The sequence below is a fragment of the Pristis pectinata genome, chromosome 37 (assembly GCF_009764475.1).
Source record: "Pristis pectinata isolate sPriPec2 chromosome 37, sPriPec2.1.pri, whole genome shotgun sequence".
Classification (NCBI taxonomy): domain Eukaryota; kingdom Metazoa; phylum Chordata; class Chondrichthyes; order Rhinopristiformes; family Pristidae; genus Pristis; species Pristis pectinata.
Genome location: NC_067440.1, coordinates 2,655,073 through 2,727,161, shown reverse-complemented (window position 1 = coordinate 2,727,161; position 72,089 = coordinate 2,655,073).

Here is a 72,089-nt window from a genome sequence, read left to right as displayed (position 1 = left end):
CCGCTACCGGGCTATGGAAGGGTATCTGTTGCTCTTTAATGGCACTTACACCACAGCCACCCCCACTCTGCCAGCCTGGTTTGCAATGGGAACGATCGGGCCGGTCATGGTCCCATGCCCCCTGAAGGCTCATGTCCGACGAAGACTTGTGGTGCGTCAGTTACTGAGGAATTCTGTGAGGATTGGAGGGATCCTATGTCGTTGGGATCTCCCTTAGCATCGTTAGGCTATTTAATCCTGAGTACTCTCTCTCTCTGCGGTGTTTGGCAGGAACTGTAGCCGCAAAAAACCGGAACTACCTTATTTCTGGACCGGCTGCACTTAGAAACAGTACTATGAAGGGCCTGAAAGCAGTGGACCGGAAACTGGCGGAGCTCCGACTTTATGCCCAGCAGATCCGGTATGCTGTGGACTACCAGTTGGCTCAGCAAGGAGGAGTAGGTGCCACAGTTGGGGACAAGTGTATCACCAACGTGAGAGACGAGTCCTACAATATCTCCCATGCCATTCAGGACATTCAGAAACAAGTAGACAACTTTAGGCAGGGATATTACTGGAATATCCACATGAAAAACACTGTGATGCTGGAGGAACTCAGCAGACCAGGCAGAATCCGTGGAGAAAAGCAGGCAGACAACATTTCGTGTCGGGACCCTTCTTCAGGACAGATATAGGAAAAGGAGAAGCCCAATACATATGAGGGAAAAGCAGAGTTTTTAGGTGAACGAAAGAGGCCCGGCGGCATGGACAAAAGCTGGTGATAGGCAGATGCAGGTAAGAGGCAGTGATAGGCAGGTGCAGTGGAGGAGTGGAGAGCAGATCCACTGAGGGTGGTCAGGTGGGAAAAAGAGGTGGCTGTAAAAGACAGGAAGACTAGGAAATAGATGAAAAGAAGGGGCGTGGTTGGGAGTGTTTTGTGTGTGTTGTGTGGATTACTTAAAGTGAAAGAATTCAATGTTCATGCCTTTAGGCTGTAAAGTTCCAAGATGTAAAACGAGGAGCTGTTCGTCCACTTTGCGCTTGGAATTCTCCTCGCAATGGAGGAGGCCGTGGACTAACATATGGATGTCAGGGGAAGTTGATGTGATTGCCAATGCGAGGATGCAGGTCACTGTTCAGGACGGAGAGCAGGCGTTCTGCAAAACTGGCCCCTGGTCTGCCTTTAGTCTCAACAGTGTAGAGCATGCCACACTTGGAGCACTGAATGCAGTAGATGATATTACGGCAGATAAAGGTGAATCTCTGTCTCCCCTGAAAGGACTGTTTAGGTCCCTGGATGGAGGAGATGGGGTGGTGTTGGGGTAGGTGTTGCACCTCTGGCAGAGGCATTGGAAAGTCCCCGGTGTGTGAGTGGGATGTGTGGGGAGTGAGAGGAGAGAACTAGGGAGTCACGGAGCGATCGATCCCTATGAAAGCAGAAAGGGGTAGGGAGGGGAAGATATGCTTGTTGGTGGGGTTCCGTTGGAGATGGCGCAAGTGGCGGAGAATGATGTGTTGGATGTGTAGGCTGGTGGGATGAAATGTGAGGGCAAGGGGCCCTTATCCCTTTTGCGTCTGGAGGAGTAGGATGAGAGCAGTGTTACTGGAAATGGCAGAGATACGGTTGCGAGCTCTCTCGACCACAGTCGGAGGAAGTCCTGGTGTGTAAAAAACTTGGACATCTCCTATGCCCTACAGTGGAAAGACTCATCGTTGGTGCAGAGGCGGCAGCGGCTGAGAAATTGATGGAAGATATCGCGTCCTTGCAAGAGACAGGGTGGGAAGAGTTGCAATCGAGGTGGCTGTGGGCGTCAGTGGGTTTGTAGAAGATGTCGGTGGATAAGGAATATCCTGAGATGGAGATAGAAAGATCGAGGAAGACGATAGAGGTGTCAGAGTCAAGCTAAGTGAATTGAAGAGAAGGGTGAACATTAGTGGCGAAATTTATGAAACGGGGAAACCCACGCAGACACGGGGAGAAAGTACAAACTCCTAACAGACAGCCGACTGAATTGAAACACGGTCTCTGGCGCTGTAATAGCGCTCTGCTAACCGCTTCACCACCCAGTCTAACCTGAGCTAGACATAAACTAGACAAAGAGTCTCACCAGGAACACATAGAGCTGCGAGAGCGGATAATAAATCACCTCTATATCCCAAATGCTGTCAGGTATCAGGCCTTCAGCTGAACATCCTCCATCCATCATTTCAGCTCCTGCCTGGACCTTACCCCTGGAGACCGCGGGCACCTGCTGCTGGGGCAGGTGAAGGTACTTCTGCAAGTCTGGAGAATCTCCGCTGGCATCTTTAGTTTGTCCGAGGCTTCACTTAATTGCAGTGACTGAACAGCCATTTTCGGTTAATTCCTCTGCACAACCTGGTGTTGTGACAGCCCAGGTTATACTTAGACAGCGATTGCACAATGAAAGGGACTGCTTCCCAAACCCTAGGCAGATCTGGTGTTCGGCGCCATTGTGTGAAATTAAAAACATATTTATTTAAGGATTCCCGTTTTTTTGTGTGATGCCTCATGCTTCAACAATGCCAAAAAATTCCTCTGCAATTCTGCAAGAGGATGTGAACCTCAGCTGGTAAAATTTAATGTCTGTATTTATAATATTCATAATATTTACAGTAAATACCGTCAGACACGTCTTTCTCTACGTAACATCAATTGGATGCATTCTCTTACAATGCATCAAAACCACTTCCGTTCCCTCCTGGAACAATGCACCCGAGAAGTGTTTGAGAAGCCGTTACTTATTGCCCAACCCCTCAGTGTCCAGTGTCAGCAGGACCCTACGCTGTGCTCCTTCCCCATGAAGCCTTCGCAGTGGCTGCACCAAGCGTCCCTTAACATGTACTCCTGCACTCTGAGATGTGGCAGTCGGCAGCATTCCCTTACGGGCATCTCCTGACACTGGAAGACCAACCAGTTTTGGGCACCTCTCACTGCCAGCCCAACGAGGTTTTGGTGATTGTTGGTGAGTTTTGGCCATGGGACATTCTTTCAAATGGTTTGTACAGTCCGTAAGGGAACCACCACTGAGGATCCATAGTGTCATCCTCCCACAGGGTCTGCAGAACGTTCCCTGTCGACCACTTCGCAGTGGACGTGGCCAGCAGAAATATTTCCGTTGAGGACAGGTGGTGCGGCAAAGTCCATCTCAAGTGGGACTTTGCATGGCAACGAGGTCAGGCCTGTCCTTCACAACACCGGAGACAGGGAGAACCTCAGCACGAAGTGTTACTTGGTGTTTGCATGCCTTGCTTTATGCACCCTGATGCAGCCACAAAGGTGATCAACAGGATGAAGACGTTGTTGGGTCCACCAATCCCTGGTGACTTGTCCATAGAGAGCATCAGACGCTCTCGAACTTGGATCCCCAAGTGAACCGGAAGATGGATCAGGTGAATACCATGGAAGAGGAGCGGGGAATGGGCCACACCTGCACCAGGTGCAGCAGCACCCAGGGCACCTCTCACCTGAAGACCAGGTTCTTGCCCAATATCGAGAGGGAAGGCTGCTCCCACGTTCCTGTATTTGTTTTACCCAGGCTATCCACCAGGCTGATGCTTGCACCTCCAAACCAGATCCACAGCACCTTCAGATAGTCGGGGGCGGGGTGTGTGACGGTAAAAGGAATAGAGGATCAGTCGAGCCATTTGACAAAGAGCACGGCCTCTATCTTTAGGCGGTTGATAGAATCACAGAGTGGGCTGGTTCAGAAGGTTGAGAAATGTGGGTTTCAAGGCGAGATAGAAAATGACATCTCAAATTGGCTGAATGAAAGGAACGAGAGGGTTTCTATGGTGGGACACTTTCCTGATAAGCAGTCCATGACCAGTGCTGCACTGCAGGGATCGGTGCTTGGACCTTTGTTGTTTGTGATATATATTAACAATTTGGATGTGAAGGTCGCACCTATGATTGGTAATTTTGTGGATGACATCGATATTGCTGGGTGTGTGGACTGCGAGGATTGTCTTACGTAACAGCCGGATATCGATCACATGGTGATTTGGCTGGAGCCCTGGTAGATGGAATTTAATTCAGACAACTGTAAGATGCTGCATTCTCAGAATGAAAATACGGGTAGGACAAATACAATAAGTGGGAGGGTGATGAACAGAGACACCTTATATCAAGTCCATCTTTCCCTGATAGTGGCAACACAGATCGACAGGGCGGTGAAGAAGGCACATGGCGTATTTGACTATGTAGGTCGGGGCATGGGATAGTTGGGATGTTATGTTGCTGCTTCACAAAACACTGATTAGGCCTTATTGGTGAAGTTCTGATCACCACAATACAGAAAGGATGTGATTGCACTGGAGAGAGTGCAAAGGAGATAAACGATGATGTTGCCTGGACTGGAGGAATCTAGTTACAGGGAGAGATTGGATAGGCAGTGCTTACTTTCCCTTCGTTGTGCTGTCAAACCCCAGAAGGCTTAATTTTAAGATAAGAGGGAGAAGTTTTAAAGGGATCTGAGTGGCTGGTTTATCACACAGAAGGCAGTGAATATCCGGAACGTGTGCCAGAGGAGGTGGCAGAGTCAGATACAATCGTTGTGTTTAAAACTCATTTCAGACAGGCATTGGAACAGGCAAGGCATAAAAGGGTGTGTCAGAGACACAAGAGACTGCAGATGCTGGAATCTTGAACAATGAAGGGCCTCGACCCAAAATGCCGACTGGTCAGGCTTTGTGTGTGCACCTGAGAACTAAGAAGGGGATGATAAACTTATTGGGATTGTACTATCGGCCCCCAAGTAGTTCTAGAAGATTAGAGGAACAAATAGCAGGGAAATTCGGGTGTGTTGTAAAAACAATAGGTTTGTCCTTGTAGGAGATTTTAGCTTTCCTACCATTGACTGGGATTGCCGCAGAATTAAAGGTCTAGATGGGGTGGGATTTATTCAGTGTTCAGGAAAGTTCCCTCAGGCAGTATGTAGAGGGCTCCACCAGGGCGGGGGCAAAGCTTGATCTACTCATTACAGTTGGAGTTCAACCTGGAACAGTGTGATGTGATGCACTTTGGAAGATCGAATTTGAAGTTAGAATAAAAAGGTCAAGGACAGCACACCTCGCAGTGTGGAGGACTTGGATCTTGGGGTCCACGTCCATACATACCTCAAGGTTGCCGCGCAGTTCGATAGTGTTGTTAAGAAGGCGGATGTTGTGTTGGCCTTCATTACTCGGGGTATTGAGTTCAAGAGCAGCCAGGTAATGTTGCAGCTCTATAGAACTCTGCTCAGGCCACACTTGGAATACTGTTTTCATTTCTGATTGCTTCATTGCAGGAGGGATATGGAAGCGTTAGAGAGGGTGCAGAGGAGATTTATCAGGATGCTGATGAATTGGAGAGCATATCTTATGAGGATAGTTTGAGTGAGTTAGGGCTTTTCTGTTTGTACAGAAGGAGGATGAGAGATGACTTGATAGAGGTCAACAAGAGGATCGGAGGCATAGGTCGAGTAAACAATCAGTGACTTTTTCCGAGGGTGAAAATGGCTCACACGACGGGGCATAATTTTAATGTGATAGGAGAAGTTAAAAGGGAGATGTCAGAGGTAAAATTTTATACATCGTGTGGTGGGTGCGTGGAACGCAGTGCCGGCCGAGATGGTGGGGGCAGATACAGTAGGTACATTGAAGAGACTCTCAGATAAACACATAAATGACAGAAAAATAGAGGGCTATGTGGGAGGGAAGGGTTAGATAGATCGTAGAGCAGGATAAAATGTTGGCAGATCGTGGGCTGAAGGGACTGTATTGTGCTGTGGTGTTTTGTGTCCTATGTTGGATGTACTCCTGGGTAATAAAGAAAGGCATGCGGCTGAGGTCATGATAGGGAAGCACTTTGGACCAGTGACCACAATGCTATTAGTTTTAAAATAGTTAAGGAAAGGACAGAAATGTCCACAGGTTCGAGTTCTGAATTGGTTAAAGGTATGAGACAGGAGCTTGCACAGGTTGATTGATTTAGGTTGTTTACATATAGAGGGATGTCTGGTAAGTTTTAGGCTTTTAAAAGTGAGATGGCAAGAGTTCAAGGACTACATGTTCCTCTTAAAATAAAAGGCAAAGCTGCTGGGAGTTGGGAACCCCGGATGTTAAGGGATATTGTAACATTGCTCAAGAAAAAGGAAGCTTGTGTCAGATATTGGCAGGTGGGATCACGCGATTCATTGAAGGATGCTGGAGTTTACTCAAGAATGGAATTAGGAGGGCAAAGAGGGGATATGAGATGGCTTTGGCGGATAATATTAAGAAGAATCCTAAGAACTTTTAAGGGTGAAAGAATGATTAGGGAGAAAATCGTGCCCCTCAGAGCCCAAGGCAGAAATCTATGTGAAGAGCCGCTGGTGATGGGAGATTAGTTCTGCTCTGTTTCTACCACGGTGAAACATGTGAGGGTTGGGAAGCTGGCAAAATTAATGGTTGATCTTTTGGGAACAGTCCAGGAGGTGTTGTTTGTGTTAAGATGTATGAAAGTTGACAGATCTCCAGTTCAGGACGAGGTATATCTCAGAACACTATGGGAAGCTAAAGAATAAATGACAGGAGCCCTAACTGACATAATTGCAACATCGCTATCCTCTGGTGAGGTGCCAAAAGATTGGAGGATGTAAAATGTTGTGTCTGCATTTAGGAAGTGCTGTAAGTATTACCTGGAAATTCTGAAACCCTTAGCCTAACATCCACAGCAAGTAAGATGCTAGAAAGTATTCTGAGGCATAAGATATACTTATATTTGGAAAGGCAGGAGTTGATTAGGGGTATCCAGCATGGCTTTGTGCACGGGAGATGTCTTATGAATCTGATTAAGTTTTTTGATGAAGTGATGAAGAAGATTACCAGAGGGTGGGGTGGTAGATGTAGTATAAGTGGATTTCAGTAAGTCTTTTGATAAGGTTCCGCACGGTGGGCTGATCTGGCAGGTTATATTGCATGACATCCAATGAGAGCGAGCAATCTGGATGGAAAATTGGCTGGATGGTGGGAAACAGAGGGTGATAGTGGAAGGATGTTTTTCAGACTGGAGGTCTGTGACTTGTGGTGTGCCCCAGGGATTGGCACTGGACGTATTGTTCGTTGTCATCTATATTAACGATTTGGATGAGAATATATGAGGAATAATTAGTAAGTTTGCAGATGGCACTAAAACAGGTGGTGTCACAGACAGTGAAGATGAGTATGAAGAATTGCTGCAGGATCTTGATCGGCTGGGTAGGTGGGCTGAGGAATGGCAAATGGAATTTAATTTAGATGTATGTGGTGTTGAATTTAGAAGGACAAATCAAGGACTTTTACATTGAATGGAAGAGCCCTGTGTACTGTTGAAGAACAGGGGCCTTGCAGTACAGGTGCATAGTTCCTTTACAGTGGAAAAATGCTCCTAGGGCTAGGGCAGTAAAGAAGGCTTTTGGCACGCTGACCTTCATCAGTCAGAGCACTGAATATAGAAGTTGGTAGGTTACTCTGGGATTGTACATGACGTTAGTGAGGCTGCACTTGGGAGTATAGTGTTCAATTCTGATCACCCTGTTATAGGAAGGATGTGATTGAACTGGAAAGAGTGAAAAAAGATTAACAAGGACATTGCCAGTCCTCAAGGCACTGAGTTATAAGGAAAGGTTGGACAGGCTTGGCCTTTTCTCCGTGGAGCAGAGGAGACTGAGGTGTGATCACATAGAGCTATATAAAATCAAGAGGGACATAGATGGGGTGAGAAATCGTTATCGAGGCTTCGGGAATCGAAAACGGGGACAGTTTAAGATTAGAGGTGAAAGGTTTCATAAGATCCTGAGGAGCAACGTTATCACACAGAGGGTGGTAGATATAGGAACCAGCTGCCAGAGGAAGTGGGTGAAAAAGTTTGTGGACAGATATCTGGATGCCAAGAGTGTATAGGGATATAGGACAGGTGATGGGGAATGGGATTAGCTTGAATATACATCTTGGTCAGCATGGACACGTAAGGGCCGAACAGCCTTTTTTTCCGTACTTTACAACTGTATGACTCTATAATTGATCCCACAGGAGACAGCAGATCCAGATCCTGTAATTTCGAGCATACCTCTCCTCCCTCTGCTGGTGAAGGGCTGGGGTTGGTGGTGGGACTAGTGGGGGTAAGCCGCAGACTAATTACAGTTTATTCTCTCGGGAGGGAAACGGTGGTTTCCATCCCTATCTTCCGTCCAAAGAGCTTCGATATGGTTCGATATTCTGTTACACCATGGAAGGAAGCATTCAGCCCACTGAGTCCATGCCAGACCAGAGAACTATCCAATTCTCCCACCCGTCCCATCATTCCCCCAGATTCTATCCCTCACTCCGTGCAATTTACGGCGGCCGATTAACCCAATAACCATACATGTTGTTGGGATGTTGGAAGGAACCGGAGCACCAGGAGAAACCCACGGGGAGAACATGCAAACTCCACACAGAAAGCGCCGGATCGAACCCGCCACTGAGTTGCCCAGGGTGCACAGAGGTGCTTCGGAAGGTCATCCCTACAGACAGGTTTGAAATGAGCTTCCTGTCAACAGACAGGTTTAGACTGGCGCTCCACAGAGGAACTGACAGGAGTCCTCGCCAGCGGCCACTCACCAGGGGAGGACCGCTGAATGATGCATTCCTTCGGGGCTGTCCTGGATTTCTGGGGAGCACCTCCTTGCAGATCTTTCTCGAAAGTCTGCTGAGAAGGAAAGAGTCCCTCTCATGATACAGAGGTCACTCTGTGGCCTAAGAGGGGTATTAGGCTGCGTCCCCAACTGACAACGGGTTTCATGGTTTTTGTCCCGGGTCACAGCACCAAACTGGCCCACCTGGACTGATCCGACACCGTCCTACGATGGTCCATTCGATAAAATTCCATCTGAGCCAGGACCTAATCCACAATTCCCAGAGGGTAGATCACAACTACCATTGCATTTTGAGTTCAGGATGAGCATGGTGGGCCGAATGGCCTGACTCCGTGCTGTCAGACTGTACGAAATCCCTTTCCAGGATATTGCAATCCTTTCTGGGACCTGGGAGTGACATGTGTGTACCACTGCAGCATGTGTCATTTCTGGCAAATACACTCCGTGCCGTCCCACACTCTACACAGGGGGTTCCTGCATGGATTTTTCCTGCCAACTCTCTGCTTCCTCGCCATTATCTCCCACCCACACAGTCTGTGGCAGGCTGCAGGAGCATCATTAGGTGACGTATTCCCTGAAAAGATCTCTGAACGTGGGTATCCTTTGCACAGAGCTGTCTCAGACGGGTTCACGGACTCCCGACGTTCCTGGGCGAGTCTGTGTCACATGTACAGCAGGATCGCGGGAAGTGGTAGGATTTCTTACACACCGTGGACAGCCCGTACAGGATCAGACGTGGTATATGTACAGTCAATCAGAGGATCCCATGATCCGCGTCGCACCTGAGCCAGGATTGGTTACCAATGACGGCTTCCGTCAGTGTTTCGTCGGGAGTTCCAACCCTATTAATGCTTGTCCCGGTTCTCTGCCCAGAGTCCACCAGTACTCAGAGGTGTCCAGGACCCTAGGGGGAGTGGGGGTGAGGGGGAAGATGGGGGGCTGGAGTGCATCCTGTACACTGAGAACAACATTTAAGTTTAGTTTGTCCTGTGTTATATTTAAGTAAAGACTTGTTGAGGTATTAATAAAAAAGAACTGGATTTGATTTAGTAAACTTGTCCACACTGTGCAATCAAACAACCCGGGTGCTTTAATCGCAGTCAGTCATCTTTTGTGTGTGTATTTCCATACAACCGTGCATGATGTGTGTGTAAGAATTTGTTTACGAGTATACAAGTATGTGTGTGTGCACAGGTGTCTAGCTGGGTATTTGCATGTGGAGGTGTGTGTCTCTGCATGGTTGTCTGGATAGATGTGTGCTCCTGTATGCACGTGTGTCTGGTATGCACAGACAGGTGCGTATGTTTACAGGTGCATGTATGTCTCTCCACAGGTGTGTGCATGTCCATGTATCGAAGTACGCAAGCATGACTATTGTGCGCATGTGTGCACTGCTGTCCGTGTGCCTGTGTGCATATTCACACAAACTGGTAAGTCATTTGGTTCCACTGTCAAATTGGACACAACAAATGGCATGGTGTTATTGCAGGAAGACCTCAGCCACGGCTTCACGGTAGACCACGTGACGAGATGTTTTGTTCCGTTGTCCACACCGGCCAGTAACAAGGAACTAAGGGCACGCCCTCTCCAAACCTGCTTTCAGTCTGTAACCTTGTCGTTTTCAAAATGTCAAGAGTTCACCCAATGTGAACCTTTCTTCAGTGTGCTGAGGGCTTTTGCGTGACTGACCTTACCAACTGAGTTCCAGACTCCTCTCACCCTCTCGTGAAAAGCCTCACTTGATCCCCATTGAACCTATGCCCAGATATTGACCTCTCTGCTAATTGGAGCAGCTCCCGCCTGCTCACCTGTTCTATACTTTACACACTTAAATCTCCCCTGAGCTTCTCTTTGGATTGAGGGCTTGAGTTATCAGGAGAGATTGGATAGGCTGGACTTTATTCCCCTTAAGTGAAAGAGCCTGAGAGGTCTCATAGCAGAAGCACGGGTATAGAAAATTACGAGGCATAGGTAGAGTGAAAAGCAAATGTCCATTGCCCATGGTAGGGGTGTCGTAAGACAAGAGGGCATAGGTTTAAGGTGAAAGGAGGTGGGGGAGTCGGGGAGAATTTTGGACCAGAGACCATAATTCCTCTTGTTTGAAAATTGAATGTGAACAGAGAGGACTGGTCTACATGTTAATCTCCAACACCAGGGCAAGTTTCATGTTGATGGAATTAGACAAGAACTTGAAAAAGGTGATTGGGAGAGGCTGGTTCCAGGTTAAGGGATGTCTGACAAGTGGGATGCTTTTAAGGTGAGTTAGGGAAAGTTCAGGGCTAATATGTTCCTGTTAGGGTGAAACGCGGGTCTGGCAGAGTTAGAGAAGGCTGAATGTCGAGGGATATTGAGAATCTGATGTGTGGAAGCAAGGAGGCATGTCAGGTACAGACGGTTGGGATTCAGCATATCCCTCGGCGAGTATAAGGGATTTAGGATTACAGTTAAAAGCAAATCAGAAGGGACAGAATAGAACGCGAGTTAGATCTGGCAGATAAAGAAGAATTGGAAGCGATCTGAGAAGGAAATTCAGTGCAAAAGATTCACAAGGGAATGCTTAGGTCTCCTAAATGATGAATGTGGTCATCAATTTGTGGAGTCACAGGAGGTTGGGAGTGGTGTGAAATCAGTGTTCCTCATCTGCTTTTACCGTAGAGAAGGTCATGGAAGCTAGGAAATTCAGGGAAGAGAATAAAATATCTGCACTGCGAAAGATGAAGTTCTTGCAGTCGTGAAGTGCATAAAGGTGGATAAATATTCTGGGCCTTACCAAGTGTAATCAAGGACATTGTCGCAAGCCAGGTAAAATATTGCTGGGGCCCTCTCAGAACTAATTCTATGATCGTTAGGCTTGGATTAGGTACCGGAAAATAGGAGAGAAGTTAATTCTGAACCTTTATTTAACAAGGGCTTTATGGGCAAGCCGGAGAACTACAGGCCGGTGAGCCGAACATTACGGGCAGGAAGGTTCCCTGACAGGATTCTGAGAGACAAGATCCATCTATATTTAGAAACAGAAGGACTGATTATGGATGGTCAATATGGTTTTGTGTGTGGGAAATTATGTCTCACAAATTTGATTGAATTATTTGAAGAGGAGGCCATCACATCTGACGAGGGCAGGGCGTTAGCAAGGCCTTTGATGAGGTCACGCATGGCAGACTAGACCATCAGGAGTCAAAGTGTGGTCGTGGAGGGTTATGTTTCAGAAGGGAGGCCTGTGACAGGTGGTCTGCTGCAGGGAGCGGTATTCGTTCCTGTTTTGTTTCTCATTTATAACAATGATCTGGATGAGAATGCAGGCAGCATCGATAACGTATTTGCGGATGAAACAAAAATAGATGGTAGAGCCGATGATATCACTGTTGTAGGCCAACTCAACAAAAATGATGGTATGGGTTAGGAGAAAGATACCAAAACTCCCGTGTCATGGTCTCAGAACAACATCCTAGCACTTAACGTCAGAAATGATAAAAATGTGTGTTATTGACCGAAGGAAGTGTGTGGGGAAGGGTGGTGGTAAACACAACCTTGTCCTCGTCAACACTGCTGCTGTAGAGCTGGTCGAAAGCTTCAGGTTCCTGGGCATCCACATCACCAGCATCGTCAGCACACACTGATGCGGTGATCAGGAAATCTGAGAAGATGAGAAGTTTCGGCTTGTCCAGGAAGATTTTCCCGAATATGTACAGATATGCTTCAGGAAGCATACTAATATGTTACATCTCAGCCTTGTATGGCAACTGCTCTGCTCTGCCCTGACAGAACCTGCAGAAAGCAGCAAACAATGCCCAATCCTCACAGGCTTCACCATGAGATGCTTCAATAAGAATTATATTATCGTCGAGGATGACTGCCGCCCTGTCCATCCGCTTTCTTTCTTCTTCCTGCCAGGAGAAGATGCAGGAGATTGAAACTGCCGACGTCCAGATTCAAGAACAGATTCCTCCCCACTGCTGTCAGACTTCTGAACCAATCACCTCTCTCACATGCCCTACCCGGTGGTGCTGCGACGTTCTCGGACCCTTAACTTGACCTCTTCTGTTACTGTAACTTCAGCATTTCTTTTTGCGCTCCTATAGATTCCACAGAATTCTTTGCACCTTTCTTTTAGTTTGTGATCTTCGCTGAATTCATTTTTGTATTAATTATTACCATGTATGCTGTTTACTCTGTGCCCTTCACGCAAGCAAATAATTTCGCTTTAACCTGGTGGAAATGACGCCGCGCAAATCCGATATGATCTGATTTGATCTGTATAGTGGATGGTGAAGCGGATTATCTGAGATTATGACAGGATCGAGATCATCCAGCCGGTGAGTAATGAATGGCAGATGGAATTTTACTCGTAAAATTGTGATGTGCTGCATTTTGTTAAGTTCAACCAGGGGAGGACTCACACAGGGAATGGCAGAGGCCTGGGAAGTGTTGTACAACAGAGAGGAGTACTCGCGATTAGTTTAGATAAAGTGGCGTCATTGGTAGACGACGCTGAAGAAGGCATTTGGCTCGCTGGCCTTCATTTGTCACGGCATGGAGTACAAGAGCTGGGACGTTATTTTACTTCTGTACAAGACGTTAGTCAGAGCGCACATGGAGTATTGTGTGAATTTCTGGTCACCTATATCCAAGAAGAATGTCATTAAGCTGTAAAGGATGCCCAAGAGATTTGCAAGGATGTTACCGAGACTTGACCTATCAGTAGAGACTCGATAGGCTGGGGCTGTTGAAATGGATCGTAGGAGGCTGACGGTTGATCTTACTGAGCTTTATAAAATCATGAGGGATGTAGCTCAGGTGAATGGTCACAGACGTTTCCCTGGAGTCAGGGAATCAAGAACTGGAGGTCTTCTACTGTCAGGAAAAGTCTCGAAGGGAATGCTGCCGGCTGGCTTATTCCAGGGTGCGGGAGTACCTGCTGAATGACGCACCGAAGCTCTGTGCAGGGACTGTAAAGGCTCTGTGGGGAAGGAGCACAGTCTCGGGTAGTGCTGACACTGTGTTTGAAGGGCCGAGTCCTGTGTAACATCCTCTCAAACTCTTCACGTGCTGATTGCTTAAGGAGGGAACAGGAGTGGTGTTAATGCATCATGTAGCGATCCAAGCCCTAAGGTCATCGAATTTCGAAGCGCACAAGTGAAGACATTCAATCTGTGGCGTGTGTGCGAGCTGTTGAGTGGTGTTTGTAAACGGGTGTAACATGACGATGTGGGATGGGCGGAATATTTCGCAGAGTTAAGGGATCAGACACAATCACATTGAATGGCGAAAAAGGCTCTCATGAATCCCAGGCCTTTTCTCCTCTGTTCCTTTCCTTGCATAGGATCAAGTTAATTCACTTGGTGTTTAATTATTTAAATGCGGTACTCGTGCCCTGAATTTTACAAGCTTGGTTGTGTGCAATAATTCCTTAATATGATTGTTTAAGCCGCAATGCTGACGGCTGCCTGACTATTTCCCAACCATTGTTCTGAGAAGTGTAGGGCGCATGCCTAAGGAAGGATGTGCCGATCGTGGAGTGGATCCAGAGGAGATTTACGACAATGATCCCGGGGATGGAAATTTTCACGTCTCAGGAGCGTTTTATGGCTTTGGGCCTGAATTTGATGGACGTGAGAAGAATGTGGGAAGGGGGTTCTCATTGAAATCAACGGAATATTGAACGTCCTGCAGACAGTGGACGCGGAGAGAATGGTTCAACGAGTGGGAGATTCTTGGACCTGGATGCACAGGCTTCAGAAGGAAAGTACGTCCATTGATTACTGCGTGAGGTAGAATGTCTTCATCAGAAGGTGCAGGGTCCGTAGAAATCATTGTCAGAGACGCATGTGGAGGCCGTTATCTTTCAATCGGAGATTAATAGGTTCTTAATCATTAAGGATTTCAAAGATTACGGGGACAACAAGGTAGAATGGGGTTAAGAGTAAAGGTAAATCAGCCATTATCGAATGGGCCGAATGGTTTAGATATGCTCCTGTGTCTTATAGCACTATGGTCTTACATTTAGCGCTGTCATGTGAAAGGAACTGCATTGCCCTCAGCGGTGAGTGCTGTTCTTTTACCACTGAACGTAATGTGAGGCCACTCTAATAATAGTCTATAAGGGCAACGCCCAGGAGCTCAGGCGCTGGGAATCAGTGTCATGGACTTTAATTATCTGTGTGCCTTTAGAAACATAGAAACATAGAAAACCTACAGCACAATTCAGGACCTTCGGCCCACAAAGTTTTGCGGAACATGTCACTACCTTCGAAATTACTGGGCTTACGCATAGCCCTCTATCTTTCTCAGCGTAGAAACAGAGAAAACCTGCAGCACAATTCAGGCCCATTAGTTTTACTTCAGGTGCTTCCAAAATAATCAATAATTTCCCACAAAGTACAGTTAGAATTTCATTAAAATGCCTTAAACATAAACACAATCTGAACATCTCTGCTCGTTTTCAGAGAAGGGTTATGCAGAATGAAGTCTGAGACCACAGGGAGTTTTCCTCTTATTTCATGATGTTAGAAAGTGCTCTGAAGGGATATTTCACTCCGTTGCTCAGCTCCTCCCTAAACTTCACCTGGGTCGCTGCATAAGTGGAAGTGTTGGTACAGCTGCTGAGGAGCTGCAGCATGGATCCAAGTTCCGCAACGACGACTGACATGCTTCGATTATCGGTGATGTCCAACAGAATAAATCGATTGTACAGAGTGGACACCAGGAAGGGAGACCACAGGAGGATGAGGTTTCCCGAGATCATAAAGAGTAAAGTGATGGATTTCCTTCTGCTCTTCGCTTCGGGGTCGGTCTGTCTCTCCTCGCCGACCTGGCCTGGAAGTCTCTTGCGGATTCTGATGGTGACCAGAATGTGTCGGACAGTCAGTGCGTTGAGCGCCAGAATGACAATGAACGCGATACACGGGGTGAGGACATAATGGAGGAATTCAACGACTGCCCAAACTGGAGAGTGCAGGACACTGAGGGACATAATGCAGAACCAGGGCAGTCTCATAAGTACATATTTGTTTGTAAACATGAAGTACCAGAACAGGTTCTTCCCACTGAACAAGACGGTAAGTGTCCCAATAACCATGGCTGCCGTCCTCTCGCTGCAGTATTTAATCTTCAGTTTCTGGCAACAAATGGCCAAAAATCGGTCGAAAGTGAAAGCGACGGTGAACCAGACAGAACAGTCTGTGGCGGCGTAAAGGAGGACGGCGTGGATGTTGCACAGATTAATGTCCGGCACCTTTTTCAAGCCTTTAGAGAAGACAATAGGAATCTGCTTCAGGATCAGATCAAGAATAATGACCAAGAGGTCCGCCGTTGCCATGGCCACCAGGTAACGAGTGACGCACTTGGAAAGGCCGCACTTTCCCCGGGACAGGATTACAATGGTCACCAGGTTCGCTGCGAGGGCGAAGAAAGCAGAGAAACATCATACCTCAGCAACGGAGCAGAAATCTCACTGTCGTGGATCATTCAGGCAGCTTGGAGACACCATCCCGCAGACTTGTCCAACACCAATTTACAGCAATTTACAACATTCCACCAATCTGCTGCGAATTATTTCAGGCCACTCCCCTTCTCCTGTTTACACTGGCCGTCAGCCCTCTCCATTCTCAGTCCTAATGCAGGTTTGCGACCCGAAACGTCGACAATTCCTTTCCCTCCGTAGATGCTGCTGGACCCGCTGAGTTCTTCCAGAAGATTGTTTAATGTGTCGGATTCCCGCATCTGCAGTCCCTTGTGTGACCAATCTACTCTTCCTCAACTAAATGTCGATAGATGACGATGACAGATACAGTTTAGAAACAGGCTCTTCGCCTACAATGTCCGTGTCGAAAATCAAGCACCAAATTACATTCATTCTTTAATCCATTTCATTTCCACACATTCCCAACAACTCTCTCTAGATTTCACAGACTGGGCGGGTAATTGACAGTAATAAATTAATTTTCCCACCCGCACGTCTTTGGGATCAAACTGGATCACTCGAGGCAATCCCACGCGGTCACAGGGAGAACGTGCAAACTTCACACACAAACAGCCAGCGCCTGAGATTGGGATTGAATTCGTGCAGCGGGAGCTGAGAGGAAAAGCCAAAATATATATTTTACGTATGTCCCCTCCAAGCACAGGGCCACAATGAGCCTACCTTCTACTGATTCTGAGCAGCATCAGTGCCGTTGAAGCTCTTATTCCTCACATTCCCTCCATGGGAGAGGGTAGCTGGCAAATCTTGAAATAATGTCTTCAACCTGACAAGATACTCGCTAACAGTCTCTTCTGCTTCCTCATTGCACACGATACATTTGTGCCTCTCCGAGTTCTCCCAAGCCGCTGAGCAAATAGTCCCTTCAAGATTATCAGGGCGTGCGTGTAAGAAATCTTGTTCTGTTTGATGGAGCCAGCAGATGTGTTGTGTGTTACTATGAATCTATGAGACACAAACATTCAGATATCTCCGACCCTTCTACCGGTTACAGTGTTGCCTCGTTTTTTCATCACAATGAATGCCTTGCTCTGTGCCTTCTCCCGGGACACCAACACTGTCAGTTACTCTCAGGAAAGTCTCAATACCTGGGATCTCTCACCCTTCCGAAGCTCACCACCTATGGTCTGCCGTTATCTCGAGGGCGGCTTTCTGTTGGTTACAGCCACGCAATTCTTCGCTGCCGCGTTACCCCCTCACACAGCAACATCTCATCCTCGTTACCAGTGTGCATCCGGAATTTTCCTTCACACTGCAGCTCCTGCGGAAAAATAACAAGGGCGGAACTTCAAATAGAAGCCCCTTTGCTGAAGGCAGGCAGCACCCAGCTAACATCAGCGAATGTCATAACAGCCGATCAAAAATCAATACACATTCTTAAAGGTCCTCCCACTCTTGCTATCACCACCGACCCCGACAAGAAATGGACTGCAGAACATTACAGCGAAGAGCCAGCGCCGATATCCAGTTATTTCAACATTCAGAAGTACCGGAATGACTAAGGTGGACGCAGATGACAGTTTCACTGGTCTCTCTAAGCAGTGAACGGGATAAATTCCTCCTAACACACAATGAAGAGCGGCAGACCGTCCCTGAAATGGTGCGGATGTTGTACCTGGAGACGCAATGACCCACCATCCCAGTTGTTTTGAGTGTTATCGGGCGGTGGGAGTCTGGACCCGCTGCGTTCCGGCAGCAGATTGTTTTTTTTTTCCAGATCCCAGCATCTGCAGTCCCCTGAGTGTCGGGGTTTGTCTGCCCTACCCCGGCTGTCAGTGGTGATCCTGGTTGAATCCGCGCGACTTCCAACCACTCCCTCTTAACTGGAATTTCAGTCGCTTGGAATGATTTATCACCATGTAATTCCAATCATTCATATCATCCCGAAGACATGAAGCATCGTTCAAGCCGTGTCGTTATTTCATTTTGCATCCGCGTTCTTCGGAATCTCCACCTCTCCACTTGAACCTGACGCGAGACTGACTATTCCTCGACGATCCCGCCGTTAACCTCAACGAAGTACGTCCTGGCCGGGTCTGCAAAAGACGTGCGACCCTTCTTTCACCCATTCTATTGCACAGACAACCTCAGTCAATATTTAATCTGCAGATCGTAAGAGAAAAACTGAGCGGCAAATTGTAGGCGCGGCACCGTCAGCTGAGCGTGTAGGTCGCGCAAACTGTGAGCGGTTGGGTGAAAGAAATAGTCATCCATTAATACCGCACGGAATCAGGGCATTCGGCCCAATCGTCCGTACCGACCAAATTACTTTACTGAGTTAGATTCATTTACCGGCGTTTGGCCCAGAGCCCTCGAAACCTCCGATCCATGCACCGTTCCAAATGTCTTTTAAACATTGTAATTGTATCTGCCTCTGCCATGTTCTCTGGCAGCTCGGTCTGCACATTCACCAACCTCAGTGTGAAATCGCCCAGGAATCGGTCAGAGCAGCTGATTTTCACGGACACAGACAGCGGAATATACTGAACATAATGTGTATTACATGGGGCCACTTACGGAGGTAAGGCCATGTTTCAATACCCACACTGTTAATGAATGCCAGACACGATGATCTGCGATGAAAACGCCACGAAAATTCAATGTGTTCGTTAGTTAGGAACATATCAAGAAAACACCAGATTTAATAACCAGATACAGAGTCTCACCAGGAACGCCGACAACTGCGAGAGCCGGGTAATAAATGTCCTGTATGTTCAGAATGAACTGAACTACAAGGTGCTCAACAGAATGTGTTCTATCCATCCTCTCAGCTCCTGTCTGGTGCTAACTTCTAGAGACCGCGGCTATCTGCGACTGGGCTGAAGTGAGGGTACTTAAGTAACTCTGCTAAAATCTCTGTTGGCATTATTGGTGTACCACGAGACGTCGATTAATTGCAGTGACTGACGGGATGTCGTCGGTTAATTCCTTTGCATAAGCAAGTGTTGTAACAGCCCAGGTTATATATAGCCTGGGATTGCACAATGGAAACGATTGATTCCCAAACCCCAGGGGAGATCTGGAGTCCGGCGCCGTTGTGTGAATTTAAAAACATATTTATTTGATAATTCTGTTTTTTTTTTGTGTGATGCCTTTGGCTTCGACAATAAAACAAAATTACTCTGCAATTCTACAAGAGGATGTCAACCTCAGTTGGTTAAATTTAGTTTATGTCTTTATGTTATTCATAATATTTAGCGTAAATATCGTTGGAAACCTCTTTCTTTGTGTTCATTGTGACATCAATTGAATGCATTCTCTTGCACTGCATTAACGCCAGTGCGAGTCCGTCCTTAAGCAATGAACCCGTGAAGTGTTTGAGAGGCTGTTACACAGGACTCTTGCCTTCAGAGTCCTGTGTCAGCAGGGCAGAAGACTGTGTTCCTTCCACACACAGCCTTTGCGTTGGCTCCACTGAACTTCAGTGTGTCCCTCAGGAGGTATCCTTATACCCTAAGATCTGCCAGTCGGCAGGAGTCCCTTACGGACATCTCCAGACACTGTAAGACCTCCAGTTCTTGATTACTCTACTCTGGGAAAACGTCTGTGACCATTCACCTTATCTATGCCCCTCATGATTTTACAAACCTCAGTAACATCACCTGTCGGCTTCCTGCTCTCCACGGAACCAGCCGCAGCCTATCCAGTCCGTCCTTCTGAGTCAAGCCCTCCAGTCCCTGTAATATCCTCTTCGGTATCCTTTTCCAGCTTAATGACATCATTCTTATAGTTAGGTGACCAGAAATTCACGCAGTACTCCAAGTGCTGTCTCACTAACGTCTTTTACAAAGTTAACCTGATGTCCCAGCTCTTTGCTCGATTCCCTGACAGATGAAGGCCTGTGTGCCAGATGCATTCTACAGCGTCCTCAGCGACCTATCTACCCGTGACGACAAATTAGTTAAATTCATTACTAGTACCCCTCTCTGTTCTACAACAATAAACAGGGCACAGCCAGTTCCTGCGAGCCCTCCGCTGGTTGAACGTACCAAAATGCTACACATGGCACTTGTCCAAGTGAAACTCCGTCTGCCATTCATTTCGCATCCCCTGGTTGATCGAGATCCTGTCGTAATTTGAGATAACTCGCTTCACTCTCCACTATACAGATCCAGTGAGATCGGATCAGATTGGTCCAGTTACAATGAAACTCCTTGCTTCCATACAGGTCACAGACTAAACTTTATACATGGTAATAATTAATACAACAATGATTTCAGTGACGATCACAAAAGAAAAGAGTGTGGCAAAGATTGTAGTGCAATCTGTAGTTAGTGCAGAATGAAATGGTGAAGTGATAGCAGGAGAAGAGGTAGAGTTCAGAGTCCGAGAACGTGGCAGCGCCACCGGGAAGTGGATGTGACAGAGGTGATTGTTTCAGGATTCTGTTAGCTGTGGCGAGGAAGCTGTTATTGAGTCTGGACGTCGGTGGTTTCAGGCTCCTGTATGTTCTTCTGGAGGGTAGAAGAGGGAAAACAGATGGCCAGAGTAGCAGGTATCCATGACGATACTGTCAGCCTTCCTGAAGCAACGCACGGTGAAGTCGGACTGGATGGAAGAAAGGGACGGGTCTGTGACGTATTGGGCAGTTTTTACCGCTCTCTGCAGGTTCCATCGGTCCAGAGCAGAGCGGTTCCTGTACCAGGCTGAGATGGAACTCGTTCGGATACTTCCTACAGCATATTTGTTGAAGTGGAGAGAATCGTCGAAGTCAATCCCGATCTTCTCTTCTACAACCCTCTGATTCCGACCACCAAGGCAATTGTGTGTCCAATTGGCTCAATCGAGTGCTTCCAGCGGATTGTTTATTGCTCCGAATTCCAGCTTCTGCAGTCCCTTGTGTCACCAATTTATTCTGCCTCATTGGAATTCAGATAGAAATTTACAGATAGATTCAACATAGATACCGGCCCTTTGGGCCACCAAGACCATGCCGACCATCGAGCACCCATGTAGTCTCATCCTGCCTCAATGCATTTCATTACTCCACACTCCCATCAGTTCTCTCTGGACTGGACATACTGGGGGGTAATTTACAGTAACACTAGAGAAACCAAGGACTGAAGATTCCGGAATATCCACATGAAAAATACTGTGATGCTGGAAAAACTAAGCAGGCCAGGCAGCATTCGCGGAGAAATGCAGGCATCAACATTTGGCACCGGGACCCTTTTTCAGGACTGAAGATAGGAAAAGGAGATACCCAATACATATGAGGGAATATCAGAGCTTTCCGGTGAACGAAAGAGGGCAGGCGGGATGGACACAAGCTGATGATAGGCAGATGCAGGTAAGAGACAGCGATAGGTAGGTGCAGGGGAGGGGGGAGAGCAGATCCACTGGGGTGGGTCAAAGGTAAGGAGGGATAAAGTGTTGTATACAGAAGAGAGATAGAATCGGAAAGGTAAGAAAAGAAGGGGAATGGTAGGGAGTGTTTTGGGTGTGTTGAGGGAGAATTTAATATTCATGCCGTTTGGCTACAAGGTTCCAAGACGGAAAATAAAGCGCTGTTCCTCCAGTTTGCGCTTGGAATTTTCCTCGCAGAGGAGGAGACCGAGGAATTTTATAACAGTGATAAAGTGGCAGGGGGAGTTGAATTGACTGGCAATGGGTGATGCAGATCGCGGTTAAGGACGGAGCACAGGCATTCTGCAAAACTGGCCCCTGGTCTGCGTTTGGTCTCACCAGCGTAGAGGAGGCGACACTTGCAGCACTGAATTCAGTAGATGATATTAAGGGAGGTGCAATCTCTGTCTCCCGTAAAGGGCCGTTTGGGTCCCTGGAAGGAGGCGATGGAGGTGGTGCAGGGGCAGGTGTTGCACCTATGACGGAGGCAGTGGAAAGTCCCCGGGCTGGGAGCTCGGTGGGTGGGGGGGTGGGGGAGAGGAGTGAACTAGGAATTCACGGAGAGATTGGTCGCTGTGAAAGGTAGCATGGGGTAGGGAGGAGAAGATATGCTTGGTGGCGGGGTCCCGTTGGAGATGGCAGAAGTGGCGGAGAATGATGTGTTGGATGTGTCGGATGGTGGGAAGAAATGTGAGGGCAAGGGGACCCTATCCCTGTTGGGTCTGGGAGGGGTGGGGTGAGAACAGTGTTACTGGAAATGGCAGAGATACGGGTGCGAGCTCTCTCGACCACAGCGGGGCAAGTCCTGGTGTGTAAAAAACTTGGACATCTCGGATGTCCTGCAGTCAAGCCTGATCTTGGGATCAGATGCGGCTGAGGCGGAGAAATTGAGAGAAAGGGATCGCGTCCTTGCAAGAGACAGGGTAGGAGGAGCTGTGGGTGTCAGTGGGTTTGTAGAAGATGTCGGTGGATAAGAAATAACCTGAGATAGAGATAGAAAGATCGAGAAGGCGAGAGAGGCGTCAGAGATAGTCCGAGTAAATTGGAGAGCAGGTTGATTATTCGTGCCGAAATTTATGAAACTGTCGAGTTCCATGGGTAGAAGAGGTGGCACCTATGCAGTCGTCAGTATAGCGTACAAAGAGTTGAGCGATGGGATGGAGAAGGTTTAGAACAGAGATTGTTCAACGCAGCCAACGAAGAGGCAGACTTAGCTGGGGCCCATGCGTGTGCCCATAGCTGTGCCCTTGGTCTGTAGAAATTGAGAGCAATCGAAAGTGAAGTTGATCAGAGGGAGAACAAGTTCAGCCAGGCAGAGGAGAATGTTAGTGGAAGGGGACTGGTTACGTCTCTGGTCAAGAAAGAAACGGAGGGCGGAGAGGCCGTCATGATGGGTAATGGACATATATCAGGACTGGACATCCATGGTGAAGATAAGGTTGTGCGTGTGGGAGAACTTACAGCTATGGAAGAGTTGAAGAGCATGGGATGTGTCATATATGTAAGTGGGAAGGGATTGGGCCAAGGGGGACAGGATACTGTCCAGATATAAGGATACCTGACCGTGGGGCTAGAGCATGCAGAGACATTGGGTCTGTCAGGGCAGTCCTTCTTGTGGATTTTGGGGACGACATTGAAGCGGGCAGTCCCAGGTTGCTGGACTGTCATGTCGGGGTGTGGGAGACCTCCCAAGCTGATGATGTCAGTGATGGTACGTAAGATAATGTCCTGTTGGTACATGGTGGGGTCATGGTTCTGGGGTAGGTGGGAGGAAGTGTCCTAGAGTTGGTGTTTGCATCTGTAGAGGTCAGTACGCCAGAGTACCACGGCACCAACTATGTCGGCTGGTTTGATGATTTTCTCAGGAATGGTGCGGAGGGAGTGGGGAGCAGAGCGTTTTCGAAGGGGTGGTTGGAGTGCGTGAGGGCATCAGGAAAGTGGAGATATGAAGGCTGATGTCGCACCGACAGTTGGCTATGAATAGGTCCAGGGAAGATAGTAGGCCGGATGGGGGAGTTCAGGTGGAAGAAGAGGGCTGGAGGCTGGAGAACGGGTCATAAGACGGGGGAGAGGAATTCTTACGAAAGAAGAAAGTACGGAGGCGGAGTAGAGCTGGGCATGGTGCGGGCCTGGGAATTCGTTGAGCTGCGGGTGTAGAGGTAAGAAGGTTAGGTCTTTGCTGAGAATAGGCCACTCAACCTCAGAGAGATGAAGGTCAGGGGAGATGCAGACCCGGTAAAGTAATCAATTAATTTTCCAACACGCACGTCTTTGGGATGAAACTGAAACACCCGGGGGAAATCCAGGCGCTCGCGGGGAGAATATGTAAACTCCACACACGCAGACAGCGCCCGAAGTTTGATTGAGCTCTTGTGTCTCTCCCGAGAAGAGACACCGTCGTTACCCCATGCCTGAGATCTCTCATCGTTCTGAAACTCACCACATGTGGTCTGCCTTCATCTCGAGGGCGGCTTTCTGTTGCTTAAAGCCACGCAATTGTTCGCTGCGGCGTTACCTCCTCACACAACATCCCATCCTCATTACCAGTGTAACATCCGGCAGGTTCCTTCACTTTGCAGCTCCTTGGGAAAGTAACAAGGGGCAACTTCAAAAAGAAAACGCTTTGTTGAAGGAAGGCAACACCCGGCTCACAGCAGCGGCTGACACAACAGTCGATCAAAAATCAATCCACAGGCTTAAAGGTCCGCCCAAAATGGTATCGGCACCGACCCCGCCAGGAAATGGACTGCAGAGGCTTACAACTGAGAGTCAGAGCCGATATCCAGTTACTTTCAAGGCCCAGAAGTACCCGAATGGTTTAAGATGGACGCAGATCACAGGTGTGCTCGTCTGTCTCAGTAGAGAACGACTGAAATTATTCCAGAAACACAAGGCAGAGCGGCGGACGGTCCCTGGAACAGTGCGGATGTTGTAACTGGTGACGCGATCTCCACCTTGTGTTGAATGTTATCGGTACGGTGTTCGTCTCGCTCCACTGCGTTCCGACAGCAGACTGTTTGTTGCTCCATATCCCAGTATCCGCTGTCCCCTGACCGTCGGCGTTTGTATGACCTGCCCTGTCTGTGAGTGCTGAACCCGGCAACGTGAAGAAATGAATCTGCGCGACCTCTTCATCCACTCCCCCTCAACTGGAAGTGGGCGTGAAGGGTAATTCCCCCATCTGTCCCGGCTGTACCCCGGTGAAAGAGGAGCAGTCCGGGTCTATAAAGGACGTGCGTACCCTCTCGCCCACATTGTATTACACCGACAGCCTCGGTCAATATTTAATGTCCAGATAGTGAGAAAAAAGCGGCGCTGGAAATTTCAGGGGCGGAACCGTCAGCTGAGAGTGCAGGTAGCGCACACTGTGAGCTGTTAGATAAAATAAATAATCATCGATTTATTCCGCACGGAAGTAGGCACTTCTGCCCTCTTCAAGATAGAGGTCGATGCGTCAGACCACCACGGCACCACCTTTGTCAACTGATTTGATGACAATGTCAGGGTTGGTGAGGAGCTAGTGGGGAGCAGAGCGTTCAGAACGGCTGAGGTTGGAGCGGGTGAGAGAAGCAGAAAAGTCACAGTGGCTGATGTCTCTCTGACAGTTGGCTATGCAGAGGTGCGGGGAAGGTGACAGGCCAAGTGGGGGAGTTCCGGTGGAAGAAGAGGGCTGGAGGCAGTAGAACGGTAAATCAGCAGGGGGAGGGGACTTCTTGCCGAAGTCGGAGAGGAGAAGGAGTGCTGGGAATGGTGCACGGCTGGAAACTCGTTGAGGTGAGTGTGTCGAGGTACGAAGGTGTGGGTTTTGCTGAGAACACACCGCTCAGCCTCAGAGGGGGGCGGGGTGGACGTGGACGTGTTGATGATAAAGACCCTGTGCAGTAATCGATTAATTTTCAAACATATTTATAGATGACTTAGATTACGGGGTGGAGGGCTGGGTTAGTAAGTTTGCGGACGACACTAAGATAGGCGGTGTTGTGGATAGTGTGGAAGGCTGTCGGAGCTTACAGAGGGATATTGATAGGATGCAGAGCTGGGCTGATAAGTGGCAGATGGAGTTCAATCCGGAGAAGTGTGAGGTGGTACACTTTGGAAGGACAAACTCCAGGGCAGAGTACAGGGTAAACGGCAGGGTACTTGGCAGTGTGGAGGAGCAGAGGGATCTGGAGTTTCATATTCACAGTTCATTGAAAATTGCTTCACAGGTGGAAAGAGCAGTTAAGAAAGCCAATGGGATGTTGGCTTTCATAAATGGCGGGATTGAGTTTAAGAGCCGCGAGGTGATGATGCAGCTTTACAAAACTCTAGTTAGGCCACACTTAGAGTACTGTGTTCAGTTCTGCTCGCCTCATTATAGGAAGGATGTGGAGGCATTGGAGAGGGTGCAGAGATTTACCAGGATGCTGCCTGGATTGGAGAGTATTGAATATGAGGAGAGGCTTAAGGTGCTAGGGCTTTATTCACTGGAAAGGAGGAGGATGAGAGGAGACATGATAGAGGTATATAAAATATTGAGAGGAATAGATAGAGTAGACAGTCAGCGCCTCCTTCCCAGGGCACCAATGCTCAAGACGAGAGGTCATGGCTTTAAGGTTATGGGTGGGAGGTTCAGGGGAGATGTCAGAGGGAGGTTTTTCACCCAAAGAGTGGTTGGTGCATGGAATGAACTTCCTGGGGTGGTGGTGGAGGCAGATACATTGAACAGGTTCAAGAGCTTGTTGGATAGGCATATGGAGGGAATGCGGGAGGAAGGGGTTAGGTAGTGTGAGGGTGGTCTGATGGACGGCACAACACGGTGTGCAGAAGGGCCTGTTTTGTGCTGTATGGTTCTATGTTCTATGCACGTCTTCTGAATGAAACCGTATCACCCGGGGTAAACCCACGCGGTCACGGGGAGAACATGTAACTTCCACACGCGCAGACAGCGCCCGAGGTTTGATTGAGCTCTCGTGTCTTCTCCCAAGACGAGACTCTGTCGTTTCACTGAGGAAAGTTTCCATGCCTGAGATCTCTCACACTTCGGAAGCTCACCACATGTGGTCTGCTTTCGTCTCGAGGGAGGCCTTCTGTTCGTTCGCTGCAGCGTTACCTCCTAACACAGCAACATTCCATCCTCGTTGCAAGTGTGACATCCGGCAAGTTCCTTCCTTTCACAGCTCTTTAGGAAAAATAACAAGGATGGACCTTTAAAGAGAAAATCCTTTGATGAAGGAGAAAGCACCCAGCTCACAGCAGCGGCTGGCGTAACAGTCGATCAAAAATCAATCCACAGTCTTCAAGGCCCACTCACACTGGTATCAGCACCGACCCCGGCATGAAATGGACTGCAGAGTGTTAGAACTAAGAACAGAGCCGACATCCAGTTACTTTCAACGTACAGAAATAACCGAATGATTTAGGGTGGTCTAAGCTCACATGTGTGTCTCAGTGGTGAACGGGACAAATTGCTCCCAAAACACGGGCCCTGGAACTAGGCGGAAGTTGAATCTGGCGAAGCGATCTCCGGCTTGGGGTGAGTGTTATGGCGGCGGTATTGGTATCGACCCGTTGCGTTCAGGCAGCAGATCGTTGCTCCCAATCCCACCATCTGCAGTCCCTTGTGTGTCAGCGTTCCTCTGACCTGCCCCGTCTGTGAGTGGTGATTCCGGCAACGTGAAGAATTGAATCCGCGCAATCACTTCATCCACTCCCCCCTCAACTGAAATTTAAGCCTCTTGGAATGATTTATCACCATATAATTTCAATCATCCATTTTATCCAGAAGACATAAAGCATCATTCAAGCCCTGTCTTTATTTATTTTTCCATTCGCGTTTTGCGTAATCGCCACCTCTCTGATTGAATCTGGGGAGAAACGGGGACATTCAGCGATTATTCCTCCGGTAAGCTCAGTGACGGAGGACCTGGCCTGGTTCATAAAGGACGTGCTTCCTTCTTGCCTGCATTTTATTGCAAACGACAACCTCAGTCAATATTTAATGTCCAGAGAGCACAAGTTAATTTTCAGCACCGGGGCAAGGCCAACTTTGGAGGCATTACACAAGAACGTGCAGAAGTTGATTGGGAAAGGCTGTTCGTTTCTAAAGGGATGACTGACAAGTAGGAGCTATTTAAAAGTGAGATGGATAGAGAGTTCAGGGCCAGCGTGTTCCCCTTAGTGTGAAGCGCAGGATTAGGGAGCCCTGAATGTCTAGGAATATTGAGACTCTGCTGTGGGATACGGAGGCAGCACGTCAGATACGGACGGTTGGGAATCAGCAAATCTCTCGAGAAGTGTAAGGGATGTAGGGTCAGAGTTAAAAGAAAATCAGGAGGGTAAGAATAGAACGTAAGTTAGCTCTGGGAGATAATGAGGAATCTTAAGCGATTTGAGAAGGAAATTAAATGCAAAGTTTCACAAGGAGTGAATAGGGAGTCCTGAACGATCAACGTGGTCATCCATTTCTGGAACCACAGAAGGTTGGAAGTGGTGTGAAATGAGTATTCCGCATCTGCAGTTACCGTGGAGGAAGTCATGGAAGCTAGGGAATTCAATAAAGAGAACAAAATATCTCCACTACGACTTTTGGAAGTTCTGGCAGTAGTGAAGTGCATCAAAGTGGATAAATACCCGGGGCCTCACCAAGTGTATCCAAGGATAATGTGGGAAGTCGGAGAAGATATTGCTAGGGCCTTTTCAGACTAATTGTATTACGGTTAGTCTTGGATTAGGTACCGTAAAACAGGAGTGTAGTTAATGTTGTGCCTTCATTTAACAAGGTTTTTTTGGGCAAACCGGATAAGGCGGACAAGCCTAACATTTCGGGCAGGAAGGTTTCCTGACAAGATTCTGAGAGACAAGATCCATGGGCATTCAGAAACACAAGGACTGGTTATGGATGATCAACATGGTTTTGTATGTGGGAAATTGCGTCTCACAAATTTGATTGCATTTTTTGAAGAGGTGGCCATGACGGTTGACGAGGGCAGGGCGTTAGCAAGGCCTTTGAGGTATCACGCATGGCAGACCATCCCGGCAGGAGTCAGAGGCTTTTCGTGGAGAGTTGTGTTTCAGAAGGGAGGCCTGTGCCAGGTGGAGGGCCGCCGTTCGTTCCTGTGTTTTTCCTCATTTATATCAATGATCTGGATGAGAATATAGGCGGCATGGTTAACGTATTTGCGGATGAAACTAATATTGATGGTAGACCCGATGATATCACTGTTGTAGGCCTACTCAACAAAAATAAGGGGATGGGTTCGGGGTAAGTTATCAAAACTCCCCTGTCACGGTCTCAGAACAACATCCCAGCACAACGTCAGAAATGATAAAAATGCCGGTTCTTGACCAAAGGAAGTGAGTGGGGAAGTGTGGTGGTGAACACAACTCTGTCATCGTCAACACTGCTGCTGCAGAGCTGTTCGACAGCTTCAGGTTCCTTGGCATCTACGTCACCAGCATCCTCAGATGGTCCCATCACAGTGACGCGGTGATCAGGAAATCTGAGAAGATGAGAAGATTCGGCTTGTCGAAGAAGATTCTCCGGAATATGTACAGATATGCTTCAAGAAGTATACTAATGTGTCAGATCTCATCCTTGTATGTAACCTGCTCTGCTCTGCCCTGGCGGAACCTGCAGAGAGCGTCAAACGCTGCCCAGTCCATAACTGGCACGTCACTTCCTTCCATCTAGCCCTCCTTAATAGTGAATTGCTTCAGGAAGGATGACAGTATCGTCAAGGATGCCTGACACCCTGTCCAAGCCCTTTCTTCTACCTTCCAAGAGGAGAAGAAACAACCGATGATTAAATTCAAGAAAACCTTCCTCCCCACTGCTGTCAGACTTTTGAACCAATCACCACTTTCACATCCCCTTCCCGGTGATGCTGCGACGTTCTCGGACTCTTAACTCTTACCTTCTGTTACTGTCTCTTCAGCATTTCTTTTTGCGCTCCATCAGATTCCACTACAATCTTTGCACCTTTCCTTTATTTTGTGATCTTCGCTGAATTAATTTTTGTACGGATTATTACCATGTATTCTGTTTCTTCTGTTACCTGCGCGCAAGCAAGGAATTTTGTTGTGAACTGGTAGAAGTGGCGCTGCGCCAATCTGATATTATCTGATTTGATCTATATAGTGGAGAGCAAAGCGGATTATCTGAGATGACGACAGGATCTGGATCAACCAGGGTGTGTGTAATTAATGGCAGATGGACTTTCACTTGTACAATTGTGATGTGCTGAATTTTGTTAAATTCAACCAGAGGAGGACTCACATAGGGAATGGCAGAGGCCTGGAGAGTGCTATACAACATAGAGGAATACTCGCGATTAGTTTGATTAGTTCACGTAAACTGTCGTCATTGGTAGACGAGGCTCAAGAGGGTGTTTGGCACCCTGGCCTTCATTTGTGAGGGCATTGAGTACAAGACCTGGGACGTCATTTTACTTCTGTACAAGACGATAGTGAGAGCGCACTTGGAGCATTGTGTGAATGTCTGGTCACTGAGCTATAAGAAGGATGTCATTAAGCTGGAAAGGATGCCGAAGAGATTTGCAAGGATGTTACCGGGACTGGTGGGCTTGACCTATCCGGAGAGACTGGATAGGCTGGGGCTGTTGCAATGGAGAATAGCAGGCCGACGGTTGATCTTACCGAGGTTTATAAAAACATGAGGGTAACAGATAAGGTGATTGGTCACAGGCGTTTTCCCAAAGTCGGGGAATGAAGAACTGGAGGTCTTCTAGTGTCAAGAAATATCTGTAAAGGAACGCTGCCGACCGGCACATTCCAGGGTGCTGGACTACCTACTGAAGGACGCACTGAAGCTCGGTGCAGCCACAGCAAAGGCTCTGTGGCGAAGGAGCACATTCTCGTGTCCTGCTGGTACTGGACACTGAAGGGCCGAGTCCTGTGTAACAGACTCTCAACCACTTCACGTGCTCATTGTATAAGGAGGGACCAGGAGTGATGTTACTGAACCATGTACCGATCCAAGCCCTCAGGTCATCGAATTTCCAAGCGCACTGATGCAGACATTCAATCTATGGCGTGTGTGCGAGGTGTTGAGTGATTTTTGAAAACGGGTGTAACATGACGACGTGGGATGGACGAAATATATCGCGGAGTTATGGGATCAGCCACAGTCACATTGAATGGCGGAGAAGGCTCTAACGAATCACAGGCCTTTATCCCGCTGTTCCTTTCCTTGCGTTGAGATGCATCAAGTTATTTCACTTGGTGTTTAATTATTTAAATACAGTTCACGTGTCCTGAATTTCACGATCTTGGTTGTGTGCAATAATTCCATAATCTGATTGTTCAAGCATCCACGATGACGTCTGACCTGACTATTTCCCAACTATTATATTGAGAAGCTTTGTGCCCCATACAGAAGGAAGGATGTGCTAACCTTGGAGAGCATCCAGCGAGAGATGTACGATAATGATCCCGGGGATGAAAGGGTTAACGTATCAGGAGCGTTTCCTGGCTCTGAGACTGTATTTGCTGGACTTTAGAAGAATGGGGGAAGGGAGATCTCATTGAAACCAACCGAATATTGAAAGTCCTGCAGAGAGTGGACCTGGAGAGGATGTTTCCATGAGTGGGAGAGTCTTGGACCAGAAGGCACGTGCCTCATAATAAAAGGGCGTCCGTTGAGTACTGAGTGAGGGTAAATGTCTTCAGCCAGAAGGTGCAGGGTTCGTATAAATCATTGCCACTGATGGCTGTGGAGGCCAAGTTATCTTTCAATCGGAAATTGATAGGTTCTTGATCAAAAAGGGCTTCAAAGATTACGGGGAAAATACAGGAGAATGGGGTTCAGAGAAAAGGTAAATCAGCCATGATCGAATGGGCCCAATGGTTTCGTTCGGCTACCAAGACTAATGGCCGTATGGACTTACCGTTACCGTTGTCCTGTGAAAGGAACTCTATTGCCCTCAACTGTGAGTGCTGTTTATTTAGCACTGAAAGTAAAATAAGGTCACCCTAATTAGAGTCTATCAGGAAAACGCCCAGGACTCACGCGCTGGTATCGGTGTGATGGACTTTAATTAGATGCAGGTCTTTAATTTCATTTCAAGTGCTTCCAATATTTTCAATAATTTTCCATACATTACTGTCAGAATTTTATTAAATTGCCTTAAACAAAAACACAATATGAACATCTCTGCTCGTTTTCAGAGCGGGTTTCAGCAGAATAAAGTGTGAGACAACCGAGAGTTCTGCAAGTGGAAATCTGCCATTATCCTCTTAGTTCATGATTTGAGAAAGCGCCGTGAACGGATATTTCACCCTGTTGCTCAGCTCCTCCTTGAATTTCGTCTGGGTCGCAGCATAAATGAAAGTGTTGGTACAGCAGCTGAGGAGCTGCAGCATGAATCCAAGTTCCGTCACGATAAGTGACATTTCTCGATTATCGCTTCAGTCCAACAGAAGAAATCGAGTGTGCAGAGTGGACAGCAGGAAGGGAGACCACAGGAGGATGAGGTTTCCCGAGATCAGAAAGAGTAGAGTGATGGATTTCCTTCTGCTCTTTGTTTCGGGGTCGTTCTGGTTCTCCCCGCCGACCGAGCCCCCAAGTCCCTTGCGGATTCTGATGGTGACTAGAATGTGTCTGACGGTCAGAGCGTTAAGCGCCAGAATGATAACGAACGGGTTAGACGGGGTGATGACATAATGGAGGAATTCAGCAGGTGCCCAAACTGGGGAGAGCATGACACTGAGGGTAATAAAGCAGAACCAGGGCATTCTCATAGGTACGTACTTGTTTGTATACATGACGTACCAGAACAGGTTCTTCCCACTGAACAAGACGGTAAGTGTCTCGATAACCACTACTGCTGTCCTCTTGCTGCAGTGTTTAGTCTTCAGCTTCGGGGAACAAATGGCCACAAATCGGTCGAAAGTGAAAGTGACGGTGAACCAGACAGAACAGTCGGTGGCTACGTAGAGGAGGACGGCGTGGATGTCGCACACATGAATGTCCTGCATGTATCGAAAGGCTTGAGGGAAGACAATAGGAATCTGTTTCAGGATCAGATCGAGGACAATGACCAGCATGTCCGCCGTTGCCATGGCCACCAGGTAACGCGTGACGCCCCTGGAAAGGCCGCACTTTCCCCGAGACAGGATCACAATGGTCACCAGGTTCACTGCGAGGGCGACGAAAGCAGAGAAACATCATACCTCAGTAATGGAGCAGAACTCTCACTGTGGTGGATGATTCGCGCAGCTTGGAGACACCATCCCGCAGGCGCGCCCAACACCAATTTATAGCAATTTACAACATTCCACCAATCTGCTGCGAATCCTTTCACGCCACTCCCCTTCTAATCTTTACAGTGGCTTTCAGCCCTCTCCATTATCAGTCCTGATGCAGGTTTGCGACCCGAAACTTGGACAATTCCTTTCCCTTCATAGATGCTTCTCGACCCGCTGAGTTGTTGCAGAAGATTGTTTGCTCTTCCAGACTCCAGCATCTGCAGTCCCTTGTGTGCCCAATTTACTCTGCCTCAACGAAGTTTCGATAGACAGACAAAGACATTTACAGCAAAGAAAGATGCTCTTCTTCTGCGAATTCCGTGCCGAACATCAACAACTAACATTAATTATTTAATCCATTTGATTTCCCCACATTTCCATCAGATCTATCTCTCGATTCCACATACTGGGGGTAATTTACAGTGATGAATTAATTTTCCAAACTGCACACCTTTGGGTTCAGCACCCGGCGAAATCCCACGCGGTCACAGGGTAAACGTGCAAACTCCACACACACGACTGCGGCGTCTGAGTTTGGGATTGAATCCGTGAAGCTGGAGCAGAGAGGCATCGCCACAAATATATATGAGGTAGGTCTGATACATGCTCATGGCCACAATGAGCCGACTTTCTGAAAAGCATCCGTGCCATTGATGTTCTTATTCCTCACATTTCCGCCATAGGGGAGGGTAGGTGGCAAAGCTTAAAATAATGTCTTCAACGTGACAATACATTCGGCAACAGTCTCTTCTCTTTTCTAATTCCTCACAATACATTTGTGTCTCTCCGAGTTCTCCTAAGCTTCCGAGCAAACTGTCCCTTCAAGATTTTTAGGGCTTGTTTGTAAGAAATCTTGTTCTGCTTGAAGGCGCCAGCAGATGTGCTGTGTGCTCTATGACTCTATGAGACGCCATCATTCGGATATCTCCGACCCTTCTACCGGTTACAGTGTTCCGTCCTTCTTTATCACAATGAATGCCTTTCTCTTTGTCTTCTCCCGTGACCGCGACACTGTCATTTGCTCTCATGAAAGTCTCCATGCCTGCGATCTCTCACCCTACCGAAGCTCACCATATATGGCTTGCCGTCATCTCGAGGGCGGCCTTCTGTTGGTTACAGCCACACAATTGTCCGCTGCCCCGTTACCTCCTCACACAGCAACATCCCATCCTCGTTTACCAGTGTGGCATCCGGCAGGTTCCTTCACTTTGATGCTACTTTGGGAAAATAGCAAGGGCGGAATTTCAAATAGAAACTCCTTTGCTGAAAGCAGGCAGCACCCTCACAGCAGTGGCTGTTACAGCAGTCGATCAAAAATTAATCCACAGATTTAAAAGTCCGCCCACATGCTATCTGCACCGACCCCGCTATGAAATGGAATGCAGAGGATTACAACGAAGAGTCAGAGCCGATATCTAGTTTCTTTCAACTTACAGAAGTACCTGAATGATTTACGGTGGACACAAACCACAGGTGTACTGTTCTGTCTCGGTCGTGAACGGTAGAAATTCCCCCCAACACTCAATCAGAGCGGCGGACCGTCCCTAAAATGGTGCGTATGTTGTAACTGTACACGCGATCACGCACCATCCCGATTATGTCAAGCGGTCTTGGTCTCGACCCGCTGCGTTCCTGCAGCAGGTCGCTTGTTGCTCCAGATCTCCGCATCTGCAGTTCCCTGTGTGTCGGTGTTTGTCTTACCTGCCCGTCTGCGAGTGGTGATCCCGGGAACGGGAAGAAATGATTCCAAGCGCCCTCTTCAACCACTCCCCCTCAACTGGAATTTAAGTCGCTTGGAATGATTTATCACTATGTAATTCCCATTTTCCATTTTATCCCGAAGACATGAAGCATCATTCAAGCCGTGTCTTTATTTCTTTTTGCATTAGCGTTCTTCGGCTCTCCACCGCTCTGCTTGAACCTGAGGCGAGATGGAGCTATTCCTCGACGACCCATCCGGTAAACTCAGTGGAGTAGGTACTGGCCGGGTGTGCAAAGGACGCGAGACCAGTCTCGCAATATTTTATTGCACCGACACCCTCAGTCAATATTTAATCTCCAGATCGGAAAAGAAAAAACTGAGCTGCAAATTGCAGGCGCGGCATCGTCAGCTGAGAGTGTAGGTAGCGCACACTGTGAGCGGTTGGGTGAAAGAAAATCGATTAATACCGCAGGGAATCGGAGCCTGCGGCACAAATCGTCCGTACCGACCAAATGGCTTCACTGAGTTCGACCCGTTTGCCGGCGTTTGGCCCATAGTCCTCTGTACCTCCGATCTATGCACCGTTCCTAATGTATTTTAAACATTGTAATTGTATCTGCCTCTGCCATGTTCTCTGGCAGATTGGTCTGCACATTCAGCACCCTCGGTGCGAAATCGCCCAGGAATCGGTCAGAGCAGCAAGTTTTCACCAATACAGACAGCGGAATATATTGAACATAATGATTATTACATGTGGCCACTTGCGGAGGGAAGGCCATGTATAAATACCCGTACTGGTAATGAATGCAGGACACGATGATCTGCGATGAAAATGCCACGAAAATTCAATGTGTTCGTTAGTTAGAAACATATCAAGAAAACACCAGATTTAATAACCAGATACAGAGTCTCACCAGGAAAGCCAACAACTGCGAGAGCCGGGTAATAAATGTCCTGCACATTCAGAATGATGTCAAGTATCAGGATCTCCACTGAACGTCCTCTGTCCATCCTTTCAGCTCGTGTCTGGTGCTTACTCCTGGAGACCGCGGGCATCTGCGACTTGGGCTGAACTGAAGGTACTTATGTAGCCCTGGAACTATCTCTGCTGGCGTCATTACTGTATCAGGAGACTTTGATTAATTGCAGTGACTGAAGATATGCCTTCGATTAATTCCTTTGCACAACCAGGTGTTGTTACAGCCCAGTTTATATTTAGCCAGGGATTACACAATGGAAAGGATTGCTTCCCAAACCCCAGGGGAGATCTAGAGTTCGGCGCCGTTGTGTGAAATTAGAAACATATTTATTTGAGAATTCCGTTTCTTTGTGTGATGTCTTGGGCTTCGAGAATACCAAAAAACTTCCTGTGCAATTCTCCAAGAGGACATGAATCTCAGCTGGTGAAATTTCGTTCATGTCTTTACGTCTGTGAAACTTCCCAGAGAGCCATTGCGTTGGCTGCACTGAGCTTCAGTGCGTCCCACAGCGGGCATGCCTGTACCCTGGGATGTGCCAGTCGCCAGCAGTCCCTTACGGACATATCCTGACACTGGAAGACTCCAGTTCTTGATTAGGGTACTCTGGGAAAACGTCTGTGACCATTCATCTTATCTATGACCCCTCATGATTTTATAAACTTCAGTAAGATCACGCGTCGATCTCCTACGTTGCTCGGAAACAGGCCCAGCCTCTCCAGTCTCTCCTGAATGGTCAAGCTCTCCAGTCCCGGTAATATCCTTGAGAATCTCTTCGGCATCCTTCCCAGCTTAATGACATCATTCTCATAGCTCGGTGATCAGAAATTCACACAGTACACCAAGGGCGGTCTCACGAACGTCTTGTACAAAAGTAACATGACATCCCAGCTCTTGTACTTGGTGCTCTGACAGATGAAGGACCGTGTGCCAGATTCCTTTTACAGCGTCCTCAGCTCCCTGTCTACCCGTGACGCCACTTCAGCTAAATTCATTACGAGTACCCTCTCTGTTCTACAACAATTCCCAGGGCTCTTCCATTCCCTGTTTGAGTCGCCCCATTTGAACTTCCTAAAATGTTACACATAACACATGTCCAAGTGAATCTCCACCTGCCATTCATTTCCCATCTCCTGGTTGATCACGATCCTGACGTAATTTGAGATCATTCTCCACTGAGGTATAATGTTTCCCTACATTATTCGCCCTCGCAGTGAACCTAGTGACCATTTTGAACCTGTATCGGGGAAACTGCGGTATCTCCAAGGGAGCCACGAGTTAACTGTGACCACTGCAACGGAGGACCTGATGGTGGTTGTCCTTGATTTGATCCTGAAGCAGATTTCTATTGTTTTCTATATAGCCTTTCAAGACGTAGTGGACTGTCATCTGTGTAACATCCACACGGTCCTCCTCAACGCCGACACGGACTGTGCTGTCTGGTTCACCGTCGCTTTCACCTTCGACCGATTTGTGGCAATTTGTTACCAGAAACTGAAGACTAAACACTGCAGCGAGAGGACGGCAGCCATGGTTATCTGGACACTTACCCTCTTGTTCAGTGGGAAGAACCTGTTCTGGTACTTCATGGACACAAACGAGTACGCACTTGTGAGAATGTCCTGGTTCTGCGTTATTTCCTTCAGTGTCATGTTCTCCCTAGTTAGGGCAGCCGTTGAATTCCACCATTATGTCTTCACCCTGTATTCCCGTTCATTCTCATTCGGGTGATCAACGCACTGACCACCAGACACATTCTGGTCTCTATCAGAATTCGCAAGACACTTCAGGATCCCGTCGGTGTGGAGAGTCAGAACTACCCCGAAGTGAAGAACAGAAAGAAATCCATCACTACTCTTTCTGATATCTGGAACTTCATCCTGCGGTCTCCCTTCCTGCTGCCCAGTCTGCACACACGAATATTCCTGTTGGAGGTCGACGATAATCGAGAAATGACACTCATCGAGTACGGAACTTGGATTCATGCTGCAGCTCCTCAGCTGTTGTACCAACACTTTCATTTATGCGGCGTCCCAGACGAAGTTCAGGGAGGAGCTGAGCAACGGGGTGAAATGTCCCATCAGCGCACTTTATAACATCATGAAATAAGTGGAAAGCTGGAGATTTTCACTTGCAGATCTCCCTATTGTCTCACACTTCGTTCTGCACGAACTTGCTATGAAAAAGAGCTGAGGTGATCAGATTGAATTTTGGTTTAAGGAAATTTAATGAAATTCTAACTCCCCTGTGTGGGAAACCATTGACTATATTCGAGGATCTTGAAATAAGCTAATACCGATAATTAAACTCCATCAGATTGTTTCCAGCGCCTGAGTTTCTTGGCTTTGCCCTGATAGACTCTTATTAGAGTGACATTGCTTTGCGTTCAGTGGTAACAGAACAGCACTCACTGCTCAGCTCATCCGAGTTCCTTTCACGAGTTCCCTCCCAACCCCATTCTCCTGCATTGTCCCCGTAATTTTTGACGCACTTACTGATCAAGAACCTATCGACCTCCGCTGAAATATACGCAATGACTTGGCCTCCTCAGCCGTCTGTTGCAATAAATTCCAGAGATTACCCAAATTCTGGCTAAATAAATTCCACCTGTCAGTACCCAAGGGACGTCCATTTATTCTGAAGCTGTAACCTCTGATGCTGGCCTCTGCCACTCGCAGAAACATGCTCTCCAAGTCCGCTCCATGTAGGACTTTGAGCATTTGGTAGTATGCAATGAGATATCCCCCTCATTCATCTAAAGTCCAGCGGGTACAGGTTCAGATCCATCAAACGCTTCTCATCTGTTAAACTTTACGTCCCCGGTATCCTTGTAAATCTCCTCTGGATCCTCCCCAAGGTCAGCACATCCTTTCTTAGAAACCCAAGTCTTCTCACAATCATGTTCCGGAATATTAAGGGCACCCGTCAGCAAGGCGAATTAACCAATCAGATCAATGAATTATTGCAAACAGCCAAGTTTGTGAAATTCAGAGACCATGAATTGAATTTAAATCATTAAACACCAAGTGAAATAACTTGATCCACCTCAAAATAAGAAAAGGAACAGCCGGAGAAAGGCACCGGTCTCTTCCGAGGAATCTTCGCCATTCAATGTTATTGTGCCTGATAGCATAAATCTGGGATATTTTCTGCCCAACCAACTTCGTGAGGTCGACCCATTCACAAAAATCACTCAACACCTCGCACACACGCCACCGTTGAATGTCTTCATCTCTGCACTTGGAAATTCGACGAACTCAGGGTTTGGATCGGTACGAGGACTGGGTTATTACAGCTGTTACATAAACATAGTTGAAGGATGGGTAGCACTGGCAACTCAATGTTCCTGGATACATTTGCCACAGGCGTGAGAAGGGTGGAGGTGAGAGTGGAAGGGAAGCTGCGTTTTTCATGACCGAGAACATCACTGCGTTTCTTAGAGATGAGATTTCTGGCATTTGTCCAGTGAGGGTCTGTGAATGAAAATTAGAAATGAGAAGGGAGTGATCACATTGTTGGGATTGTGCACTTGGCTCCTGAGAATTCAGTGGGACTTATAGCAACAAATATGTTGGGAAGTCGCATATTGCTGTCTGGATAAGTATGGGGGACTATGATATCGTGGCTATTACTGAGACGTGGCTGACGTCAGGAGAGGAGTGGATATTGAATTTTCCTGGTTTTCGGTGTTTAAAGAGGGACAGGGAAGGGGGGAGAAGAGGGGGAGGGGTGGCGATACTGGTCAGGGACACTGTTACGGCTGTGGAAAAGATGGATGTTGTAGAAAGATCATCTCAAGAGTCCGTATGGGTGGAGTTAAGGAACAAGAAAGGAGCAGTTACTCTACTAGGAGTATTCTACAGGCCCCCCGGTAACAGTAGAGATATAGAGGAGCAGATTGGCAGGCAGTGTTTGGAGAGAAGCAGAAATAACAGGGGTATTATAATGGGAGACTTCAACTTCCTAAATATAGACTGGAACCTGCTTAGTGCCAAAGGTTTAGATGGGACATAATTTGTTAGGTGTGTCCAGGAGGGATTCCTGACGCAGTATGTTGACAGGCCGACTAGAGGGAATGCCATGTTAGATCTAGTTTTAGGAAATGAACCGGGACAGGTGAAGGATGTATTGGTGGGTGAGCATTTGGGGGACAGTGACCATTGCTCCATAAACTTTAAAATTGTCATGGACAGGGACAGGTGCAGATAGGACAAGAGGTTTTTCAATTGGGGAAGGGCTAACTACGAGGCTATAAGGAGAGAACTTGGGAGTGTAAATTGGGATGTCCTTTTTGAAGGAAAATGTACCATGGGGATGTGGTCGATATTCAGGGATCTTATGCAGGATGTTAGGGATAAATATGTCCCGGTGAGGCAGAGAAGGAATGACAGGGTGAAGGAACCGAGGGTGACGAGAGAGGTGGAACGACTTGTTAGGGAGAAGAAGGTAGCATACGTGAGGTATAAGCATCACGGTTCAGACAGGGCCCGTGAGGAATATAGGGTAGCGAGGAAGGAACTTAAGAAAGGGCTGAGGAGAGCAAGAAGGGGACATGAAGAGGATTTGGCTAGCAGGGTTAAGGAAAATCCCAAGGCCTTTTTCAAGTACGTGAAGGGTAGGAGGATGGCGAGGGTGAAGGTAGGTCCGATTAAGGACAAAGGTGGGAGAATTTGCCTGGAGGCGGCAGAAGTGGGAGAAGTTCTGAATGAGTACTTCTCTTCGGTATTCACCAGGGAGAGGGGTCTTGATGATGCGGAAGGGAGTGCTGGTAAGGGTAATGTTCTCGAGGTTGTTGATATCAAGAGAGAGGATGTGTTGAAGTTGTTAAATAATATTAAGACAGACAAATCTGCGGGGCCTGACGGGATTTTTCCCCAGGGTGCTTCGAGAGGCTAGGGAGGAGGTTGCTGAACCGCTGGTAAGGATCTTTGAGTCCTCGTTGTCTACGGGGGTGGTGCCGGAGGATTGGAGGGTTGCGAATTGTGATCCCCTTGTTCAAAAAAGTTAATAGGGATAGGGCAGGGAATTATAGACCGGTGAGTCTCACGTCTGTGGTGGGTAAGCTGTTAGAAAGGATTCTCAGGGATAGGATTTATGAACACCTTGAGAATCATGGACTGATTAGGGACAGCCAGCATGGCTTTGTGAAGGGAAGATCTTGCCTCACAAGCCTGATAGAGTTCTTTGAGGAGGTGACCAGGATGATTGATGAGGGCAGTGTGGTGGATGTGGTTTACATGGACTTTAGTAAGGCATTTGATAAGGTTCCTCATGGTAGGCTTCTTCAGAAGGTCAGAGGCCAAGGGATCCAAGGAAGCTTGGCTGTATGGATTAGGAATAGGCTTGCATGTAGAAAGCAGAGGGTTGTGGAGGAAGGAGTGACTCGGATTGGAAGGCAGTGACTAGTGGTGTCCCGCAGGGATCGGTTCTAGGACCTCTACTTTTTGTGATATTTATAGATGACTTAGATGAGGGGGTGGAGGGCTGGGATCGTAAGTTTGCGGACGACACTAAGAAAGGCGGTATTGTGCATAGTGTGGAGGTCTGTCGGAGCTTACAGAGGGATATTGATAGGATGCAGAGCTGGGCTGACAAGTGGAAGATGGAGTTCAATCCGGAGAAGTGTGAGGTGGTACACTTTGGAAGGACAAACTCCATGGCAGAGTACAGGGTAAACGGCAGGGTACTTGGCAGTGTGGAGGAGCAGAGGGATCTGGAGGTTCATATTCACAGTTCATTGAAAGTTGCCTCACAGGTGGAAAGAGCAGTTAAGAAAGCCAATGGGATGTTGGCTTTCATAAATCGCGTGATTGAGTTTAAGAGCCGCGAGGTGATGATGCAGCTTTACAAAACTCTAGTTAGGCCACACTTAGAGTACTGTGTTCAGTTCTGGTCGCCTCATTATAGGAAGGATGTGGAGGCGTTGGAGAGGGTGCAGAGGAGATTTAGCAGGATGCTGCCTTGATTGGAAAGTATTGAATATGAGGAGAGGCTTAAGGTGCTAGGGATTTATTCACTGGAAAGGAAGAGGATGAGAGGAGACATGATCGAGGTATATAAAATATTGAGAGAAATAGATAGAGTAGACAGTCAGCTCCTCCTTCCCAGGGCACCAATGCTCAAGACAAGAGGTCATGGCTTTAAGGTTATGGGTGGGAGGTTCAGGGGAGATGTCAGAGGGAGGGTTTTCACCCAAAGAGTGGTTGGTGCATGGAATGCACTGCCTGGGGTGGTGGTGGAGGCAGATACATTGAACAGGTTCAAGAGCTTGTTGGATAGGCATATGGAGGGAATGCGGGAGGATGGGGTTAGGTAGTGTGAGGGTGGTCTGATGGACGGCACGACACGGTGGGCCGAAGGGCCTGTTTTGTGCTGTATGGTTCTATGGTTCTATGGATAATGGGTTTCCAATAGTCGGTGATTTTAACTTCCATAATATTGACTAGCGCTGTCATTGTGTTTGGTTGTACTGGAAGCTATTAAATGTGCCCAGGATAGATTTCTCATGCACAATTTCTCAGGGCCGTAGATCAGGGGAGGGGCGGGTGCGTGGTGTTGGTTGGGGGTGGTAGGGATTGGGTGGGAGACTGTCGGAGGCAGTTGACCTTTCATTGGACAATGAGGCCGATTAACTGACTAATGAATCGGTGGGGGAGAAGTTTGTACCAGTGATCATAATTCCGTTGGTTTAAACATCGAATGTGAACAGAGAGGACTGGTCTGCATGTTAATCTCCTACACCAGGGAAAAGCTAATTTTCATGGCATTAGAGAAGAACTTGCAAAAGGTGATTGGGAGAAGCTGTTTGCAGGTTAAGGGATATCTGGCAAGTGGGGCGCTATTAAAAGTGAAATAGGGAGGGTTCAGGGCTACCATGTTCCTGTTAGTGTGAAGGGCGGGGCTGGCAGGGTTAGGAAAACATAGATGTCGCGGGATATTGGGACTCTGATGTGGGATACGAAGGAGGCACCTCAGGTACAGACGGTTGGGATTAAGCAAATCCCTCGAGGAGCATAAGGGATGTAGGATTACAGTTAATAGCAAATCAGGAGGGCAATAACAGAACGTGAGTTAGCTCTGGCAGATAATAAAGAATCTGAAGCGATTCGAGAAGGAAATTACGTGCAAGAGATTCACAAAGGAGTGAATAGGTCTCCAAAATGTTCAATGTGGTCATCTATTTGTGGCGCCACAGGAGTTTGGGAGTGGTGCGAAATGATTCTTTCCCATCTTTTGTTACCGTGGAGAAGGTCCTGGAACCTAGGGAATTCAGTGAAGAGAATAAAATGTCTGTACTACGAAAGAGGAAGTTCTGGCAGCAGTGAAGTGAATAAAGGTGGATAAATACTCGGGCCCACACCAAGCGTATCCAAACATACTGTGGGAAGGCAGGAAATATATTGCTGGGGCCCTTTCAGAACTAATCGTATGAAGGTTAGCCTTGGATTAGTTGCCGGAAAGCAGGAAGGTAGTTAATACTGAGCCGTTATTTAACAAGGATCTAATGGGCAAGCCGGAGAACCGCAGGTCTGTGAGTCTAACATTACGGGCAGGAAGGTTTCCTAACATGATTCTGAGAGACAAGATCCATCTGTATTTAGAAACATGAGGACTGAGTATGGATGTTAAACATGGTTTTGTATGTGGGAAATTATGCCTCACAAATTTGATCGAATAATTTGAAGAGGAGGCCATGACGTTTGACGAGATCAGGGCGTCAGCAAGGCCTTTGATGTGATCACGCATGGCAAACTAGCCCGGCAGGCGTCAGAGGGTGGTAGTGGAGGTTTGTGCTTCAGAAGGAAGGCCTCCGACAGGTGGTGTGCCAGCGGGAGCGGTATTCGTTCCTTTGTTGTTTCATATGTATATCAATGATCTGGATGAGAATGCAGGCGGCATGATTAACGTATTTGCTGATGAAACCAAAATTGATGTTATAGCCGATGATATCACAGTTGTCGGCCAGCGCACAAAAATAATGGGATGGTTTCGGGGTCAGATATCAAAACTCCCGTGTCATTGTTTCGGAAAAACATCCAAGCACTTAACTTTAGAAATGATAAAAATGTTGGCTGTTGACCAAATAAAGTGTGTGGGGACAGGTGGTGGTGAACACAACCTTGTACTCCTCAACGCTGCTGCTGTAGAGCTGGTCGACAGCTTCAGGTTCCTTGGCATCCACATCACCATCATCCTCAGCTGGTCCTTCCTTTCTGCTGTGGTGTTCAGGAAATCCGAGAAGTTGAGAAGATTCGGCTTGTCCAGGATGATTCTCTCGAATATGTAGATATGAGCTTTAGGAAGTATCCTGATGTGTTATGTATCAGCCTTGTATGTCACCTGCTTAGCTCTGCCCTGACGGAACCTGCAGAAAGCAGGAAACACTGCCCAGTCCGTCACTGGCACGTCACTTCCTTACATCTTGTCGGCCTTCACGGTGCGTTGCTTGAGGAAGGATGACAGGATTGTCAAGGATGCTTGTCACCCTAGCAATCCACTTACTCTCTTCTAGCTTCCAGGAGATGATACAGGAGCTTATAAACGCCGACGTCCAGATTCAAGAAAAGATTCCTCCCTATTGCTGTCAGACATCTGAACTAATCACCTTATTCACATCCCCTTCCCAGTGGTGCCGCTACGTTCTCGGACTCTTAACTCTGCCTCGTCTGTTACGTTCGTTTCAGCAATTCTTTTTTCTATACTTCAGTTCCACTACAATCTTTGCACCTTTCTTTTATTTTGTGATATTCGCTGAATTCATTTTTGTATTAATTATTACCATGTTTGCTGTTTACTCTGTGACCTTCACGTAAGCAAGGAATTTCGTTGTAACCTGGTGGAAATGACGCTGCGCCAATCTGATATAATCTGATTTGATCTGTATAGTGGAGAGTGAAGCGGATTTTCTAAGATGACAACAGGATCTGGCTCAACCAGTGGGTGGGTAATGAATGGCAGATGGAATTTCACTCGGATAATTGTGCTGTGCTTCAGTTTGGTAAGTTCAACCAGGGGAGGACTCACACCAGGAATTGCAGTGGCTTGAGAAGCGTTGTACAACATAGAGGTGCACTCGCGATTAGTTTAGGTAAAGTGGCGTCATTGGTAGACGGCGCTCAAGAAGGCGTTTGGACTCTGGACTTCATCCGTCAGGCCACTGAGCACAAGACCTGGGACGTCATTTTACTTCTGTACAAGACGTTAGCGAGAGCGCACTTGAAGTATTGTCTGAACTTCTTGTCATCTCGCTGTAAGAAGGATGTCATTAATCTGGAAAGTGTGCCGATGAGATTTGCAAGTATGTTACAGGGTTTGGAGCGCTTGACCTATCAGGAGACACTGGATTGGCTGGGGCTGTTTCAATGGAGCGTAGGAGTCCGAAAGCTGATCTTACCGAGGTTTATACAATCATGAGGGGTATAGATAAGGTGAATAGTCACAGACGTTTTCCGAGAGTCAAGGAATCAAGAACTGGTGGTCTTCCAGTGTCAGCAATGTCTGTAACAGAATGATACCGACTAGCACATTACAGGGTGCTGGAGTACCTGCTGAAATACGAGCTCTCGTTCGGTGCAGCCGCCGAAAAGTCTGTGTGGGAAAGGAGCACAGTCTCGGGTCCTTCTGACACGGACACTGAAGTGTCGAGTCTTGTGTTACAGCCGCTCAAACACCTTACGTGCTGGTTGTTTAAGTAGAGAATAGGAGTGGTGTTAATGCACCATGTACCGATCCAAGCCCTCAGGTCATCGAATTTCCAAGCGCACAGATGAAGAGATTCAATATGTGGCGTGTGGACGAGGCGTTGAGTGGTTTTTGTAAATGGGTTTGACATGAAGACGTGGGATGGGTGGAATATCTCGTGGAGTTATGGGATCAGCCACAATCACCTTGAATGGCGGGGAAGGCTCGCATGAATCCCAGGCCTTTATCCCGCTGTTCCTTTCCTCGAGGTGGATCAAGGTATTTCACTTGGTATTTAATTGTTTAAATGCAGTTCACGTCTCCTGAATTTTACAATCTTGGTTGTGTGCAATAATTCATTCATCTGATGCCTAAGTCTGCCCTGACTATTTCCCAAACATTGTTGTGAGCAGTGTTGGGCCCCATACCGAAGGAAGAATGTGCCGACCTTGGAGAGGATCCAGAGGACATTTACGAGAATGATCCCGTGGATGGAAGGGTTAACGTATCAGAAGCGTTTGATGACCATTGACCTGTATTTGCTGGACTTTAGATGAATGGCGGAAGGAGGGGTCTCATTGAAACCATCCGAATATTGAAAGCCCTGCACAGAGTGGACGTGTATAGGATGTTTCCACAAGTGGGAGAGTCTTGGAATAGAGGGCCAATGCTTCAGAATGAAAGGACGTCCGCTGAGGACTGCGTGAGGTGAAATTTCTTCAACCAGAAGGTGCAGGGTCCGTAGAAATGATTGACACAGACACCTGTGGAGGTCAAGTTATTTACAATCGGGGGTTGACAGGTTTTTCATCAATAGGGCTTCAAAGATTACGGGGACACTACACGAGAATAGGGTTAAGAGAAAATGTAAATCAGCCATGATCAAATGGGCCCAGTGGTTTTGTTCTGCTCCTACGTCATATGGACCTATGGTCTTAACTTTACAGCTGTCCTGTGAAAGGGACTAGATTGCCCTCAGCGGTGAGTGCTGTTCCTTTAACACTGAACTTAAAGTGAGATCACCCTAATAAGAGTCTATCAAGAAAATGCCCAGGAGCTCAGCCGCTGGACTTTAATTATGTGCAGGTCTTTAATTTTATTTCAGGTGCTTCCAATATATTCAATAATTTCCCACACAGGACAGAAAGAATTGATTAAATTCCCTTAAACACAAACACAATCTGCAATTTTCCACTTCTTGCATGATGTTAGAACTTCGTCTGGGTCGCGGCATAAATGAAAGTGTTGGTACAGCAGCTGAGGAGCTGCAGCATGAATCCAAGTTCCGTCACAATTAGAGATATTTCTTGATTATCGCTTAAGTCCAACACAATAAATCGAGTGTGCAGAGTGAACACCAGGAAGGAAGACCACATGAGGATGAGGTTACCCGAGGTCAGAAAGAGTAGGGTGATGGATATCCTTCTGCTCTTTGCTTCGGGATCGTTCTGGGTCTACCCACCGACAGAGACCCGAAGTGTCTTGCGGATTCTGATGGTGACTAGAATGTATCTGACGGTCAGTGCGTTGAGCACCAGAATGAAAACGAACGGGATACACGGGGTGATGACATAATGGAGGAATTCAACGGTTGCCCAAATTGGGGAGAGCATGACATTGAGGGTAATAAAGCAGAACCAGGGAATTCTCATAAGTACGCACATGTTTGTATACATGAAGTGCCAGAACAGGTTCTTCCCACTGAACAAGACGGAAAGTTTCCCGATAACCATACTGCCGTTCTCTCGCTGCAGTGTTTCGTCTTCAGTTTCTGGCAACCAGTGGCCACAAATCGATCACAAGTGAAAGCCGCAGTGAACCAGACAGAAGCGTCGCTGGCTGCGTAGAGGAGGACGGCGTGTATGTTGCACACATGGATGTCCTGCACTTATCGAAAGGCTTGAGGGAAGAAAATCAAAATCTGCTTCAGGATCATATCAAGGAAAATGACCAGCAGGTTCGCCGTTGCCATGGCCACCAGGTAACGTGTGACGCCCTTGGAGAGACTGCACTTTCCCCGAGACAGGATCACAATGGTCACCAGGTTCACTGCGAGGGCGAAGAACGCAGAGAAACATTATATCTGAGCAATGGAGCAGATCTCTCACTGTCCAGTTTCATTGGAAAACTGGAATCCTTAGATAAATATGTTTTTTTAAATTTAACACAATGGCGCCGAATTCAGATGTGCGCTGGGGTTTGGGAGGCAATCCTTTTCATTGTGCAATTCCTGGCTAAATATAACCTGGTCTGTTCCAACACCGGGTTGTGCAAAGAAATTAACCGAATATATCTCTTCAGTCACTGCAATTGGTCAAAGACTCCTGAGGCACCAATGATGCCAGCAGAGATTTCTCCAAATTTACAGAAGTACCTTCATTTCAATCCCAGGAGCAGGTGTCAAAGGTTTACAGGAGTAAGCACCAGGCAGAAGCTGAAAGGATGGATGGAGGACGTTCAGTACAGAACCAAATAGTTGGCACCATTATAGATATGCAGGAGATTTATTACCCGTTTCTTGCTGTTCTTGATGTTCCTGCTGAGGGTCTCCGTCTAGTTATTAAATCTAGTGTTTCATTAATATATGTCGTAAATAACTATCACATTATGTTTTCGGGGCGTTTTCATCGTGGATAATCGTGTATGGCATTCATGACCTGAATAATTATTTATACACGGCCTTCCCGCCGCAAGTGGCCACATTTAGTAAGCATTATGTTCAGTGTATTCAGCTTCCTGTATGTGCGCTCTCCACACTCTCCGCTGACGGTGCCGCGCCTACAATTTGCAGCTCATGTTTCCTCTCGCAATCTGGACATTAAATCTTGAACGAGGTGGTCTTTGCAATAAAATGTGTGCGAGAAGGATCGCACGTTCTTTGCACTGGTGCACTGCGTCATTCTGGTACTTCGGTACGTTTAAAATAACTGGATCATCCTCTGCTGCCCCGTTTCATGCCGGGGTCAGAGCTGATACCACTGTGAGCCGAAATTTAAGAACTGTGGATTGATTTTTGATGGACTGTTGTTACAGCCGGTGCTCTGAGCTGTGTGCTCGCTGCCTTCACCGAAGTGTTTTGTTTTTGAAGTTCCGACCCTGTTAATTTTGAAAACAAGCTGCAAAGTGAAGGAACCTGCTGCATGCCACACTTGCAAGGAGGATGGGATGTTGCTGTGTGAGGAGGAAACGCGGCAGCACACAACAGGGTGCTGTATCCAATAGAAGGCCGCCCTCGAGATGAAGTCAGACCATGTGTGGTGAGCTTCGGAAGTGTGAGAGATCTCAGCAATGGAGACTTTCCTGAAAGCAAATGACAGTGTCGTGGTCCCAGTAAAAGGTACAGAGCAAGGCAGCCATTGTCATAAATAACGAGGCTGCTCTGTAAACAGTGGAAGGGTCGGAGATATCTGAATTCTGGTGCCTCATCGAGTCACAGACACACACGACACATATGCTGACGCCATCAACCAGAACAAGTTTTCTTTCAAGCACACCCTGGATATCTTAAAGGGACTGTTTGATCAGCAGCTTGGGAGAACTCGTAGAGACACAAATTTAGCGAGAGCAATAATGCAGCAAAATGTTGGCTAATATTTTATCTGGTTAAAGACTTTGGTTCAGCATTCGCACCTCTCCACTCCTATCGTGTGAATGTGAGGAATTGTTGAGTCAGTGAAAGGTCGGCTCGTTGTGGCCGTGAGCGTGTATCGGCCATACCTCATATACAATCGTGGCGCTGCCTCACAGTTCCAACGGCATGAGCTCAATCCCAACCTCGGTCGCTGTCGTCGTGTGTGTGGAGTTTGCACGTTCTCCTTGTGACCGCGTGGGATTCCCCCGAGTGCTCCGGTTTCATTCCATAGACATGCCGGTTGGAAAATTAATTGATTACTGTAAATTACCCCCTCCCCCGCAGTATGTGGAAAGTACAATGAGCTGATGGGAAGGTGGGGAAATGTAATTGATTAAAGAATTAGTGTAAGTGGGTGCTTGATATTCGGCACGGACATTCTGGGCGAAGAACCCGTTCCTATGCTGTATCGGTCTATGAATATGTATCGACATTTAGTTGAGGCAGAGTCAACTGGTCAAACAAGGGAGTGCAGATTCTGGAATCCGGAGCAACAAAGAATCTTCTGGTAGAACTCAGCAGGTCGTGCAGCATCTATGGAGAGAAAGGAATTGTTTACGATTCGGGTCGAATACCAGCATCAGGACTGAGAGCGGAGAGGTGTGATGGCCAGTATAAAGAGGAGAAGGGAAGGGGAGAAAAAGGATTGTGAGGGGACTGGTTGAATGTTGTAAATTGCTTTAAATTGGTGTTGAGCAAGCCTGCGGATGGCATCTCCAAGCTGCCCGATCTGGATTAAGTGGGAAAATCGGCCGAAGCATGGCAGATAGAATTTCACTCGGACAAGTGCAAAGTGTTTGTTAAGTGAAACCAGGTCAGAACTTGTACAGTAAACGGCAGGGCCCTGGAGAGTGTTGTAGGACCGAGACACCTCTGGGTACAAGTACATTGTTTCCTGAAATTAGCAGCACAAGTGGACAGTGTGAAGGTGGTATTAGACGTGCATGTTTTTATCATTGAGTGCAGGGGTCCATCACGTCACATTGTACAACAACAACGGTTAAAAGACATTTGGATAAGTACACGGACAGGAGAGGTTCGGAGGGATGTGGGTCCAAGAAGGGCAAGTGGGATTAGCTTAGATGGGCACCTTGGTCTGCACGGACGAGTTGGGCCAAAGGTCTGTTTCTGTGACTCGATAACTGCACAGGTCTCGGTTGAGTTTATGGTCAAACGTGCAGTAAAGAACTTACTTGCAGCAGCATCACACAGATACAGCATCACATAAGCAATATTCTAAAGAGAAACAATTTATGCATTAATTATGCACAATTTTTATAAGAAAGGACAGAATTCAAACAATAAAAGGTTCACTTCAGTACAAAGTGATCACGATGTTGCTGTACTGCAGTGATTGGGGCTGTGCCGGTGGGAGGATGTCAATCAGCTGGTAAGGGTGCAGGAAAGATTCACAAAGATGTTAACCGGTTTGATATGCTGGGGCTATCTTCCCTCAAGCATAAGAGGCATAGTGGTGACCTGATAGAGGTTTATAATATCATAAGGGGGAGAGATAAGGTGGATAAATGAGTGGAAGATAGAGGGATATGGGCATTCTATAGGTAAGAATGAATAGCTATGTCGGCACAACATTGTGGGTAGAAGGGCTTGTTCTGTGCTGTACTCTTCTATGTTCTATGTACAATGTTTCGCTGCTTTCTTCGCCCTCGCTGTGAACCTGGTGACCATTGCAATCCTGTCTCGGGGAGACTGCGGCCTCTCCAAGGGCGTCACGAGTTACCTCATTGCCATTGCAACGGTCGACCTGCTGGTCATTGTCCTTGATATTATCATGAAGCAAATTGCTATTGCTTTCAATAAAGCATTTCGAGACGTGATGGGCATTCATGTGTTCAACATCCCCGCCGTTCTCCTCTACTCCGCCACAGACTGTTCTATCTGGTTCAAAGTCGCTTTCACCTTCGACCAATGTGTGGCCATTTGTTGCCAGAAGCTTAAGACTAAAAACTGCAGCGAGATGACGGCAGCAGTTGTTATCGGGACACTCACCGTCTTTTCAGTGAGAAGAACCTGTTCTGGTAATTCATGTATACAAACAAATACGCACTTATGAGAATGCACTGGTTCCGCGTTATTACCTTCAGTTTCATGTTCTCCCCACAATATGCAGCCGTTTAATTCCTCCATTATGTCTTCACTCCGTGTATCACGTTCGTTCACATTCCGGTGCTCAACACACTGAACGTCAGATCTGTTCCCGTCACTTTCATAATCCGCAACAAACTCCGAGGCCCGGTCGGCGGGGAAAGCCAGAACGCCCCCAAAGCGAAGAGCAGGAGGTAATCCATCGCTCTACTCTTTCTGATCTCGAGTATCCTCCTGTGGTCTCCCTTCTTGGTGCCCACTCTGCACACTTCAGTTATCCTGTTGGACGTAGACGATAATCGACACATGTCACTCATCATGACGGAACTTGGATTCATGCTGCAGCTCCTCAGCTGTTGTACCAACACTTTCATTTATGCCGCGTTCAGGGCGGAGCTGAGCAACGGGGTGAAACATCCTTTCAGCGCGCTTTCTAACATCATGAAATAAGTGGAAACCTGGAGATTTTCACTTGCAGAACTCCCTGTCGTCTCACACTTCATTCTGCACAAACTTGCTCTGAAAAAGAGATGAGATGTTCAAAATGAGTTTGTGTTTAAGGCAATTTAATAATGTTCTAACTCTCCTGTGTGCGAAATCGTTTACTATATTTGAACCTCTTGAAAAGAACTAATGCCAATAATTAAACTCCATGAGACGGATTCCCAGCGCCAAAGCTCCTGGGCTTTGCCCTGACAAACTCTGATTACAGTGATCTTGATCTTGCTTTAAGTATTGTGGTAAAGCAAGAGCCCTCATCGCTCAGCTCATCCGAGTTCCTTTCACGAGTTCCTTCCCAACCCCATTCTCCTGCAATATCCCTGTAATCTTTGGCGCACTTACTAATCAAGAACCTATCAATCTCTACTTGAAATACACGTAATGTCTTGGCCTCCGCAGCCGTCCGTGGCAATAAATTCCACAGTTTACATATCTTCTGGAGGAAGAAATTGAAAATCACTCAGGACCCAAGGGATTGTCAGTTTATTCTGAGTCTGTGCCCTCTGATGTTGGACTCTCCCACACTTCGAAACATCTTCTCCAAGTCCGCTGCATGCAGCAATTTGAATATTTGGTAGGTTTCAATGAGATATCCCCCTCATTCTTCTAAATCCAGAGAGTACAGGCTGAGATCCATCAAACTCTTCTCATGCGTTAAACCTTTCATCCCCGGCATCCTTGTAAATCTCCTCTGGATCCTCTCCAAGGTCAGCACATCCTTCCTTCGGTATGGGACCCAAAACTTCACGCAATCATGTTTCGGAAATATTAAGGGCAGACGTCAGCAAGGTGAATTAACCAATCAGATCAAGTAATTATTGCGCACACCTAAGGTATGAAATTCAGGAAACGTGAACTCCATTTAATTCATGAAACACCAAGTGAAATAACTTAATCCACCGGAACATAAGGAAATCAACAGCAGGCGAAATGCGCCGGACTCTCCAGAGGCAGCTTCGCCATTCAATGTGATTGTGGCTTATCCCATAACCCGGATATTGCCCGCTCATTTAAAGTCGTCACGTTCCACCCATTTACAAAAATCACTCAACACCTCGCACACATGCCACAGTTGAATGTCTTCATCTCTGCACTTGGAAATTCGAAGAACTTAGGGTTTGGATCGGTACGGGGACTGGGTTATTTCAGTTGTTACATGAACGTAGTTGAGGATGGGAAGGACTGGCATCTCAATGTTCTGGAATACATTTGCCACAGGCGTGAGAAGGGCGGAGGTGAGTGTCGAAGGGAAGTTTCGGTTTTCATGAGGGAGAACATCACTGCGTTTCTTAGTGATGAGATTTCTGGCATCTGTCCAGTGAGACTCTGTGAATGAAAATTAGAAATGAGAATGGAGTGATCATTTTGCTGGGATTGTGCTCCTGGCTCCAGAGAAATCAGCAGGACTTATATCAACAAGGATATCGATAAATCGCAGATTGCTGAAAGGATAACGGGATTGCAATAGTCTGTGATTTTAATTTACATAATATTGTCTTTCATCGTGTTTGGATGGACTCGAAACTATTAAGTATGCCCAGGAAAGCTTTCTCATGGAATAGGCATATGGCCGTACATCAGGGGAGGGGCGGGTGGGTGCTGTTTCTGGGCTTGGTAGGGAGTGGGTGGGAGGCTGTCGGAGGCAGTTGAAATTCCATTGGGAAATGAGGCTGGTTAAGTGACTGATGAATCAGTGGGGGAGAATTTTGGACCAGTGACATAATTCCTTTGGTTTTAAAATCGGATGTAAACAGATAGGACAAGTCAACATGTTAATCTCCAACACCAGGGCAAGGCTAATTTTGATGGCATAAGACAAGAACTTGCAAAGGATGATTGGGAATGTCTGGCAAGTGGGGCGCTTATAAAATTGAGATAGGGAAAGTTCAGGGATATCAGGTTCCTGTTAGATGAAGAGCGGGGATGGCAGCGTTAGGGAATCCTGAATGTCAAAGGATATTGAGACTCTGATGTGGGATATGAAAGAGGCATATCAGGTATTGACAGTTGGGATTAAGCAAATCCCTCGAGCAGTATAAGGATGTAGGATTACAGTTAAAATCAAATCAGGAGGGCAAGAATAGAACGTGAGTTAGGTCTGGCAGATAAAGAAGTATCGGAAGTAATTTGAGAAGGAAATTACGTGCAAAAGATTCACAAGGGAGTAAATATATCTCCTAAATGATAAACGTGGTCATCTATTTGTGGAGCAACAGGATGTGGGAGTGGTGTGAAATGAGGATTCCTCATCTGCAGTTACCGTGGAGAAGGTCATGGAACCTAGGGAATTCAAGGAAGAGAATAAAATATCTGCAGTACCAAAGAGGAAGTTCTGGCAGTCACAAAGTGCATAATGGTGGATAAATACCCGGGCCCTCACGAAGTGTATCCAAGTGTATTGTGGGAATCCAGGGAAGATATTGCTGGGGCCCTTTCAGAACTAATTATAAAATGGTTAGCCTTGGATTAGGTACCGGAATAAACAGGAAGGTCCTTCATGTTGTAGGGTAGGGCTTTATGGGCAAGCCGGAGAACTACAGGCCGGTGAATCTAACATCACGGGCAAGAGGGTTTCCTGACAGGATTCTGAGAGACAAGATCCATGTGCATTTAGAAACACTAACACTGATTTCGCATGGTCATCATGGATTTGTGTGTGGGAAATTATGTCTCATAAATTTGATTGACTTTTTTGATGAGGTGGCCATGACGGTGTGACGAGGCAGGGCGTTAGCAAGGCCTTTGATGAACTCACGCATGGCAGACTAGCCCAGCAGGAGTCAGAGGGTGGTAGTGGAGGGTTGTGTTTCAGAAGGGAGAACTGTGACAGCTGGGGAGCCACCGGGAGCGGTATTCGTTCCTGTGTTGTTTCTCATTTATATCTATGATTTGGATGAGAATGTAGGCAGCTTTGTTTAAAGTACTTGTTGATGAAAGCAAAATTGACGCCAGGGCCGATGATATCACTGTTGTAGGCCTACTCAAGAACAATGATGAGATGGGTGAAGGGAAAGATGTCAAAACTCTCGTGTCAAGCTCTCCGAACAACATCCTAGCACTTAACGTCAGAAAGATAAAAATATTGCGGTGTGTGTTGTGAGGGGTGGTCGTGAGCACAACACTGTCCTCGTCAACACTGCTGCTGTAGAGCTGGTCGACAGCTTCAGAGTCCTTGGCATCCACATCGCCAGCATCCTCAGCTGGTCCCATCACAATGATGCGGTGATCAGAAATCTGAGAAAATGAGAAGATTCGGCTGGTCCAGGAAGATTATGTCCAATATGTACAGATATGCTTGAGGAAGTATACTGATGTGTTACATCTCAGCCTGGTATGGCACCTGCTCTGCTCTGCACTGAGTGAACCTGCAGAGAGCGGTAATCACTGCCCAGTCCGTCAAGGCTCGTCACGTCCGTCCATATAGTCCGCCTTCACCGTGAATTGCTTCAGGAAGGATAACAGTATCGGCAAGGATGCCTGACACCGTGGGCATCCCCTTTCTCTCTCCTACCTTCCAGGGGAAGGTGAAGCAGCTTGAAACCGCGGACGTCCAGATTCAAGAGCATATTCCTCCACACTACTGTCAGACTCCTGAACCAATCACCTCTCTCACTTCCCCTTCCCGGTGGTGCTGCCACGTTCTGGGACTCTTAACTCTACCTCTTCTGTTATCACTTCAGCAGATATTTGCACGACTTCACCTTCCACTACAATCTTTGAACCTTTCTTTAATTTTGTGATATTCGCTGAATTGATTGTTGTGTTAATTATTATCATGTTTTCTGTTTACTTTGTGACCTTCACACAAGCAAGGAATTTCGTCGTAACCTGGTGGAAATGAAGCTGCGCCAATCTGATATGATCTGAATTGATCTGAAAAGAGAAGCGGATTATCTGAGACAACGACAGGATCCAGATCAACCAGTGGGTGTGTCATGAATGGCAAATGGAATTTCACTCGGACAATTGTGATGTGCTGCATTTTTGTAAGTTCAACCAGGGGAGGACACACAGGTAATGGCAGAGGCCTGGAAAGTGTTGCACAACATAGAGGTGTACTCACGATTAGTTTAGGTAAAGTGGCGTCATTGGTAGACGGCACTGAAGAAAGTATTTGGCACGCTGGCCTACATCTGTCAGGGCATTGAGCACAAAAGCTGGGACGTCGTGTCGCTTTATAGCAAGACGTTAGTGAGAGCGCACTTGGAGTACCGTGTGAATTTCTTGTCACCGAGCTATAAGAAGGATGTCACTGAGCTGGAAAAGAAGCCGAAGAGATTTGCAAGGATGTTACCGGGACTAGAGGGCTTGACCTATCAGGAGAGACTGGAGAGTCTGGGGCTGTTGCAAGGGAGCGGAGCAGGACGACGGATGATCTTCCCGAGGCGTATAAAAATCATGATGTGCATAATAAGGTGAATGGTCACAGGAGATTTCCTAGAGTCGGAGAATCAGGAAATGGAGGACTTCCAGTGTCAGGAAATGTCTGTAATGGAATGATACCCACTGGCACATTTCAGGGCGCTAGATTACCTGCTGAAGGACGCACTGAAACTCGGTGCAGCCACCGCAAAAGCTCTGTGGGGAAGGAGCACAGTATCGGGTGCTGCTGACACTGGACACTGAAGGGCAGAGCCTTGTCTAACAGCCTCTCAGACTCTTCAGGTGCTCATTGTTTCAGGAGGGAACAGGAGCGGTGTTCATGCAGCATGTACCGATCCAAGCCCGAGCGTTATCGAATTTACGAGCGCAGAGATGAAGACATTCGATTTGTGGCTTATGTATGATATGTTGAGTGATTTTTGTAAATGGGTGTAACATGACGACGTGGGATGGGCGGAAAATATCGCGGAGTTGTGGGATCAGCCACAATCACATTGAATGGCGGAGAAGGTTCGCATGAATCCCAGGCCTTTCTCCCACTGTTCCTTTCCTCGCATTGAGGTGAATCAAGTCATTTCACTTCAGTTTAATTATTTAAATGCAGGTCACGAGCCATGAGTTTCACAATCTTGGCTGTGTGCAATAATTCCTTGATCAGATTGTTCAAGCAGTCATGATGACGTCTGCCCTGACTATTTCCCAACCATTGTTGTGAGAAGCTTTGGGCCTCGTACCTAAGGAAGGATGTGTTGACCATGGAGAGGATCCAGTGGGGATTTCCGAGAATGATCCTGGGAATGGAAGGACTAACGTACCAGGAGCGTTTAATGGCTCTGGGTCTGTATTTGCTGGACATTAGAAGAATGGTGGAAGGGGGATCTTATTGAAAGCAACCGAATATTGGAAGTCCTGCATAGAGTGGACGTGGAGAGAATGTTTCCACAAGGGGAGAGTCTTGGACCAGAAGGCAAATGCCACAGAATAAAGGTTGTCCCTTTGGAACGGAGTGAGGTGGAATTTCTTCAGCCAGAATGTGCAGTGTCTGTCCAAATCATTACCACAGACGCCTGTGGAGGCCAAGTTATTTTTCAATTGGAGTTTGATAGGTTCTTGATCAATAAGGGCTGCAAAGATTACGGGGGCCAATACAGGAGAATCGGTTAAGGGAAAAGGTAAATCACCCATGATCGAATAGGCCGAATGGGTTCCTTCTGCTCTTACGTCTCATGACACGATGGTCTTACCTTCACCGCTCTACCATGAAAGGAACTGAATTTTCTCAGCGGTGAATTCTGTTCCTTTACCACGGAACGTAAAGTGACGTGACTCTAATCAGATTTGATCAGGGCAACGCCCAGGAGCTCAGGCGCTGGGTATCAGTTTGATGGTCTTTAATTATCTGCAGGCCTTCAATTTTATTTCAGGTGCTTCCAAAAATGTCAATAATTTCCCACGCAGTACAGTAAGAAATTTATTAAAATGCCTTAAACACAAACAGAATCTGAACATCTCAGCTCCTTTTCAGAGCAGCGTCCTGCATAATGAAGTGTGAGTCAAGAGGTAATTCTGCAAATGAAAATCTTCCAATTTTCCACATTGCATGATGATAGAAAGCGCTCTGAAGGGATATTTCACCCCATTGTACAGCACCTCCCTGAACTTCGTCTGGGTCGCGGCATAAATGAAAGATCCAGGTTCAAACACGATGACTGAAATGTGTCGATTATCGTCGAAGTCCAACGCAATAATTCGAGTGTGCAGAGTGGATACCAAGAAGGGAGACCACAGGAGGATGAGGTTTCCCGATATCATAAAGAGTAGAGTGATGGATTTCCTTCTGCTCTTCACTTCGGGGTCGTTCTGGTTCTCTCCGCCGACCGGGCCACAGGGTCTCTTGTGGATTCTGATGGTGAGTAGAATGTGTCTGACGGTCAGCGTGTTGAGTGCCAGAATCAGAATGAACGGGATACACGGCGTGATGATATAATGGAGCAATTCAACACCTGCCCAGACTGGGGAGCGCATGACACTGAACGTCATAAAGCAGAACCAGGGCATTCTGATAAGTGCGTACTCTTTTGTTTACATGAAGTACCAGAACAGCTTGTTCGCACTGCACAAGACGGTAAGTGTCCCGATAACCATGGCTGCCGTCCTCTCGCTGCAGTGTTTATTCTTCAGTTTCTGGCAACAAATGGCCACAAATCGATCGGATGTGAAAGCAACGGTGAACTAGACAGAACAGTCCGTGGCAGAGTAGAGGAGAACGGCGTGGATGTTGCACACACGAATGTCCTGAACGTATCGAAAGGCCATGAAGAAGACAATACGAATCTGTTTCAGGATTAGATCAAGGACAATGTCCAGCAGGTCCGCCGTTGCCATGGCCACCAGATAACGTGTGACACCCTTGGGGAGGCCGCACATTCCTCTAGACGGGATAACAATGGTCACCAGGTTCACTACAAGGGCGAAGGAAGCAGAAAAACATTATACATCAGCAACGGAGCAGAACTCGCTATATGGTGAATCACTCGGGCAGCTTGAAGAGACCATCCCGTAGGCATGCACAACAGTAATTTACAGCAACTTACAGCATTCCACTCGTTCCCTCACAGTTATTTCTCGCCCCTTCCCTTATTCTCTCTATACTGCCCATCACACCTCTTCGCTCTCAGTCCTGATGCTGGTTTTAGACCCTAATCATAGGCAATTCCTTTCTCTCCATAGATGCTGCACGACCTGCTAAATTCTACCGCAGATTCTTTGTTGCTCCTGATTCCAGAATCTGCACTCCCTTGTTTGACCAGTTGCCTCTGCCTCAACTAAATGTCGATACATACTGATAGACAGATACAGCAGAGGAACAGAATCTTCGCCCACGAAGTCCGTGCCGAATATTAAACACCCACTTAGACTAATTCTTTAATCAACTACATTTCCCCACGTTCCAATCAGCTCGTTGTAGATTCCACATACTGGGGGGTGGGGTGGGGTGGGAGGGCGGGGAATTTACAGTAATCAATTAATAGTGCAACCGGCACGTCTATGGTGGTTACAGGTAGAACTTGCAAACGCCAAACACACGACGACAGCGCTCAAGGTTGGGATTGAATTCCTGCAGTTGGAGTTGAGAGGCAGCCCCACAAATATATTTGTCTGATGCACGCCCACGGCCACAACGAGCCGACCATCGACTGATTCTGATCAGCATCAGTGCCGTTTTGGCTCTCATTCCTCACATTCCCTCCATGGGAGAGGGTACTGTCAAGTCTTCAACCTGACAATATACTCGCTAAAAGTCTGTTCTGTTTCCTCACTGCACACCATACATTCGTGTCTCTCCGAGTTCTCCCGCGATGATGAGCAAACAGTTACTTCGAGATTATCACGGCTTGCTGGTAAGAAATCTTGTTCTGAATGATGGCGCCAGCAGATGTATTGTGTGTCTCTATGACACAATGAGACACCAACGTTCAGATATCTCCGACCCTTCTACAGGTTACAGTTTTGCCTCGTTCTTTATCACAATGAATGACTTGCTTTATGTCTTCTCCCGGTACCGCGACACTGTCATTTGCTCTCCGGAAAGTCTCCATGCCTGGGATCTCTCACCCTTCCGAAACTCACCACATCTGTCTGCCTTCATCTCGAGGGCGGTCTTGTGTTGGCTACAGCCCCTAAATTCTTCGCTGCCGTGATACCACCTCACACAGCAACATCCCATCCTCGTTGCCAGTGTGGTAGCCGGCAGGTTACTTCGCTTTGCAGCTCCTTAGAAAAAGTAACAAAGGCGGAACTTCAAAAATAAACTGCTTTGCTGAAGTCAGTCAGCACCCAGCTCACAGCAGCGGCTGGAACAACAGTCGATCAAAAATTAATCTACAGTCTTAATGGTCCGCCCACACTGGTATCAGTACCGACCACGCCATGAAATGGACTGCAGAGGATTACAACTAAGTGTCACAGCCGATATCCAGTTACTTTCAACTTACAGAAGTACCCGATTGATTTAAGGTGGACGCAGATCACAGGTGTGCTGGTCTGCCGAAGGAGTAAACAGGAGAAATTCCTCCCAACACACAAGACAGAGCGGCAGATGCTCCCTGAAATGGTGCGGATGTTGGAACTAGAGACGCGATCACCAACCAGCCCACTTGTGGTGAGTGTTATCGGGGCGGTGTTAATTTCGACCCGCTGCGCTCCTGCAGCAGATTGTTTGTTGCTCCAGATCCCAGCATCTGCAGTCCCGTGTGTGTCGGCGTTTGTCTGACCTGCCCCGTCTGTGAGTACTGATCCCGGGAACGGGAAGAATTGAATCCGCGCGCCCTCTTCATCCACTCCCCTATTAACTGGAATTTAAGTCTCTTGCAATGATTTATCACAATGTAATTCCAATCATCTATTTTATCCAGAAGACATGAAGCATCATTCAAGCCGTGTCTTTATTTATTATTGCGTTCACGTTCTTCAGAAGACCCACCTCTCCGTTTGAACCTGGGGCGAGACTGGACATTCCTCGACGTTCCCGCCGGTAAACTCAGTAAAGTAGGTCCTGGCCGAGTCTGCATAGGACGTCCGACACTTCTCGGCAACATTTCATTGCACCGACAACCGCAGTCAATACTTAATCTCGGGAGTGTTTTGTTGGCGGTCAATGCAGTTGGTCATAACTTTGCTTTTATTCAGTCACTTTTTTAACCTTTAATTTACCACACTTTAATGAGTCTTTTACAATACTGGCACAAGTTTAATTTTGATTTTTTAACTGTAGAAACGAACACTAGATCTAAAGCGTCAGCTTATAGGAAAGGTAATGGAGACCAACCTACTTTGGAAGCTATTTCTAATCTGGATAAAAGTTCGGCCGGAGATTTGCCGAATTGAAAAGCCTTTTTAAGGACTTTGAAGATAGACAAAATATACTTGTCTAGCAAAACGCCGAACAAACGCAATTAATTGCTGAACTCGACCGAGCTGGTAAAGAGAGAGAAGCCAAACTCCACTCAATTGAAAAAGACTTAATTCCAACCAAGGAAAACTAGAAAAAGCAACTAAATAGGATCATCGACCCTCAATTACGGAGCAGGAGAAGAAATATAAGAATCGTCGGTTTACCAGAGAACACCGAGACTGGTAAACCTCCGGATTTTTTTCTAAACTTCTGGTCGATGTGTTCGGTTCTGAAATGTTTCCTGTTCAGCCTATTCTTGATAGAGCTCATCGAACAACAAGATCGAAACCTGCCCTCGGCCAGTAATACTGAGATTTCATTATGTCAACATCAAGGATCTTTTGATTCGGACTGCGAAAGAAATCGGATGATTCAATTTTAAAAATGAAAATGGAAATTTCGAATAGTTGAAGATTACACCCCAGAGGTTATGAATGAAAAGCGGACCTGGTAAACCAATTATGGCTCCTTGCACTTATCATCGTGCATTATTATTCCCAGCAAGGTTGAGAATTATATTACTTGATAAACCTTGTAAATTGTTTAAATCCGTCCAAGAGGCTGAAGAATTTCTTATGAACTGGCTTTCAACTTTGGAAGCGAAATGTGGAAGATACAGTGTTTTTCCTTTGATTTATTACCTACTTGCTTTATTATGCAATTAATTTTTAGATTTAATCCTCTCCTTTTCTTTCCATTAATATTTTGATGTTTTGTTTTAATAATAATTAAGAATTTAACAACATGACTGATCGTTTGCTTGGTTTTAGAAATAACTATAAAACCGTATTTTTTAAATGTCGACTGTTAACACCATTTGGATCGGTTTCAATCTCAAAACTGTTGTTGTAAATTTGATATCTTTAGGTTGACTACGTCTACAGCCTGTTAAGAATAACCAAGGGTGGCTTACATATTTTTTTTCAATTTGGACTTCTGCCACCAATAGAACTGGGGTTAGTTCAATTAGCCGTTAGCTTTCTGGCTGCCTATTGGCCAGTTTTCTGGCTGTTGGGGGTTGGGGGTGGGGCTGTTTTTAGATTTTTCTTCTGGGCTAATGAACGTCAAATATGTCTAAATTGCCGTCATATCCGCTTCCACTTTGATTTTTTTTACTTCTTCCTGTCAGTGGGCCTCTTGAATAGCAAGATTAACCCTTTACACACCATATGTTTTTTTTGTTAATCTGTTAAAACGGATAAGACTATTAATTTTACCTCATGGAATATTAACGGCTTAAACAATCCGAACAAGCGCAAGAAGATATTTAATGTTTTCCACAGATTAAATGCTCAGATCATTTTTGCCCAAAAGATTCATATCAGGAGGAAGGATAATCAATGTTTTTTTCAGGTTTTGGCGGGGTCAACATTTTCATTCATATTCACAAGCAAAGGTGAAAGGAGTCTCCATTTTTATAGACTCCTCAATTTCGGTTGTCCATCATGAGACAATATCAGAACCAAATGGTAGATTTTTATTAATTACCGGTTTACTACATAGTAAAAAAGTTGATATGGTTAATGTTTATGCACTCAATGTAGATCACCCTGAATTTTTTAAACATCTGTTTGCATTTTTTCCTAATGTAAATGAATACACTTTGATTATGGGTGGAGATTTCAACTGCTGTTTAAACCCTTCCATGGGTAGATCTGTGTCAACCCCTGCACCTGCACACAAATCCGCTGCCTTTATTAGCTTCTACTTATTTGAATCCGGAAGTACAGATGCTTGGAGATATCTAAACCCATATAATAAAGAATTTTCATTCTTTTCTCATGTCTATCATAATTACACTAGGATAGATTATTTTTTTATTGATGAGAGATTAACTCCACATTATGGACTCTAAATACGATGAAATTGCCATTTCTGATCATGCACCATTGAAATTATCAATTAAATTAGCAAATGTATCCTTTGACGTCAAACAGTGCTGATTCAACCCTTCTCTAGTACAAGCCTTAGATCTCGTCCAGTTTATTAAAGAACATATTTGATTTTCCTTTTTAACTAATTTTACTGAAGAAATCTATAATGGGATAATAGGGGATACTTTTAAAGCATATATCCGTGGTCAAATTATTTCATATTCCACTGGATTGAAAAACGAACTAATAATTAAATACGTATATTAGCTGACAAGATTAAAGTAATCGATAAAAAATATTCTGATACTCCAAATCTGGAGCTTTATAAAAGAGAACAAAACTCCAATTACAACATAGTTTATTATGAACATCTTCAATTGAAAATCTACTACTTAAAACCAGAAGTCAATTTTATATAAATGGTGACAAATCTGGTAAATCATTTGCCAAGCAATAAAAAACAACTTTTTCTAAACGTCTGGTTAATGAAATTCGTCAAACAGATGGTATGCACACGATAGATCAACTTCAAATTAATAATTCCTTTCAAGAATTTTATTCTTCTTTCTACCAATTAGAATACCCTGAGGACACAACATCAACGCATTAATTTCTGAGAGATGTGAAGATTCCCCAATTATCTTTAAATGAACGTTCTATATTAGATACATCCATTTCGGAGGAAAAAAAGTAAAGAAAGTAATATTTGCAATGAACTTGAGTAAAGCAGCCGATCCTGACAGATATGCAGGCGGACTGTGTAAATCATGTTCTGATATTCTTGTTTCCTGGATAGCAAAAATTTTGAAAGATGACTTATCAGTGGGGAAACTACGACAATCCTTCTATGAACCAACTATTTATTTAATTCTCAAAAAGGATAAAGATCCCACTGATTGTGCATCTTATAGACCTATTTCTTTATTTAATGTAGATTCAAAATATTTTCCAAAATATTGGCCTTCAGATTGGAAAAGCTTCTTCCACGAATGATCTCTGAAGACCAGACAGGATTCATTCAGAATCCTTATTTACACTCTAAAATTAGGAGGTTAATGAATATTATATATACCCCTTTATCCCAAATTCCAGAATGCGTTGTCTCACTCGATGCTGAAAAAGCTTTTGGCAGATTCAAATGGGAATAACTATTCAATACACTTCAAAAATTCAAATTTCGCCTTAAATTTATATCTGTTATCAAACGGATTTATCATTCACCTCTGGATTCAATACTTACTAATAATCAAAGATCCCATTTGTTTCGGCATTTTCGACGTAATAGACAAGGTTGCCCGTTAACTCCTTTATTACTTGATTTTGCTTTGGAACCCTTGGCTATTGCACTCCGCGATTCTTCAAATATATGTGGTATTACTCGCTGACAGAACAAACATAAGATATTTCTTCACACAGATGACCTGTTACTTTATATTTCTAATCTATAGCAATCTATTCCCACAGATAAAATCTTAATAAGAGTGAACGTTTTCTATTAAATATGCAACCCCTAATTTACAGGCAATTAGCTTTTAGATTAATAACTGACTATTTTATGTATGTAGGTGTTAACATTACCAAGAAACACAGACTTATTTAAATTTAATTTATTGCCTTTAATTGACCATGTTAAACAATTATTTACGAAATGGTCCCTACTGTCTTTATCATTGGTAGGCCGAATTAATGCTGTTAAGATCAATATTTTACCAAAATGTTTATATTTATTTTAAGCGATTCCAACTTTCGTCCCGAAATCTTTTTTTGACCATATTGATTCTAAAATTCTTTCATATATTTGGCAGAATAAAAACCCAAGGTTAAGTAAGAAATATTTACAAAAACTAAAAAAGGATGGTGGTATGGCCTTGTTTAACTTTAGATTCTACTATTGGGCAATTAATATTATATATTTAATTTTTTGGAGACAAGATCCAGAGGTAATTCAATGTCCCAAATGGGGACACCTTGAGCATCAGTCAGTACTTGGATTCTCATTAGTTTCTATTTTTGGAGCTTCACTCCCTTTTTCACTTAACAAATTAAATAAACATAGTACTACCCAAAAGTTAAACATACAATACGAATATGGTTTCAAATTCGTAAAATGTTTGGATTGAATGAATGTAACCTGTCAAGTCACATTCAATCTAAGTTTTTCTTTCAACCATCTAGAGTTGACTCAGCTTATCTATATGGAAAAGGAAGGGAATAATATGATTTCGTGATTTATTCATTGATAACTGTTTTTCATCTTTTGAACAACTGTCTAACAAATACAATTTGTCTAGCTCACACTTTTTTCGATATATGCAGATTAGATTTTTTTAAAACTACTTTACCCTCTTACCCGACACCATAGGAAACGAAATTAACGGAAAACATTTTCGGTCTTCATCCTTATCAGAAGGGCTTGATAGCAATAATATGTGATTTAATTATGAAAATACGTCCAGAATCACTGGGCAAAATTAAGAGTGAATGGGAAAGTGAACTCCAGACATCTTTACCTACAGAGACATGGAAGAAAGTTCTTCATTTAGTTAATACATCTTCAATGTGTGCCAGACATTCTTTGATACAGTTTAAGGTAGTTCACAGAACCCATATGTCAAAAGATAATATAGCTCGTTTTTATCGCATAGAAATCCTGTATGTGACAGATGTAATCGAATGTGGCTTCTCTGACACATATGTTTTGGTCCTGTCCTCGTTTGGAAAAATATTGGGAAGACATTTTTAACATTATCTGAACTGTATTGAATATTGATTGACAACCTCACCTGTCACAAACCAGCAACAAAAGAAACACACTGAGCATGATTCAGTGTTAAAAACTATTTTATTAATCACTACTTATGATAATACGTAAAATAAAAGTAAAAATGTTAGTATGTTAGAATTCAAAAATGTTAAACCTCGAACGTTAACCCCAAAACTAAACTCTTCGTGTGTGTGTGTGACAAAGTCCAAAACTCCCAGTTCCTGAATGGTTCTTAAAGTTCAGTTCCGCAAGCCATAAGGTGAAACATGAGCAAGGGCTTCTTCAACAACCACCGTTGTCTGAAGATAAGATGTAGATGTAGAAAAACATAGAGAGAGTACATACGAAATCCAAATGTTCCACGATGGAACCCAAACGACACTTCAGTGTTTACTCGGTAGTGACTTCCTCACCCCGAAAAGCATCCGAACCGTGGTCGTCCACACACAAATACCTGTTTCCTTCTACAGGTCAGCAACAAAGTGAACTCCACCGGATTACTTCCAACTTCCATACATGGATTTCAGTGGCAAACACAGTTATTGTTTCTCATCCATCGATAGAGAAAACAAGCAGGCTGGTGTCTCGCTCCCTTCTCTCACTCTCTCCTTCTTCTTCTAAATTCTTCAACAACGTCATTACGTCCTTTATCTTCTATTGACGTAAGCACGCCCCACACACACATACACACACACTCTCTATCTTAAAGGGACTTTCACTGAGTCCGTAACACCTCCCACCTAAAAAAAAATTTTCCCAAGAAAATTTTAACCGCGCATAGTTAGTAATATTAATAATTATCATGCTACACAACTACAGACTATCAGATTAGTACAGATACATGTTTCCCATTTAACATCGGGAAAGACAATCAGCAATCACATTATCTTTGCCTTTAATGTGAGTTGTCATGAGATCAAACTCTTGCAAAATTAAACTCCAGTTTAACAGCCTTCTGTTCTTGTTTTTGACTCGGCTCAGAAACACCAATGGGTTATGATCTGTATACACAGTCAATGGTTTCTGAGCGGTGCAAACATATACACTGAAATGTTGCAAGGCTAAAACAAGCGACAGTAATTCTTTCTCTATGGTGGAATAATTCTTTTGATGCTCATTAAATTTCTTTGAAAAGTAAGCTACAGTATGGTCAATATCATCAAGATCACCCTTCTGCAACAACACAGCTCCTGCAGCTTCATCACTGGCATCTACTGCTAATGAAAATGGCTTTTCAAAGTCAGGTGTTCTGAGCACAGGATGGTAGCATAAAATGGCTTTCAGCTTCTTAAATGCTTCTTGACAAGAATCTGTCCAAACAAACTTTACTCCCTTCTTCAGAAGATTAGTTAGGGGAAGAGCAATATCAGCAAAATTTTTACAAAATTTTTGATAATATCCAACCATTCCCAAAAATCTTCTAACAGTCCTCGTACCTGTGGGAATAGGGAACTCAGATATTGCTTGAACTTTTGCCTGAACAGGAGCTTGCTTGCCTTGACCTACAACATAACCAAGATACGTCACAGTGGCATGGCCAAATTCACTTTTAGCCAAGTTAACTGTAAGGTTAGCCTTGGAAAGTCTTTCAAACAACCTTTCTAACGCAGAGATGTGATCTTCCCAAGTATCATTCCCAGTCACTAAGTCGTCAATGTAGGCATCTGTATGTTTTAACCCATGAATCACTGAATTAATCATTCTTTGAAATGTTGCCGGAGCATTTTTCATTCCAAATGGCAAAACATTGTATTCATACAATCCAGAAGGGGTTACAAAGGCTGAAATCTCCCTTCCTCTATCTGTTAATGGAACACACCAGTACCCTTTTAATCGGTCAATCTTTGTAAGAAATTTTGCCTTTCCCACTCTGTCTATGCAATCATCCACCCTAGGAATAGGATTAGCATCTGACTTTGTTACAGCATTCACTTTCCTGTAATCTGTGCAAAATCTAACAGTTCCATCAGGTTTAGGTACAATAACACAGGGCGAACTCCAATTTGAAGTAGAATGTCTAATAATATCATTTTCCAACATGTATTTTATTTCCTGATCAACAAGTTTACTTTTTTCCACATTCATTCGATATGGGTGTTGTTTGATTGGTTTTGCATCCCCAACATCAACATCATGGGTAATTATCGATGTTCTGTTTGGAACATCTGGGAACAGATTTTTAAATTTTAAAATTAATTCTCTCATCTGTTGTTTTTGTGAAACTTGTAAATGGTCCAACTTCGTTTCAATGTTCTCCAGGATATTTTGGTTTTTTAGTTTTGATGGAACAATATTTGGTCTAAATTGGCCTTCCTCAACATCAACATCAGGCATTCTAGAAACAACCTTTACACCATCCACCAAGGCCACAACTGAATCCCTCTCATAATAAGGTTTTAGCATGTTTACATGACAGAGTTGTGTTTTCTTGCGTCTATCTGGTGTTTTGATTATATATGTTAGATCAGTCACTCGAGATTCAATAACATAGGGTCCAGAAAAACGAGCTTGCAAGGGATTATTTTGGCTAGGGAAAAATACCAACACCTTTTGCCCCACTGCGAATGTCCTAGGCCGAGCACGTCTATCAAAATATGTCTTCATTCTTATCTGGCTTGTTTTCAGATTCTCGCTCGCTAGCTGGCAGACTCTCTCCAACCGAGTTTTAAATTTTTGGACATAGTCCAACAGACTCAAGTGAACTTCCTCATTAACCCATTGCTCTCTTAACAACTCCAAAGGTCCTCTCACCCTATGTCCAAACACAAGCTCAAACGGACTAAATCCTATTGACTCCTGGATCGATTCTCTAACGGCAAACAAAAGTAAATGGATACCTTCGTCCCAATCCTTGGTGTTTTCAAAGCAATAAGTCTTCAGCATATTTTTGAGAGTAGAATGAAATCTCTCCAGAGCTCCTTGAGATTCTGGGTGATATGCAGATGATACAATCTGCTTTGCTCCCAGCTCATAGACTATTTGTTGAAAAGATTTTGACATAAAATTACTACCTTGATCAGATTGGATTTCTTTTGGCAAACCAAACAAGGTAAAAAATTTTACAAGAGCCTTTGACACCGTCTTGGCCTTAATATTTCTAAGGGGTATTGCCTCTGGAAATCTAGAAGTGGCACACATGATGGTTAACAAATACTGATTTCCAGTCTTAAACTTTGGTAATGGACCAACACAGTCCACAATCACCTTCGAAAAGGGTTCACCAAAAGCAGGAATTGGTTTCAAAGGAGCCACAGGGGGTTTTTGGTTTGGTTTACCTACCATCTGACATGTGTGTCAGGTTCGACAAAACATCACCACATCCTTTCTCAAACCAGGCCAATAGAATTGTTTCAAGATCTTCCCTACAGTTTTATTCACACCAAAATGACCATCCAAAGGCATACTATGGGCCAGGTTTAAAATCTCATCCCTATAAACTTTTGGAACAACAACCTGATGAATAACTTCCCATTCCTCAGTAACAGGAACATGAGGAGGTCTCCATTTCCTCATTAACACTCCATTTTTGTCATAGTATCCAGTTGGCACTTTTTCAATCTCCTCACATGAGAGTGCTTTTTCTTTCAATTCTGTCAACTCAGGGTCCTTTGTCTGTTCCACCATAAATTCCTTCCTTGACAAAGACAAATCTTTAAATTCAGGCTCACTGTAAGGATGCTGATCCTCCAGTGAAGACAGAAAAGTCTCAGATAAGGCATCATAATTTTCTTCCTGTTTAGGACTGTCACAAGGAACCACATCAGACTGCACCGGACTGTCTGTCTTGGCTAATTCTTTAGCTCTAGCTCGAGTCACCGCACATGATGGGTAAACATCTGGATCATTCTCAGACTCATCAATCCTTGGTTTGGTTGTTAACCGTACCACAGGATCACTTTCTCCATCTGCAAGGTCATTTCCCAATAACAAAGAAACTCCTTCCACTGGCAAACTAGGTCTTATCCCTATCTCGACTGGTCCTTCAATGAACTTTGACTTTAAAATCACCCTGTGAAAAGGGACAGACATGGTCTCACCTGTAACGCCTCGTACTAGATTTACTTCACCAGTGTCACTTTCTTCACCAAAATTTAAAACACTGTCCAGCAAGAGAGATTGACTAGCCCCAGTATCTCTAAGAATTTTCACTGGCACCTGGGGTGACTCATCATTCAGTGAAACAAATTTTGTCACAAACCAGCAACAAAAGAAACACACTGAGCATGATTCAGTGTTAAAAACTATTTTATTAATCACTACTTACGATAATACGTAAAATAAAAGTAAAAATGTTAGTATGTTAGAATTCAAAAATGTTAAACCTCGAACGTTAACCCCAAAACTAAACTCTTCGTGTGTGTGTGTGACAAAGTCCAAAACTTCCAGTTCCGGAATGGTTCTTAAAGTTCAGTTCCGCAAGCCATAAGGTGAAAAATGAGCAAGGGCTTCTTCAACAACCACCGTTGTCTGTAGATAAGATGTAGATGTAGAAAAACATAGAGAGAGTACATACGAAATCCAAATGTTCCACGATGGAACCCAAACGACACTTCAGTGTTTACTCGGTAGTGACTTCCTCACCCCGAAAAGCATCCGAACCGTGGTCGTCCACATACAAATACCTGTTTCCTTCTACAGGTCAGCAACAAAGTGAACTCCACCGGATTACTTCCAACTTCCATACATGGATTTCAGTGGCAAACACAGTTATTGTTTCTCATCCATCGATAGAGAAAACAAGCAGGCTGGTGTCTCTCTCCCTTCTCTCTCTCTCTTTCTTCTTCTGACTTCTTCAACAACGTCATTACGTCCTTTATCTTCTATTGACGTAAGCACGCCCCTGGCTTCTTTTCATCCTTTCCTTTTTGATTACCTCCCAATTTAATCTCCGGTTTACCTGGATTGTCTTTGTAACTCCTTTGAAAGGTTTTAGGTTGTCCCCATTTGGATTTATGGGTTAAAGCATAATCATCTGCCAACCTAGCAGTTTCTTGTAAAGTTTCCACTGCCTTTTCATTTAAATATGTTGTTAATTCAGCTGGAACACATCTTTTAAAGTCTTCCACTAGTATCAATTCTGTCAATTTATCATAATCCCCATCTACATTTTTAGCCAGGCACCATCGTTCAAAACATATTCTCTTTCCATTGGCAAATTCCATATAAGTCTGATCTGCAGATTTCCTCAAGTCTCTGAATTTTTGTCTATAAGCCTCAGGGACCAATTCATAGGCCTTCAATATAGCTTGTTTTACCTTGGTATAATCAGCTGCATCCTCAGCAGACAAAGCAGAATAAGCTTTTTGAGCTTTACCTTTAATCACACTCTGTACCATAAGAGCCCATCCTTTCCTTGGCCAGTTTGAACTCACAGCAACCTTTTCAAAATGTTGGAAATACTGATCAACCTGATCTTCTTCAAAAGGAGGGACTAATCGAACCTCCCTGCTGGCTGAAAAACCATCATCAGAATCAGATTCCGAACTCCTGCGCTTCATTTGTAACTCATGCTGCCTCTTTTTCTCCTCGTTATCCAGCTCCATCCTCTTCAATTCCATTTGCTTCATTGCTAGATCAGCCTCTATCTTCATCTGAGTTATCTTTTGTTCGGCCTCGAATTTCTCTCGTTCGGCCTCTATCTTTAACTGGGTTTGCTGTCGTTCAGCTTCTATCTTTGCCAGCTGCACCTGTGCCTCAGAAATTGCTATTTCACTGCCAGGAAACTGTTTTAACACTTCCTTCTCAAACACCTTCTTTTCCACTTAATGGCCAGCTATCAGTCTCTGAATATCTGCCTTTCTCATAGACTGCTTTACTTCTGTAAGGTTTAGCCTTGTAGCAATCTTTATCAAATCATCCTTTTTCGCCAGCTCCAATCCCTTTTGGGTTGGTGACTCCAAAAATGCCTTAATATCCATTGCTGCTGGTTTCCACACACACAAGCCAATTAAAAAAAAAAATTATCAGACCTCCCTCAAAAATCTTTGGATTGAATCTCGAACAAATCTCGTCAATCTGGGGTACAATCCCAGACGACACACGTTAACCTTGGGAACTATCCCGGACGAGTCCCCAATTTTGTCACAAACCAGCAACAAAAGAAACACACTGAGCATGATTCAGTGTTAAAAACTATTTTATTAATCACTACTTATGATAATACGTAAAATAAAAGTAAAAATGTTAGTATGTTAGAATTCAAAAATGTTAAACCTCGAACGTTAACCCCAAAACTAAACTCTTCGTGTGTGTGTGTGACAAAGTCCAAAACTCCCAGTTCCTGAATGGTTCTTAAAGTTCAGTTCCGCAAGCCATAAGGTGAAACATGAGCAAGGGCTTCTTCAACAACCACCGTTGTCTGAAGATAAGATGTAGATGTAGAAAAACATAGAGAGAGTACATACGAAATCCAAATGTTCCACGATGGAACCCAAACGACACTTCAGTGTTTACTCGGTAGTGACTTCCTCACCCCGAAAAGCATCCGAACCGTGGTCGTCCACACACAAATACCTGTTTCCTTCTACAGGTCAGCAACAAAGTGAACTCCACCGGATTACTTCCAACTTCCATACATGGATTTCAGTGGCAAACACAGTTATTGTTTCTCATCCATCGATAGAGAAAACAAGCAGGCTGGTGTCTCTCTCCCTTCTCTCTCTCTCTCCTTCTACTTCTAACTTCTTCAACAACGTCATTACGTCCTTTATCTTCTATTGACGTAAGCACGCCCCACACACACATACACACACACTCTCTATCTTAAAGGGACTTTCACTGAGTCCGTAACACACCCAATCACTGCAATTT